This window comes from Hemiscyllium ocellatum, chromosome 35, assembly GCF_020745735.1.
Source record: "Hemiscyllium ocellatum isolate sHemOce1 chromosome 35, sHemOce1.pat.X.cur, whole genome shotgun sequence".
Taxonomy (NCBI): domain Eukaryota; kingdom Metazoa; phylum Chordata; class Chondrichthyes; order Orectolobiformes; family Hemiscylliidae; genus Hemiscyllium; species Hemiscyllium ocellatum.
The window spans coordinates 19,470,543-19,542,631 of NC_083435.1; the positions used below are offsets into that span (position 1 = coordinate 19,470,543).

Consider the following 72,089-nt stretch of genomic DNA (forward strand, 5'->3'; position numbering starts at 1 on the left):
ACTTACACATGAGATATTGTTTTCGAGAGGATGAATTCGTGTTTGGCATGAGTCAAAAAATCGACAAAGGTTTCTACATAGAATAATAAACAACAAAGGAAAAAATAATTATGGCTATTATTGAATTTGGGAGAGCTTTACAATAAGTTCAGAGAACAACTGTATGCCACACTGTATTTGAAGAAACTGAGGCAACAGCAGGAAGACAAGGTCGAGATCTGCCGTTAGGTACCATAGGTATTATCATGCACAGGTCAAATATATGTATGTAAATATTACATAGATAAATACATACAGTATCTATACAGCATATATATAGTTATCAACATTCAATTTAATGATTTGAAGATCACGTTGCGCAAATACATCCTGGTGATTGTAACATGTGATGATGCAGGTATTGTAGTTGAAACAAAAACGTGCAAGTCCTGACCTTTAAGGCTGCATGTATAGTCAGAAAGAGACCTCTGAAAAACTAGGGTCGACTAATACACAGAGGGATATGAAAAAATACCAGATCTTTTGGCCAAAATAAGGGGTCGACTTATATATGAGAGCGACCTATACACAAGTATATACAATATGTATAAATTACTTGGATGAAAGTGAAGATGGGTGGGTTAGTAAGTTTGCAGATGATACAAAGGTTGGTGGGGTTGTGGATAATGTAGAAGGTTGTTAAAGGATGCAGTGGGATATAGATTAGTTACAGACATGGGCGGGGAAATGGCAAATGGAATTTAATCCAGGTCAATGTGTGATCAAATGTTCAGAAACTTAAAGGAGTAAGATGACAGCAGCATGGTAGGCAATGTCCAAGTTCCAATGATGAGCTTGTCCGATGTGCTGGCATTTTTCTTTTCTCTTTCTTCCTTTTCTTTTCTCATTTTTATTTAGTTTTCACTCAAACCTACCCGATAAAGAGAGCTTTTCGAGAGGATGGCGGCTTCAATGGGCTCCGGAGTGGCGCCAGCATCTCCAGAGGCAGCATGGCTGCAGAGTCGGTCAGCCTGTGAAGTCTGGAACAGAGCTCTCGCTTCTGTGTGGAGAGGGACTCTGGCCGCGGTATGACGTGGGCTGGGAATCCCAGTGCGGGACTCTGGCCACGGCATGGCATGGGCTGGGCATCCCGGAGCAGGACTCTGGCCACGGCATGGCATGGGCTGGGCATCCCGGAGCAGGACTCTGGCCACGACATGGCATGGGCTGGGCATCCCGGAGCAGGACTCTGGCCACAGCATGGCATGGGCTGGGAATCCCGGAGCAGGACTCTGGCCACGGCATGGCATGGGCTGGGCATCCCGGAGCAGGACTGTAGCAGCGGAGAAGGAAAAGTTGGACTCTCTTTAAGTTATCTTTGTTTTCAATTTTATTTTGTTAAAGTGAATACACGTGACAATAAATGATTCAATTCAGAAAAGAATGCTGTTACTGGGAGAAACCTGAACAGAACTGGTGTGCAGAGGGATTTTGGGGCTCAAGTTTATAGCTCCCTGAAAGTAGCCACACAAGCAGATAGGGTGGTAAAGAAGGCATGTGATATGCTTCCTTCATTGGTCAGGAAGTTGAGTACAAGATTCAAGATGTCATATTGCAACTTCGTAAGACTTTGGTAAGCCTATATTTAGGGTATTTTGTTCAATTCTGGTTACCATCTTTTGGAAGTATGTGGAGGCTTTAGTGAGGGTGCAGAAGAGGTTTACCAGGTTTCTGCCCTGGATTAGAGAGGCAGAGCTATAAGGAATGGCTAGAAAACAAGGGTTCACCGAAACAGCGGAGGCTGAGGGGAGACTTGATAGAAGTGTGTAAAATTATGGTTTGCATAGACAGCATTGACGGTCAGAATCTTTTTCCAAAAGACAAAATGTCTAATACTAGGGGCATCCAGTTATGGTGGAATGGAGAAATGTGAGGAGATTTGAGGGACAAGTGTTTTACACAGAGAGTGGTAGGAGCCTGGAATGCGCAACCAAGAGTATAGTGGAGACACATACGATAGGTGCGTTTAAGGGACTTTGAAATAAGCACATGAATATGCAAGAAATGGAGAGATACGGACCATGGGCAGGCAGAAGGGATTAGTTTAATTTGGCGTCATGTTCGGCACAACATTTTTGTCTAAAGTGCCCATTCCTATGCTGTGCAGTTCAATGTAAAGGGTAATGGAGGCAGAGTCAACGAATACTTTTGAAACAAAAGTTAGACAGATTCCTGACTGACAAGAGAGTCACAGCTTATAAGGGGGAGAGGGGAAGTAAACTTGAGACCACCATCAGATCAGCTGTGCACTTATTCAATCATGGAGGTGGTTTGAAGTACTAAACAAGCCACTACTGCTCCTAATTCATGTGCCTCTGTGTAGAAATGGCTAGGTTTCAGACTACTGATCAGGTTTCTTGCCTAGTTGTTCAAGTTAGTGATGGGGTTGTGGGTTTTATTCTTTCGATTATTATAGACAAAGTGTGTTAGATATTTGGAATGCCCTTCGGTTAAATGCTGGTTGATGCAGAATCAATTGTTAAGTTTAAATCTGAGCATGTATCGATTAGACGTGATGTCATTGGATGGTGAAACAGGCTCTTGGAGCTGAATAGCCTACTCCTGTTACTATTATTGATAAAGAATTTTGTTAGTTGAAGATTTTCATTTGTTTTTCATCTAGTGAACAATGTTCTGACTGACCCAAGTATTCATTTTCAAGCACTTGTCTTGAGGAAATGCCAATTGTCATTCTTTCCCAGCTCCTCATACATAGACTGGAACTTTCTTGTGCAGAGGAAGCTTATTTTGTGTACTGGTAGTAAAAATAGTTGGGGATAACAGTCTGCTCGATGCAATTTGACCACACAGTGCCCTGGACAAATGGAGTGCAATTCTGATCTGCTCCACCTTCATAACAGCTGGGACAGGGTGAACAGGATAATCCTGACTAATAAAACAATGAACTGCAAATGTTGGAGATCCATAGCAAACAGAAACAGAAATCGCTGGTGAAGCTCAGCAGGTCTGGCAACATCCGTGGAGAGAAAACAGAGTTCATATTTTAAGTCTGGTGACCTTGCTTCAGAATCTAGGTAGAGAAATAGAGTCATAGAGATCTACAGTATGGAAACAGGCCCTTCGGTCCAACCCGTCCATGCTGATCAGATATCCCAATCCAATCTAGTCCCACCTGCCAGCACCTGGCCCGTATCCCTCCAAACCCTTCCTATTCATGTACCCATCCAAATGCCTCTTAAAATGTTACAATTGTACCAGACTCCACCACTTCCTTTGGCAGCTCATTCCATACCTGTACCACCCTCTGTGTGAAAAGGTTGCCCCTTAGGTCTCTTTTATATCTTTCCCCTCTCACCCTAAACCTATGCCCTCTAGTTCTGGATTCCCCGACCCCACGGAAAAGACTTTGCCTATTTACCCTATCCATGCCTCTCATAATTTTGTAAACCTCTATAAGATCCCCCCTGAGCCTCTGAAGCTCCAGGGAAAACAGCCCCAGCCTGTTCAGCCTCTCCCTGTAGCTCAAACCCTGGCAACATTCTTGTAAATCTTTTCTGAACCCTTTCAAGTTTCACAATATCCTTCCAATAGGAAGGAGACCAGAATTGCATGCAATATTCCAACAATGGCCTAACCAATGTCCTGTACGCCGTAACATGACCTCCCAACTCCTGTACTCAATCCCAGGTCCGAGATACACTGGATGGATCTGCACTTTAATTGTACATAGTCAAGTGATTTTCTTCCCAAAGTTAACCAGATCTGTACTCCACTACTGAGGGAGCTGGATCAGTATCAAGTACTCTGCACGTGTAAGTAAAGGGTGATTTGCTGACAGGATGCTGTTTTATCTCATGAGTTATTTCAGTGGTGAAGGCAGAAGACACCCCTGAAGAGATTTCTTTGCAACCATTGTCATTGTGTTGGGATAAGCATTTCTAATGTCATGCTACTATTTGGAAAGCCTGACTCATTCGATCTCATCGAAGACTGGGCCCAGTATGTAGAAAAAATACTTTATTTTTTTCTGGATGAATGACATTGGGGCAGATGAAAAGCAAACAATAATTCTTCTGACAGTGTGGTCCTGCAAAATTTTCTATTATGAGGAGCCTAACTTTCCCAGAGGCACCTGGTACTAAAACCTTTCTACTCTGTGGAAAACAATAGGACCCCAGCTATTTCCTCTCTCACCTCTCTCAGTAACCTGGGATAGATCACATCCAGTCCAGGGGATTTGTCCACCTTAATAATCTCTAGCCTACCCAACACATCTTCCCTACTTATGCCAAGGTGATCCAGACTAATCAAACTTCTATCTCTAATCTCAACATTCATCATGTTCCTCTCCTCAGTGAATACTGATGCAAAGTAATCATTCAGAATCTCACCTATTCTCTCAGGTTTGACAAACAGCCTTCCTTCATTATCCTTTAGTGGACCAATCCTCTCTCTAGCTATCCGTTTGCTTCTTATATAAGAATAAAATGCTTTAGGATTCTCCTTAACTCTGCTTGCTAAAGCTATTTCATGACCTCTTTTAGCCCGCTTGATTCCTCGTTTAAGACTTGTCCTACTCTTCTGATATTCCTCCAGGGTCCGTTCTATTCTTAGCTGCCTGGACTTTATGTACGCTTCCCTTTTCCCCTTGGCTAGTCATACAATTTCTCCTGTCATCCACGGTTCACAAATCTTGCCTTTCCTATCCTTTGTCTTCAACGGGACATGACTATCCTGCATTATCTTTAATCTATCTTTGAAAGCCTCCCACATATCAAATGTGGACTTCCCTTCAAATAGCTGTATCCATTCCACATTTCTGAGCTCCTGCCTAATTTTTATATAATTGGCCTTGGCTCAGTTTAGCACCCTTCCCTTAGGACTACTCTCATCTTTGTCTCCGAGTATTCTAAAACTTACAAAATTGTACTCACTGTTCCCAAAGAAAACCCCCACCACAACTTCTACCACCTGTCTGGCTCATTCCCCAATACCAGGTCCAATATGGCCCCTTCCCTAGTCGGACTATTGACATACTGCTCTAGTAAACTCTCCTGGATGCTTCTCACAAATTCTACTCCATCCAGGCCTCTGACATTAAGTGCATCCCAGTCAATGTTGGGAAAATTAAAATCTCCCATCACCACTAACAATGCCTCTACATCTTTCCATAATCTGTTTACCTATTTGTTCTTCTCCCTCACACTCACTGTTGGGAGGCCTGTAATACAGCCCCAACAGTGTGATTGCACCCTCCTTATTTCTCAGCTCCACCCATAATACCTCACTACCCAAGATCTCCATAGTGTCTTCCATTAGCACAGCCATGATATCATCCCTGATCAGCAATGCAACTCCATCCTGCTATCATCACCCCCCCACCACCACTGCACCCCCCACCCCACCACCACCACTTTTACTTCCCTCCCTATCATGTCTAAATCATCTATATCCTGGAACATTTAATTGCCAATCATGCCCTTCCTTCAACCAAGTCTCTGTGATTGCAATAATGTCATATTCCCAGACACCAATCCAAACCCTAAATTCATCTGCCTTACACACTCTACTCCTTGCATTAAAGTAGCTGCATCACAGCTCCAGTTCTTTTGCATTCATCTGCTCTCTGCCTACTCTTCCCCTTATTAATGCTATCTTCATTATTCTTACAATATCCAGTCTCCACCTCACTACCTACTTGTTTTCTCTTCTGGTTCCCAGCCCCCTGTCACACTAGTTTGAAACCTCCCCAACAGCAGTAGCAAAAACTTCCCCAAGGACATTGGTTCGAGTCTGGTTCAGATGTAGACTATAATTTCGTCTGGGCAGTGACAACATACCTTATAAATGAATTTTTAAAATTTACTCGGTATTTAGCTTATCTGCTACCTACTCTGGAAATGTTTGGGACAGTGTAGAGGGAACTTTACTCTCCATCTAACCCTGTGCTTTACCTTCCTTGGGAGTGTTTGATACAACAGTGTACAGCGAGTTTCATTGTCTATCAAGCCCATGTTGTATCTACCCTGGTTGTGTTTGATGGGGCAGTGTAGGGGCAGTTTTATTTGATGTCTGACTCATGTCGTACCTTCCTTTTGCTGCTGATAATCAGGTAAGACAAATGAAATGGCAGATAAAAGGAAAATACAGACCAGAAAAAAATGGCTGCACAAGTCAGAAATTAATGTAAAACTCAGTGGTTAAATGACTGAGTTGAAAGCTGGACCACAAAGGCAACACGGAATGGTGGTTTCCAAACACAATTAAGAAGCAGTACATACTGAAACTAGAAAGATGTTGTGCCTTCTTCTCAGTGCCTTTCTCTGTCATTTTTCTAGCTATGATTTGTAGATTAGATTAGATTACCTACAGTGTGGAAACAGGCCCTTCGGCCCAACCAGTCCACACCGACCCTCCGAACAGTAACCCACCCAGACCCATTTCCCTCTGACTAATGCACCTAACACTATATGCAATTTACCGTGGCCAATTCACCAGGCCTGCACATCTTTTGGACTGTGGGAGGAAACCAGAGTACCCAGAGGAAACCCATACAGACACAAGGCTGAAATTGAACCTGGGACCCTGGTGCTATGTTTCAGCAGTGCTAACCACTGAGCCACCGTGCCACCCCAATGCCGGTGTTGGACTGGGTTGCACAAAGTTAAAACTCACACAACACCAAGTGATAGTCCAACAGGTTTATTGGAAGCACTTGCTTTCGGAGTGCATTAGGAACCAATTGATGAAGGAGCAGCCCTTCGAAAGCTAGTGCTTCCAAATAAACCTGTTGGACTATAACCCGGTGTTGTGTGAGTTTTAACATTTTTCTAGCCGCCTTGCCTCCAAGCTCATCTCTAGAGAACCCTGAGCTTCTGAACAAAGATCTCTTTTGTAGTTGTGAGCAAAATCTTAAAACTGAAAGCAAATACTGAATAATACAATAACAACAGGTAACGATTGAAAGCAAATATAGATTATGGGTTTAAACACAAAAGTGATACTCCTAACAAGAAGCCATACAGAACTGTCAGTCTCTTAATAGCTGGGAAAAAAACACTTAGATATGATAATTGATTAATGGCCAAAGATCTGAGAATAGGAATGAAAGGATCGTTTAAAGTTTGAAAGATTGTGACTGTATTGACATGATCGGAGATTGGGCTTCATGTACTTGTTATCCATACCAATGTTTTCGAAGAGGCTATTGAGCATGATTGTATCTATGTGTGCTGGGGAATGATCTGTAACAAGGGTATAAATGGGTTATGATGGTGGAGTGAATGAAGAAAATAGGTTAGAATATACAAAGTTGCGAAGCTACCATTGCCCCCTCATGAAACAATCTTTGCCCTTTTCCAGTTCTTACTCACCTGATTTTCCCTCATGAAATAATCCAAGGAGTGCACAGATAGTTTTCACATACACAGCTCTAGTTCACTATCACCTCTTCTTATTCCTCAGCCATTGCTAACTTATCTGATTGCTTACCTGGCTTCCAGTACTGGTTAAGCAGAAATTTCCTCCAGCTAAACATGAAAAAGAACAAGCTGGTTCTCACTATAAAAAAATCTGCTCGTTAGTTATCAACTCCATTCCTCTTTCTGAGAGTTAAGTGAATTATTTGTAACCTTGGTATTATATCTACCTCTTAGAGGAGCATTCTCTATCTATGCCTTTACAATGTTGAAACCATTGCTTTTTCTCTTTTTTTTCATTTTGGTTTGAAGCAGAGTTGAATGTGATGGTTGAATTGCGAGCAGAAGCTTGTTTTTGAAAAAAAAGAGGAAATAACAGACAAACTAATAGTTATTTATGGAATCTAGTTTGGAATTTCATTGCAAGTTGATTATTGCTTAATGAACAACGTGGATGTTTCAGTCCCCGAGATGCATTATGCTCAAGTGCTGGCAGATGTTTGGATGTTAAAAGGAACCATCACAGGGAGGCCAGTACTGATCAATTAAACAAAGGTAATGCTGATAAACAGATAGACAAACTAAAGTTTGAACTGGTTTGAAGTTCAGAGTGTAGAATCCCAGTTGTAAGGAAGAAGAGAATATTCCTTGGAGTCCATGGAACGCCATTTGCATTTAAATGTAACTTCAGAAATCAAGCAACACACAGTCCCTTCGGCCTACAAGTCATGCTGGGTCCTCTAGTTTTTTTTGTCATTTATATAAATGATTTGGATTCGAGCATAAGAGGTATGGTTGACACCAAAATTGGAGATATGGTGGACAGCGAAGAAGGTTCCCTCAGATTACAACAGGATCTTGATCAGATGGGTCAATGGGCTGAGAAGTGACAGATGGAGTTTAATTCAGATAAATGCGAGGTGCTGCATTTTGAGAAAGCAAATGTTAGCAGGACTTATGCACTTAATAGAAAGTCCCTAGGAGATGTTGCTGAACAAAGAGACCTTGGAGTGCAGGTTCATAGCTCCTTGAAAGTGGAATCACAGGTAGAAAGGGTAGTGAAGAAGGCGTTTGGTATGCTTTTCTTTATTGGTCAGAGTATTGAGTACAGCAGTTGGGAAGTCATGTTGCAGCTGTACAGGACATCGGTTAGGCCACTGTTGGAATATTGCATGTAATTCTGGTCTCCTTCCTATCGAAAAGATGTTGTGAAACTTGGAAGAGTTCAGAAAAGATTTATAAGGATGTTGCCAGGGTTGGAGGATTTTAGCTATAAGGAGAGGCTGAACAGGCTAGGGCTGTTTTCCCTGGAGCGTTGGAGGCTGAGAGGTGACCTTATAGAGGTTTACAAAATTATGAGAGTCATGGATAGGATAAATAGACAAAGTTTTTTCCCTAGGGTTGGGGAGTCCAGGACTAGAGGGTATAGGTTTAGAGTGAGAGGGGAAAGATATAAAAGAGACCTAAGGAACAACGTTTTCACACAGGGGGTGGCACGTGTATTGAATGAGCTGCCAGAGGAAGTGGTGGAAGCTGGTACAATTGCAACATTTAAAAGGCATTTGGGTATATGAAAAAGAAGAATTTAGAGGGATATGGGCCGGGTGCTGATAGGTGAAACTAGATTGGGTTGGGATATCTAGTCGGCATGGACGGGTTGGACTGAAGGGTCCATTTCCATGATGTTCGTCTCTATGACTGTACCTTAACTGCTTAAGTGAACTGGCCAGTTACGTTTCCTTTAATAAAGATAGTTTATCCATTAATAGTGGCTGCCTGTCTGTCTCTTCATGAGTGTGGACTAGACTCAAAGAAGAGTGTTTAAATAATATAGCTTAGTTAGATTTTCTTACTTAAATTTGTTTTTCTAGGGATACACTATTAATAATGAGCTGCTAATTTGCTTTGTATAAGCTTTAAATCTGCTGGTTAGAAACCATTGGTGCAATTTTAATCGTCACTGAATGTTTTCATTTTAATTTGTTTTGAATACTGGGATTTTGAGGCTGATTTGATTTAGTTTGCTGTCCCCATGTCGCATCAACTAAGGCTGCTCATTTTCATCCCAATAACTACCCAAACCTCTGGCTCATCTCATCTGTAGCTGAACCCCTTATCTGTTACTTTGCTGATTTGACTGTTGCAAATATTCTAGTCTTGACCCTCACAAGTGTACTTTTGGCCAGCCTCACACATTCCGACCTTCAGTAAAATAAGGCCATCCAAAGTGCAACTTTCCATGCTCTTTTACACATCATGTCTCATTCACCCACCACCCTTGTGCTTGCCAATTTGCACTGGTAACACGCAAGCAATGCTTTAATTTGGAAATTTTTATCCTTGTTTTCACAACAATATGTTCCTCTTGGTTTCTCGTGATGGAGTGTCTTGGAGGAAGAGGTCACTTAGCGCATTGAGTCACTTGGCATTTTCAGAACCACTTCTAGATTTCACTTCTAGATCCGTGTTCATCTTTACTGACTGAGGTCAAGTCAGTTCTAACTATGGTAAACAAACTGTTCAAATAAAGTGCCAAAAGCCAAAGCCACTTGCTGTGACTAATGCTCATGGAATTAAGGGCAAATTGTTGGCCTGGATAATACCCTGGATGAGTGGCTTTTGTTCAGATGCTGTTGAAGCCACAGGGCTGCAAAAGCTTGTGATTTCAGATAAATCTGTTGGACTATGATTGGTGTTATGTGACTTCAGAATTTGCTCACCCCACCACCACACTATTGTTTTCCACAGAGTAGAAATGACAATGGTTCAAAGGAATTTGCTGCCTGTGAAACAGCATGGATCATTTAAATTTTGGATGAGAAGTCATGTGAAAGAAATTCAAGTTCTTGAAAGGATTTGTCGTGCAGGTTGTGGATGAGATTTTGACTTGCTCGCTACACTGGTTAGTTTGTTTGCAGATGTTTTGTCACCATACAAGATAGCACCATCAGTGAAGCTCCATCAGGCTACCATCTGCCTGACAGTACAGTAACAAGTTTCCTGAAAAAGGTAGTCTATTGGTATCTACACAACATACCACAACTGGAAGGCACAACACGTCATGAGACACTGGTAACCCAACCATACATCAAGAACATATCAAAATGGCCACCAAACCACCCCAACCCTTAGGTATCATGGTCGCTTGCAAACCGACAACTACACTATGACAGCTACTGACGAGTATAAAGTATCCCATACCCACAACTAACAGAACCAACATTATGTACAAAATACCATTTAAAGACTGTCACAAACATTACTTAGGGCAAGCAGGAAGAAAACTAGCCATCAGGGTACATGAACACCAAGAGACATGATCAACTATCACTTGTGTTCATACACATGGACAAAGAGGGGCACCAATTTGACTGGCATCATGTCTCCATCCTTGGACAAGGTAAACAAAGGCATATAAGAGAACTCCTGGAGGCCGAGCGCTCAACCAGGATGTCCATTGACAAACCTGTAGGGTTAGATCCCATTATACTGACCACTACGAAACAAAACCAGAAAAGGTACCACCCACCTCAGCAAACCAGGACACATAAATAGCCAGCGGGACAGAATACCAATGCTTCACAGGAGGTGCACTGATGGTGTTATCTAGTAAGGTGATGAAACATCTGCCAACAAATTTACCAGCTCCGCGAGCAAGTCCACAACCTTATGAATGAAAATTATTATTTTATTCTTTGGCAGGCTGTTATAAAACCTTATCACAGCAGGGTGGTCATTTATTTTCAATGTGGCAAATATCTCTGAGTGAATATGGATACGAATGATCAATAATATAATTGATTAATAACAAGGATAATAAAGGAATATTCATATTTTTCAAGATCACCAGCTTGTTAAACCTAGTGCTGACTGTAGAAACTATTCTCAGTCTTGTCCTGGACCGTGTAATATATTCAAGTCTAGACAGAAGGGACAAGGGTGAAGTTTTGAAATTGCCAGTGAACCAGCTAACATTCTTCCAACAATTCAATCATCTCACCTTATTCTCTAGCTGAGCCCAACTCATTTCCAAGGGAGCTAGATTTTGCTGGCTGTTTCAGTAAATTGGTACATCTAAAATAATTAAAATTTCAAATCATCCGTGGGAATTGCAGATAGTTCTTTCTTAATTATTAGTAGAACCATAATTGGTTGCCCTAACAAAAATAATTATTTTCTGAAACCGCTTAGGAATTCTGAAAGGAGCTGACTTAATGAAATTTCTTTCTTAACTCAATAAACCACTAAGACGCTGACATGTGTGGGACCAAAGACTTTCTGACAGACACCAGAGCCAAGGTTTTGTATATGAATAAGTCAGAATGAAAGAGATGTGCTCATATTTGTTAATACTCCCCTTTCAGGTGTTATATTTAACACTCTAAACTTAGAGCATAGAAGATTAGACTGTAGAGGTTTCAATGAGTTTGAAAAACTTCAAGATTTTCCTGTGTGGTGCGTCGCAGATCTGATTCTAAACTCCCCAAACATTTATCTTGGTTTCTGTGAGTGACCAGTATTACCATTGCAATGGGATTAAGTGACGATAGCATAACGAAATTAAAGGAGTTATTGTTGAATGGTAACTCAGGCACACGCCATCATTGGGGCAGTACTGTTCCTAACTCTTTTTGGATTGGAAGAATTCCTAGAAAGAGAGATCCCGTGCCTGTGTACTTCAGCGAAATGGAATGTGTCTACGCTGGTCTATTGTTCGGATTGCTTTTCATCAGTGGACTGCTGCATTTTGAATCGAATCAGTACCATGGCGTAGAGTGTTGCCTGGCTGATCGATCCAATGCTCAGACACAGGATGAACAAGGTCAAAAAGATTTTTCCAAATATGGGTGCCGCTGTTTTTGTTTTTTTCCAAGTCCACATTTCTTTTGTGTAAAACTTCCATTCCCTCAATATTATGGCTCGGCATATTATATTTGAATGGAGATTACTATACCAGTGGTGAGATAATGAAAGATGAAAGAGTGACTAATGGAACATGCAGTCGCATTCCAATGCAATCGTAATTACCGTACTTTTTAACTGGACAACAACACCATTGTGATTATTCGCGGGTAAGTAAAAGTTTCAAGTGCAGGTTCTAATAAATAAATCTTCTAATGAAAATCATGATGAGACAATAGCCCCAGTTCCAATGGGACAATTCTCATTAATCATTCCCAGTTGATCAGCCACATTACATTTCTGACTGGAGTATATCTAGTTGGATTGTGTTTTTTTTAAAAAAGTGATCATTGACGTGACACTGTAGTTTTTATTTCAACGATAAAACAGGTTTATTAGCCAAAATGAAGATAAATGAAATAAGACTGCATAACAAATCCTTTATAACAAAGATCCAAACATTTTAATCACACACTGCACTCTTCATAAATTGAACACATCTGTCAATATGAATCAGTACACTCTTGTACAGCTTTTCAACTATTTCAACTCCTTGAATATCTAGCGCTGTTCCTGTAGAAAGACCGCAGTCTAACTCATATCTAAAGGAAAAAGATTTTAATATGTTGATGAGTTTGAAATAATTAAATTTTCAACTCATCGGCTGGAAGTGTAAATAGCTCTTCCTTAATTATCATTCACACAACATCAGGTTATTGGGTCCACAACCTCTTGATGAACAAGCAGCGGTTGGAAAGCTGTTTCAAATAAATCTGTTGGACTATAAACTGGTATTGTGTGATTTTTAAGGCTATAGTCCAACAAATTGGAAGTACTAGTTTTCAGAGCGCTGCTCCTTCATCAGGTATTTGTGCAACAGGATCATAAGGCACAGAATTTATAGCAATGTCATGTAACTGAAACAATATATTGAACAAACCTAGATTGCTGTTAATTCTTTCATCTTTTAGAATGGGTTGCAGGTTTCGGTTGATTAATATATAAATCCCAGAACTTCTTTCAAGTTATATTCTCAAGATAACTTAAGGTTTTTATATAAAAAAGTGACCTCTCAGCTCAGACAAGTTGTGAGGTTAGAGTCTGTCTGTATCTTACCAATCATTAAGTTATCTCAAGAATGTGACTTGAAAGAAGTTCTGGGATCTACATATTAATGAACAGGAACCTGCAACCCATTCTAAAATGTGCAAGACTTAACAGCAATCTAGGTTTGTTCAATATCTCATTTCAGTTGCGTGACACTGTGATCGTTTGCTATAAATTCTGTGTTATGATCCTGCTCCACATCTTCCCAATGAAGGAGCAGTGCTCCAAAAGCTAGTACATCCAAACAAACATGTTGGACTATAATCTGGTGTTGTGCAATTTATAATTTTGTCCACTCCAGTCCAATACTGGCACATCCACATCTTAATTATCATTGCTATGCTCCAGACAATGTCCGCACCACTGGGAAGCTTGTTCTTCACAAGATAAAGAATGATGGCAATGGAGGTGGAGAAAGGGTAGGGGTGATGATGCATTCCCGTTTGATTCCTATCTTGACCTCAAAGGATTCTGTCACATTACTGTGGGCAAGGACTGTTGCTGAGATCTTGTCATGGCGGAGACAAATGATGTTGATGAATCTGCTTAGCACATGTTACTTCATTGAAAGACTTCCCAATATTTCAGGGCTTGATACATGCTTCTGCCTTGATCAGCTCCCTGGCACAGACTGAATGAACGTGGACAGTTCTCTCCCTAAGCCCTGTGGGTAACTTCCTCTCTCTTGGAATTATAAATAGTGTAGATTTTTTAAAGTAAACTAATTTTAAACTCCACCATACAGACAAATTCATAAGCTTAACTTGGAGAGTATTTGGATTCTTGGAATTCCAAAGTATATTGAAACACTTATATGTAAACTTCACAGTTTCATTACACTGCCTCCCAAATAAGTGAAAATTTACCTGAAAGAGGCATTTTCATCACATCTCAAAAATTTCTTGACCATTTTACAGTCTCTGTTATGTGCACTTTCAGTAAAATGTCTGCAAAAACTGTCTTCGCCAAGTACTTAAAAAAAAAATCGAGTTATAGGGTTGGAGGCTTAAACTTAAGCAGAATGTATTTAAGTTTCTGACCAGAAATTTTTTCTAAGCAAGTCAAAGGATTGTCTTATTATAAGTTATTAAGGTCCAAAAATGTAATTGAGCTCCAAAATGCTTCAACTTGCATTAACATCTAAATCATCAACTATGAGACACTTTCTCAATTTTTGCCCAAATCTAGGATGCTCTACAAGTTTCTTTTCATGTTCTGTGAAAGCTTGTAATTGCTATTGGAGTGCAGCTTAATTCTTTGTTGTGACAATATCTTCATGTTCCATTCTAATTAGCTCACTCTTTCTCATTATTGTCTCTCCATAAAGAGGCATTTTCGGGCGGCACGGTGGCACAGTGGTTAGCACTGCTGCCTCACAGCGCCAGGGACCTGGGTTCAATTCCCGCCTCAGGCGACTGACTGTGTGGAGTTTGCACGTTCTCCCCGTGTCTGCGTGGGTTTCCTCCGGGTGCTCCGGTTTCCTCCCACAGTCCAAAGATGTGCGGATCAGGTGAATTGGCCATGCTAAATTGCCCGTAGTGTTAGGTAAGGGGTAAATGTAGGGGTATGGGTGGGTTGCGCTTCGGCGGGTCGGTGTGGACTTGTTGGGCCGAAGGGCCTGTTTCCACACTGTAAGTAATCTAATCTGATGTCTAATTAATTGAAAAGTGAATTTTCATTCTTCATATCCTAAGCATTGCAGCTCCACTGTTGAGGCTGTAGCTTCATTGTGAGCACTGACTTATTCTATGCAATCTTCAAAGCACTGTTAGTTAAATGTGCAATGTTCACATCTCAAACAGGATATTGACTCGTGCCCATAACTAGCTAACTATCCAATTCTAGATCCATCCTATCTTTGATAATTAGGGTTTTGAGAAGATTTGTAGCTCAGTTAGAGATTCTGGATGAAGGTTTGCTCAACGTGAGCAAATAGGGACTATAGGGATTCTATGATTCCAAACAGCAGGAATTCATCAAACCCCCTCTCCAGCGTCTTCCAAATATGTAATCTTTGCTACCTAGACAGTCGACAGCAGATGCATGGGAACACCATGCCTGCAAGTCCCTGTCCGACCTACTCATCATTTTGACTTGAAAATATATCGCGATTTCTTCAATGTCGTTGGGGCAAAATTCTCTCTAACAGCACTGTGAAGGACTGCAGAGGTTTAAAAAGGCAACTCACTAGTGCCTTCCCTGGGGTAATTAGGAATGGCAGTAAAGGCTGGCCTAGCAGTGAATGATTTTTTTTAAAAAATGTTGAAAATCACACACACGAGGTTATAATGCAACAGGTTTATTTGGAAGTATTAGCTTCTCCTTCATCAGGTAGTTGTGGGGCAGGATCATAAGACAGTGTCAAGCATGCAACTGATATGATGTATTGAACAAACCAAGATTGCTGTTAAGTCTTTCATCTTTTAGAATGGATTGCATCTATCAGTTCATTCATATGTAAATCAGATATCACATTCTCGAAATAACTTAAGGTTTTATATAAAAAAAGTGACATCTCACCACGGACAGTGCATAAGAGGTGTGAGGTTAGAGTCTGTCTGTATCCCAAACTTGAGTCAGATTGGTTCTATTTCCAAAGTAGGAATTTATAAAATGTTACATGGATTGACTATCTGCATTGACTGCCTGCAGATTGTGTGTTTTTTGAACAAAATAGAATGTATCCACAATTACAGTTCTGCAAATGCAAATTCACTCATAAAGTTATATATGTGTATGTGTGCAAGTGAGGTGGGGGAGAGAGAGAGAGAGAGAGAGAGAGAGAGAATGTGTGTGTGTGTGTGTGTGTGATGGGGGGGATAGTGTGAATCTGTGCATGTGAGTGTGTGTTTGTGTGTGTGTGTGCTTCTTGGGATGTATGTGTGTGTGTGTCTCAGAAAGGGAGTTTGTATGAGAAAGGGTCTGCTTGAGTGTGTGAGTATGTAAGAGTGTATGTGTGTGCATGTGCATATATGTGATTGTGTGTGTATGTGTGTCTGTGTGTGTGTGTGTGAGAGAGCGCATAGTGTAGTGGGGCCATCTGTAGTGTGACATAGCGAAATCCCAGTTGAGGGTACCGAACTTGGCTATCAGCCTTTGCTCGGCCATTTTGCATTGTTGTCTATCCCGAAGTCAGCCTTGGAGGACAGTCACCCAAAGACCCAAAGTTGAATGTACCTGACTGCCAAAGTGTTCCCCCACTGGGAGGGAACATTCCTGTCTGGCGATTGTTGCAAAGTGTCTATTCATCCATTGTCGTAGCATCTGCTTGGCCTCACCAATGTACAATGCCTCAGGACATCTTTGCCTGCGGCATATAAGATAGACAAGGTTGGCTGAGTCACATGAGTACCTGTCGTGTGTATGGTGAGTGGTGTCCCCATGTATAATGGTGGCATCCATGTTGACACTCTGACACCTCTTGCAGTGGTTGCCATGGCAGAGTGGTTAGGTGTTGTGGTCGATGTTGTCCTGAAAGCCGAGCAGTTTGCTGTGAACAATGGTCTGTTTAAGGTTTGGTGGTTGTTTAAATGCAAGATTTGGAGGTGAAGGGAAGGTTTCGGCAATGTGCTCACCCTCATCAATAATGTGTTGCAGACTGCAAAGAACATGGCATAGTTTCTCCATTCCCAGGAATTACTGGACAATGAAGAGTACCCTATTGGTCGCATCCCATGCCAGTCTCCTGAGGAGGTCATTATGTGACATAGCACAGTACAATACCGCATTTCTGGTACAATAAATATACTCAGTCTGTCACCTAGTGAAGGTGTTAAACTCAGCCTGAAGAAACATTTTCTGAATGCATTCTTAGAATTCTTTATTATCATCACATCACAATAAGGTAAGTAAAGTCATCCGTTGATGCATCAGTTAGGGTCAGGCAATAAATGCTGGTCTACACAGCAATGCCCACATCCTTTGACCATTTATCTATATTTCTTGCACTTCTCTGTATCTCTCATGTTTCTTCAGCATTTTTCATTAGTTTTTGACCAACAGATTCCACTGAGCAATGTAACTACACCTTTCATGTTTGTTAGTTTCAGCGAAATGGATTCTACCCTTGGCCCTACTGTGGCATTCTCTCTCTCTCTAACACTAATGTTCTCTTCAGGCAATACTGCTACCCCTCCTCAATCCATTCCTTTTATATATTTTATGAACCACCTTGTATCCAGCCCTTCTTTTAGCCAGGTTTCCATGAACTACGTTATCATTAATTAGAATGTGTTGTGCAACTTCTAACATGATGACATTCTCAACTACTTTCCGTAACTTGATAACTTACAGTTGGGCAGGACAGAGGACATCAGGCTGGCTTATAATGTTTCCAGAACATGGAGGGGGGCCATTTCAACTGACCGATTGTCCCACCTCCTATAATTGAGCTATTATTGAGCTGGGTGTCCCTGGAGAGGGAGCAGGCCGTGACCGCTAAATGCTGTCGATATCTTAGGGAAAGGTGGGCACTGCAGGGAGTGGAGCATTTTATTTCCCCCTCTATTTTGATTTAACCCTTACCCTCCTCCTTCACTTTTATCATGTAAACATTGTCCCTATTGGACTTTACATCTTACTGGTGTAGTATATGAAACAAGGTTAATTAGCTTGTAGTGCAGACTGCAGTAGAATGTTGTAGGCATCACAGTGTCATAGCTGCCAGGAGATCAGTGCTAGGAACTAAATATCCAAGGATGCACATCCTATCAAAATGACAGGCCAGATGGCCACAGGGGGACAGATTTGTCTTGTTAGTAAGAAATGAAATTAAAATGATAGCAAGAAGTGATATAAAGTCTGAGTAGGTAGTGTTGAGAAACCACAAAGAATAAAATATTCTGATGGGATTTTGTACTGGAGTCCAGATATGGAGAAGAAAATAAATTGAGGGACTGGAAAAGCATTTAAGAAAGGCACTATTATAATAATCATGGGGGACTTCAATTTGCAGGAGGACTGGGAAAATAAGATTGGTAGTTGATATCAAGAAGAGGAATTTGTGGAATTCCTGTGAGTTTTTATTCAAGCAACTTGTGGAAGAATCCATTTGCAAACAGACAATTCTGGATTTAGTGATGTACAATGGGGTAGACTTGATAAGAGAGCTTAAGGTGAAAGAACTTCCTCCGGTCCCTCTGGGATAATGACCATAATATGATTGAATGCACCCAGCAGTTTGAAAGGGACAAGCTAGAATCAAATACATTAATATTAAAATTGTGTAAAGATAACTACATAGCATGAAGAAGGAGCTTCTGACATTGATTGGAAGGGGAGTCCTAAAGAAGGGCTTATGCCCGAAACGTCGATTCTCCTGTTCCTTTGATGCTGCCTGACCTGCTGTGCTTTTCCAGCAACACATTTTTAAGCTCTGATCTCCAGCATCTGCAGTCCTCACTTTCTCCTAGGGGGGTCTAGCAGGAAAGATGGTGCAGCATCAATGGCAGGACTTCCTGGGAGTAATTCAGAAGGCACAGCAGACATTACTCCCAAGGAGGATGAAGCATACTAGGGGAGGATGAGGGAAGCATTAAAGTAAAAGAAAAAGCATACAATGTATTGAATACTAGTGGGAAATTAAAACCTAGCAGAAGATAGCTAAAAAGCAATAAAGGAGCGACAATGAAATATGAGGGTAATATGAAAGACTGCAAGGGATATTTAGATCTCGGAAAGGCAAGAACAGACATTGGACCACTGGAAAATGAGACTGGAGAATCAGTAATGGGGAACAAAGAATCAGTGGAGGAATTGAACAGGTACTTAGCATCAGTCTTCACTTTGGAAGACACCGGCAGCATACTAGAACTTCAAGGACATCAGGAGCAAAGACGAGTGGAGTGGCCAATATTAAAGAGGTGCTGAGCAAGTTGAAACATACAAAGATGTATAAATCACAAAGACCAGATGGACAACACCCCAGGTTCTGAAATAGGCAACTGCTGAGATTGTAGAGCAAAAGTGGTGATATTTCAAGAATCACTGGAGTCAGGGAGAGTCGTGAAGTTTAAAAAATGGCAAATTTAATCCTTCTGCTTAAGAATGGAAGGGGTGCAGAAAATGGGAAGCAAGCTATAAATTGTTAGCTTGACCTTGGTTGATGGTAAGATTTTGGACTCCATTATTAATAATGAGATTGCTTGGCAGTGCATTGTAAAAGAGGACTGAGTCAACTTGGCTTCCTCAAGGGGAAGTCATGTTTGACATATATGTTCAAATGCTTTGAGGAGATATGAGCAAGTTAGATGGACATAATCTATTTAGATTTCCAGAAGGCCTTGACAAGGTGCCACACAGGAGGCTGTGAAATAAGGTAAGCCTATGATGTTATGGGTGAGGTACTGGCATAATTGGAGGATTGGCTGACTGGTAGAAGGCAGAGAATTAGGTTAAGGGGGTATTTTTCTGGATGGCAGGTGGTACTAGTGGAGTTCCATATTGGTCTGTGTTGCACCTGCAACTATTTACATTGCTCTTAACAATCCGGATAAGGGACTAAGGGCACTGTTCCTAAGTTTGCAGATGACAGAAAGGTAGATGGAGGGGTAGGTAATTTTGAGGGAGCAGGGAGACTGTGGAGCAACTTGGACAGGCTAAGAGAGTGGCAAAGAGATAGTTGATGGAATACAATGTGGGAAAGTGTGAGGTTGTGCACTCTGTCGAAAGAATAGAGGCATAAACTGTTTTCTAAGTAGGGAAAGGCTTTGGTAATCTGAAACACAAATGGACTTGGAGAACCTAGCTTAGGATTCAGGTTAACATACAGATTCAGTTGGCAGTTGGGAAAGCAAATGCAATGTTCGCATTCATTTCAAAAGGGGTAGAACACAGGAGCAGAGATGTACTGCTAAAGCTGTATAAGGCTCTGGTCAGGCCATATTTGGAATATTGTGAGCAGTTTTATATCCTTTTTCAAAGGAAGGATGTGCTGACCTTGGAGGGGACCCGAGAACATTTATAAGAATGATCCTGGGATAAAGAGTTTGTCATATGAGAAGTGATTGATGACCCTGGTCTGTACTTTATGGCATTTAGAAGAGTGAGAGGTGGGGCTCTGATTGAAACCTATAGAATACTGAGAACCCTGAACAGAGTGGACATAGAGAAAATGCTTGCACCAGTGGGAGAAACTAGGAGCTGAAAGTACAGGCTCGGAGTGAAGGGACAACCATTTGAACTGAGATGAGGAGGAATTTCTTCTGCTAGAAGGTAATCCATGGAACTCATTGCCACAGAAATCTATGGAGGCCAAGTCATTGAGTATATTTAAGACAGAGATAAGTAGGTTTTTGATTGGTTAGGGAATCAAAAATGACATGGAGAAAGCAGGAGAACAGGATTGAGAAACATATCAATGACAATCAAATGTTGGGTTGAATGGCCTAATTCTGGACCTATACCTTATGGTGTTAGGGACTTGTGTCTTGACATTAATGGACACGTGCTGGCAGGAAGAAACATCTGTTGCTTATTGCAGAATTCCCAGCCTTTGAACTGTAATTTATTTCTCAGTTTTTATAAGGTCCACCCAGTCTGTAGCACATAACTTTCGTACTATTGCCAGAATGCTGCCTGGGCCTTTAGCCTTTCCAGCATGAGAGCACTCAGCTGTCTTTTTTCAACCACATGAAATTAATCGAATTGACTGAAGACTGTGCTACTGAGGATGTGAAGAGAGGGATGTTCAGGTGGGGCTGAAGCTGAGGAGGAAGAGTCAAAAGTTTCTCCCCATCCCCAGTGTACTCTATGCTACTTTCTCCCCACCCCCACCCTCCTCTAACTTATCTCTCCACGCTTCAGCCTCACTGCTTTTATTCCTGATGAAGGGCTTTTGCCCGAAACGTCGATTTCACTGCTCGTTGGATGCTGCCTGAACTGCTGTGCTCTTCCAGCACCACTAATCCAGAATCTGGTTTCCAGCATCTGCAGTCATTGTTTTTAGCTTGAGGAAGAGTCAAGGTTGGCGGCTGGTAGTTAGGGTTGAGGCTGCAGTTAGGAATATAAGCAGATTCGTATGGCATTGAAGTGTATTATACTTGACTTCCACTCTAACAATCTCAGAATAATCACCTGTTACCTTCCCTACAACAGGAGATGCTCGATTTAAACATGTCATCATTTTAAAGATTTGTACTGGGTCACCCCTCAGACTTCATATTTGAAGGGGAAAGACTCAGTCTATCAATCTTTTGTTCTGTAAAAAAAACCCTCAACGAATGACAGAGGAAGTGAGGATCAGAGACTCTTGCATAGGCTGAATGCTTTGAACTCAAGACTCTTGAGTTCTATAAAAAGTCCACTGCACTCAAAATGTTAACTCGGTTTTCTTTCCACAGATCTGCTGAGTTTCTCCAGAAATGTCTGTTTTATTTGATTTCCATATACAGCATTCCGTGTTCTTTGTTTCATTTTAGTAAACAGATGGGCTGTGCCAATTTGCAAGACCACTAAGATTCGCGCTTCTGCTTCGTGTTTTTGATGAGTTGACAAATATAGTCAAAGACAACCTGATGGAACAACCTCAGTATCTACCTGGGCGGGGCTTAACACAACTTAAACGTACCCATGACTTATTGCAGCTACTTCAAACTTTGTAACTGTGAGTGCTCCAGTGAATTGCCAATTTACTGGTGCGATGGATCCTGAAATATTACAAACATTATTGAAAAATAGCAAAGCCACAATCATCGGGAACACTATGCTGGTTCTAATCCTTTACGGATTGCAAATTCTCCTGGACAAACATATCCCGTGTCCATGTACTGGGCATGAACAAAACTTCAACTTTGCCTGGCTATTTTTCTGTGTACCTTCAGCGATATTGTTGTTGATTAGATTATTGCTGCAACTTGGTTCACATCAATGGCATTGTAATGAAGATTGCAGGACATGTTGGAAATTTATTCTAATTTACAGCAAATTGGTCTTTCAACTTTTTCTCCCGTCAATGATATGGATCTTCGTGTTGCTTTTGGACGGTGATTACTACGCCTGTTCCGTGATCATGGAAAATGGAACAGTGTCGGGTCAGACATGCGCCCATTTCAGCTGCCAGCAGCCGCTGCACCAGGAATGTGACCATTCGCGGGTGAGAAATGCCTTTAGATGTTGTAAAGAGTAATTTAGTGGAAAATATACAACGGTAACTTCCATTTCGAGCAAAACATCTTGACTCATTTTGCAGTTGGCGATTTGGGTGGACGAGGAACTGAAAGCAGTTCCAACACTGCTGACCCGCCAGGGAAGATTGTGATCACTCTATTGTAATCCTGGTGTAGGGAGACACAGAGGTATCCTGAAAGACATCAGATGTCTAAAAAACTTCCCCGTTAATTGTGGGGAGGATTTGAGGAAGAACGCTTCATTACAAAGCTGGAATTGCAATCCAAGGAAGGTACATAAGAACATAGAGTAGGGGTAGGCCATTCAACCCCTCTCGTCCTCCCCACCATTCAAAAAGGTCAAGGCTGATCTACCCAGACCTCAACTCCTGCTTTGTGCCAGTTCTGTACTCTTCAAATTGCCCATCTTTCAAAACTCTGCCCAGCTCCTCTTTTAATATCGACAGCATGGTGCTGGAAAAGCACAGCAGGCCAGGAAGCATCCCAGGAGCAGGAAAATCGATGTTTCGGACAAAAGTCCTTTATTAGAAATGAGGCTGCAACCTGGGCGTGGAAGGGATAACTGGGAGGGAGATGGGGCTGGGGGAAGGTAGCTGAGAGTCCAATAGGTGGATGGAGATGGGGGGTAATGGTGATAGGTTGCAGGAGAGGGTGGAGCAGATAGGTGGGAAGGAAGATGGACAAGTAGGACAGGTCATGAGGGCATTGCTGAGCTGGAAGTTTGGTACTGGGGTAAAGTGGGGAGAGGGGAAATGACGGAACTGGTGAAGTCCACGTTGATGTGCTGGGGTTGGAGCGTCCAGAGGCGGAGGATGAGGCATTCTTCCACCAGGTGTTGGGTGGTAAGGGAGTGGTGATGGAGGAGACCCAGGACCTGTATGTTTTGGTAGAGTGGGAGGGGAAGTTGAAGTGCTCAGCCACGTGGCAGTGGGGTTGGTTGATGCGGGTGTCTCAGAGATGTCTTAGAGATATATTTCCCTCCCCATCACTCTCTACTTTCTGTAAAGACCATTCCCTCTGTGACTGCCTTGTGAGATCCACGCCTCCCCCCCCCAACAACCCAGCCTCCCCTCCCAGTACCTTCTGCTGCCACCACAGGAATTGCAAAACCTGTGCTCAACTTCCCCCTCACCTCCGTCCAAGGCTCTGACCTATCATCATTACCTCTACCTCCATCCACCTATTGCACTCACAAGCTGCCTTTATCCCAGCTCCACCCCCCTCCCATTTATCTCTCCACACTGAAAGCTCTCAGCCTCATTCCTGATGAAATGCCCTAAGTGCCGATTTTCCTGCTCCTTGGCTGTTGTCTGACCTGCTGTGCTTTTCCAGTACCACAATCTCAATTCCCATCTCCAGCATCTGCCATCGTGACTTTCGCCTAGTTCTTCTTTTAACATTGTGCAGTGATCTCACCTCCACACCTTTCTGGGTAAACAATTCTAGATGATCATTGCACTCTAGCAGGATTTTCCTTCTGTCGCAGATTTGAATGAATGTCTGCTTAATCTGCAACTATATCCTCAAATTCGTGACTCCCCAATTAGTGAAAACATTTCAACATTTACCTTGTCGGGCCCCCTCAGAATCTTCGAGGAAAAAGTGAGGTCTGCAGATGCGGGAGTTCAGAGCTGAAAATGTGTTGCTGGAAAAGCGCAGCAGGTCAGGCAGCATCCAAGGAACAGGAAATTCAACGTTTCGAGCATAAGTCCTTCATCAGGAAGGGCTTTCCTGATGAAGGGCTTATGCCTGAAACGTCGAATTTCCTGTTCCTTGGATGCTGCCTGACCTGCTGCGCTTTTCCAGCAACACATTTTCAGCCCCTAAGAATCTTGTGTATTTCAGTAAGATTGCCCAACATTTCTTCCAAATTCCAATGGACCTGTTTAACCATTTATAATAAGTCAACACCACTAGGAATCAACTTTGCAAATCTCTTTTGAACTACTTCCAGGGCCAATGTACTTTATAAAATAGGTGGTTAAAACAATGGGTGTGACCTCACCAACACCCTGTATAGTTTTTGCTTACTCACCTGTGGGATGTGGGCACTGCTGGCTGAGGCCACCATTTATTGCCCATCCCTAGTTGCCCCCTTGAGAAGGTGGTGGTGAGTTTCCCTCTTGTACCACTGCAGTCCACCTGTTGTGGATTGACCTGTAATGCCCTGAAGGAGGGAATTCCAGCATTTTGACCCAGTGATATATATTTCCAAGTCAGGGTGGTGAGTGGCTTGGATGGGAACTTGAAGGTAGTGGTGTTCCCATGTAACTGCTGCTTTTGTTCTTCTAGATGGACGTGGCCGTGGGTTTGGAAGGTGCTGACTGAGGAACTTTAGTGAATTTATGCAGTGTATCTTGTAGGTAGTACACACTGCTGCTACAGAGCATCATTGTTGAAGGAGTGGACTGTGTAACAAGAGTTTCCTAATTTTAAATGCCATTCCCCTTTCTCCCTAACATTTCCGTTTGGGCCTCTTTGCTAATCTTTTGTGTTTTGTGCACAAGTAAACCCGATCCTTTTGCATTGCATTTTTTAAAGGAACTCTCTCTGTAATCACTGGTCTTTTGATTCTTCCTACCAAAGTAATTTCATAAACCAAGTTTTTGTGCACTGTCCTATACTCATCCTATATTCACCTGTAGTCTCTGTATGACCTCGTCATGTCTTACCTTCCCACCTATTTTTCGGTTGTCAAAAGAAAATTGCACACTACATTCTACCCTGGATTGTAGGAGGAAACCCACACAGACATGGGGAGAATGTACAAACTCCACACAGACAGTCACCTGAGACAGGTATTGAACCTGGGTGTCTAGCACTGTGAAGCAGTAGGGCTAACCACTGTACCACCGTGCCACCTGGGCTGTCTAGCAAGACTCATACATCATTAGGAGATACAGCTCTCATTGCTGACATCATACTAGCACTGGAAGGCATCTCCCACAGCCCTCATTCATATGGGAGGCAGAGTTTCATTTTGGTTTTGCAGAATCACAATGTGGCTCACTTACCCAAGTGAGTAGTTACATATATTTACATGCAGGACCTTGTCCTTTTCCAACAGAAAGAGCATGTTGTCCCATTGCACCATTTTCAAGTGAACAAAAATTTGAAGGGAGTAGCCATTCCTTGATGCGTTCTCCATGACAATACCTTAACCAATCAGTTTTCACTTGGCTGTTTTCAATTTTAATAACATTCTGGAAGTTAATTGGCCCCTGGTGCATTCTCCCTTGCAATAATCCCACTCAACATTGTCAGCCATCAGTACTCTGATCCAGCGCTGTATAAATTGTTACTTCTTTTGAAACTTGGCCTCTTGCAAGGGGTGAAAATTGAAATTTATCAAGAAGGTTTGATCTCTGGGAACAACATAGAAGATAAATTGATAAAATGAGAGACAAAACAAAAAGAGTTGAGAAGAATTTGGTGAATACCCAGTACTATCAGATAGGGGACAGTCAGACAGGTTGGTATGTGCAGAGACAGCACTACATGATAGGACAAATACAGTGAAAGCAAAACTATTTGCTTGGAATTTAAAGAGAGACTTGGTGATCCAGATGTTTCGATAGAATCCTTCATTGCAGGAAAAGTAGTCTTGAAAGTGTATTTGAAACCTTTTAGCCATATACTCTTAGGCAAATAAGTTGACAGAAAAGGGCATAATGAATGTGAAAGCAATGGAATAGTTCTGGTGAATGGATGTTGTTGAAACATCTTTTCTTTTCCACCCATGCCTGAACAGTATGTTGGCAGTATTTGCATTTTCGTATTCCTCGTCGTCCTGCTTATCACCCACTGTCTTAGTTACTGCCTTTGCTGTAACACTGAGAATTATTATTACAAGTACCAATGTGATACCATGTGTAAAGAACAACAAGAAGAATTGATAATGGAGGCAGTGGAAAGAACAGCAGATGAAAAGGCGAAGAGGCTGTTTAATAAAATGCAAAATAAATTACGTTCTTTGCTTGTTTCTGCATCAGAGGAGCATCTACTTCGAGATGATACAAATGATGAAGAGGTAAATGCAATGCAATGTTAATTTACTAACTTGTGAAATGATCATGACGTACAGTAAACATAGAATAAATATGTTGAATGCAGTTTAAATCAACGAGCAGGAGTGTTTTGAAATATTTTCTAGCTTGTACCCCCAGCACTTCCTGGCAGTGAGTAAGCAAAAATTATTGCTATTCTTTAATTTTTCCAAATGTTAATTATAATCGTCAGAAGATCATGAGCTGCAAAAGTGGAATATTTCACCTGTGCTTCTGGCATGAGTGAAAAGACTCAAGCAGAAACATCAGCTATTGAATAACAGTCCATCAAAGGGGCTGTTTCCATGCTGTACAACTCTATGACTCTAAATAGGCCAGTCCAGACATACACACCAATAATAGGTGCAGAGCAAAACTGACAAGTGGTGATCTGCTGCTTTCTCAAAACCATGAAATGCGATCACGTGAGTTTATGCCATTCTTGTAAATTGGTGAGATATTGGGGAAATACAGACAAAATGAAAATATTTGATTTTTGATGTCAAGATAAGAAGTCAGATCACACCTGTTTTAACAGTAAGTTCTGATTCTCACTGGTAAGCAGTGATGACCCTGTATCCATTACTCTCTAATCTACCTCCAGTCTGTGTAGTTTGCAATTCTCTCAGGTACCAAAGAGAGACTAGCTAGTGGCAATCCCAATTTGAAAGTTAGAGCAGTTACCTGGTCGTTGAAGCTGATTGGTGTTTCTTGCTAGACCTTCCTGTTGTCCATCATTTCTCAGTCCCTGATGTCACATTCCATTGGCGGTGATTGCCTTTACACTTTGTTTATAGAAATTGGAGTGACATTGGCAGGTAATTTGTCTTGCAGCAGCATCACAGGCAATATCTGGCTAACTTAGAATACACTTCAGCAACTCATGACTGAACTCTGGGACTCACTGATACCTTGCATTGCAATGCTTCTGCTAAACCATTTTGCATCTGCCATCTGAGCAGAATGGCCCTCAAGTACATTATCTTGCTTTCTTAGTACTTATTGACTTAATGTTTCCTGGATATTGGCAGCCTTTCTTCTTGCCTTAACTTTAAATACAGACAAGAAGACAGCCAGCTTGTTAATGTTTGCCAGCACTGGACTAATAAAATTTGCTCTATAGTACTTGTTACATCAATGCAACACTGACATAATGCACTAGTAATGTGCAGGGCAAACACTTGCATATGCTTTAACCAAATGATTATGGTTCAAGGTCTAAGAGGAGTAGTCCTATGTAATATGTAACAATGCCACAATCAGTCAGGAGCACCGTCCAATCTCATTCTGGTGGTTAGCCCCAGTAAATTGTGTTCTTGATTCGATCAGGGTTCAGGGATCAGTGTATTTGTAGTCTGGGGATTAGATTATGGCCAGTCTTGCAGGTACAAACGGTCCAGGGATTACAGGGAAGTCAGTTGTGAAGATGCAGAGACATCAGTCAGGGAAATAAGCTGTAATCAGTTATATCTGTCCTGATACATCAGTTGGAGGCATACGGTCAGTCCTGGGGAATTCGCCACTCAAGGTTAGGGAAGGTGAATAATGACATTGAGGTGATTACAGCCATGCTGAAAGGGAATAGTGATTGTGACTCGGGTAACTCTAAATGCAAAGTTGGGATCTGATACATTGGAGTAGCAAACGGTACTGTGGAGTTGTATGTGGTTTTGCACATCCCCTCTGCTCTGGCCTCAGTGGTAGGGCAGTGGGCTATAATAGTGGGTATGTCCAGGTGATGGGACAGGGATGAAAGTGACAAAGTAGGAATATTGTTAGTTAAATAAAAGGTTTTGATGGAACATTTGCAGCCTAAACATTGATGGTGTTGATGGAGATAGCTATACAAAACAGAAATTGAAGATGGTGGTGGATTCTTAAAATGACACTTGGACTCTTAATTCTATAAGACATCAAAGCAGAACTAGAACATTCAGTCCATTGAGCCTGCTCTGCCACTCAATGAAATCATGGCAGTTTTGATAATCCTCAACTCCAACTTCTTGTATTTTCTGCATAACACCCGAGTCTCTCACTGGGTGACTCCTGATTTTGAGATTATCCCTTCTGGTCCGAGATTCTCCAACGAGGACAACAACCTTTCTGCACCTTCAAGTCGCTTCGGAACTTTTATATTTCAGTAAGGGTGCCTCTCAATCTTCTAAATTCTAACAAGTAGAGAGCCAATCCACTCAATCTTCCCTCACAATCAGTCCCTTCATATCCAGCATCAGCCAAGTGAACCTTCTCTGGACTGCCTCCAATGCAAGTATATTTTTGCTTAGATAAGGAGCCTAAAACTGTTTGGACTAGCCCATTTACAGTCTGACTAACACCTTATGTGGATTCAGCAAAACGGCCCATGTTTTTTCTCCATTTCCTTTGAAATAAATTTGAACATTCCATTTACTTTCCCTGTTAGCTGCTAAGTTTTGATGCTAGTTTTTTATAATCCTTGGATGAGAACTTCCAAATCCTTGTGTTCAATAATGCTTTACAGTCTTTTTCAATTTAATCATGTCCAGCTCTGTGGTACTTCTGCCATAATTCATGACCTCACGTGTTTCCACATTAAATTCCACCTGCCAACTTTTTGCCCATTCAATTGACCTGTCTTTTTCCCTAGGCAAACTCTTTGTGTTTCCCTCACTGTGTGCCTCCCCTGCTATTTTTGAGTCATCTACAAACTTGTCTGTAGTACATTCACTTGCCTCACCACAGTCATCAATATATATTGTAAATCATTATGGCCTAGCTCTTATCCCAGTAACACACCACTTGTGTAGGCTATCATCCTAAAAACGCAAACCCACCCCTCTTATCCCAGTCTTCTGTTCTCACTCAATTAACCAATGCTAATACATTTGAACTCTTTCCTTATCAAGTAGCATAATGTGTGGCATCTGGCGAAACAACTTCTGAAATTCTAAAGTTATCACACCCACTGTTTCCCCTTTGTCAATCCTGCCTGCTAGCTCCCCAAAGAATTATACTACATTTGTCAAGTATGGTTTCCTTTCACAAAGCCAAGCTAACCCTAATTGAAAGTTTTCTGCATTTCTAAATACTTTGTTATTGTATCCTTTATAAAATACCCTATGACTCTGCAAAGACTCTGTAATTTTTCCCCGTAACTGACATTAAGCTAACTGAGCTACTGACCACCCCCCGCCCTTTATAAATACAGGAGTTACATTGACTTTTTTCTAATCTCTGACCTGTTGCAGAATGTCAGGATCCTTGGAAGAATCCATCCACCATGTCTAAGGCTACTTCATTATTAGAAGCAAGTGAGGACTACAGCTGTTGGAGATCAGAGTTGAGAGTGTGATGCTGGAAAAGCACAGCAGGCCAGGCAGCATCTGAGGAGCAGGAGAAATAATGTTTTGAGCATAAGCTCTTCCTGATGAAGTTGGTTCTCCTGCTCCTCGGATGCTGCCTGGCCTGCTGTGCTTTTCCAGCACCACATTCTTGACTACTTTCTTCATTATCTTGGATGTATCTCATCAGGGGACTTTCCGGTTTTAGCCCCATTAAGTTCCCTAGCACGTTTTTATGATTGATAGTTATTGTATTTATTTCCTCTCCTCCTTTTGCCGTTTGAATAGGGACAGCTCTCAGGAGAGCGGTCCGGAATGTGTTTCATTTATCATCGATTCTCAGTTGCACCATAATGATGAGAAATGGCTGCCGGCACTCTCTCAGTGGGTGGAGTCAATTTGTTTTGGGTTGTCTGAGAAGGCAGGTGACATTTCTGGCTGCTGTGAGGCCCTTCAAGGGGAGTTACATTTAATAGGCATCCATGTAATCGATGTCACACATCTGCTATTAAACTATGCTGTTCATAATGTTCAAGGATTTGCCAATGATCTATTTAAGAAACACTAGCCACAAGCAATCTGGCCACGTCATTGATCACGATAAATGTATCTTCCTCATAACTGTGAAACATAATTTATCAAAGCCAACCATAAAATTGTCACATGTATTCCCTCAATCTAAAGCATATTCTACCAATCCGGTAGTAGTAAAACTAGATGGGAAGTGCCCACTAACTCCTTAACACCGCTAAGGGCTGCATCCCTTTCACTTGCAAATATAGTCATTTGCTTGAAGCACTTGCCATTTGAGTGCTATCTAAGCTGCTAATACTTGCTGTATATATGACATTGAGTTGGCATGATGCTGTGCAGTGACATGTCCGTCTCCTTAACTGTTCCGTGCTCTCCAATGTGACAAACTGCCCTGCTTTTCCAACTGCACTAAAAAGCAATGCAAACCACAGAAGCTGGCAGCCTCCAAACAGGAGTGAAGTGAGTGAGCACTAAGAAATGAAGGTGAAAGTCATGAGATGCATGCTTATGTTCATGTAATATGTGTGATGTTGTGTGTGAAGTGACAGAAGCGGGCAAGTTGTAGGTGTTCCTGACCTCCAAAGTGAAATCCTGAAGGACTGAAGTGATGTCAGAGTTGGACCAAGAGCAGGCATGTTGCTGTAGTGAGGCTGCTGGTTTGCAGCTTGCATGAATGAAAGGTTAAGGGAGATAGTGTCCATTGAGTCTGCAGAGATGATGTTCTGAAGTTGCAATTCAATGATGCCTGATATTTAAGGAGAAAATTGGAACTTTGTCCCTTAACTTGAGATTCTTATTTGACTCATTCTCACCTATTTTTGCAATATTTCCCTTCAGCCCAATTGCTATCTTATCCCATTAAACTGGACTATCCCCAAGTTAAACATCCCTGGCTCTAACATTGTGGGAGAAAGAAGTTAATTGATGTAACATCTGAGCATAGTCTGGCCTAGGGCACTCACCTGAGACGTACGTACAGTGAGCAGGCTGTTGTGTGCAATGATAATTGAGCCGGGGATCCAGGTTCAAAACCCACCTGGTCTGGAGGTGTTGAATAACATTTTTAAGCAAGTTGACATGAGGTCCCATCTGCACAAAAAGCTATCAGTTTTGATAACAGTTTCAGAACAGTTATGAACAGGTTGATAAAAATTTCTAATTTAAACAACAACTACAGTGAGGTCAGCTGAGAGGAGTGGCCTCCAACAATCATAACCATCTCCTTTTGCTATATGGATGACTTCAATCAACAGAGACTATTTCTTCATTCATTTCCATTTGCTTGAAATTAGCTTGAGGCTAAACTCAGTCACATATGATGTGAGAGAGGCAAAAAAGCTGCAGATGCTGCCATCCAAAGTAGACCAGCAGGAGGTTGGAAGAACATAGCAACCCAGCCAGCATCAGGAGGTGGAGAAATCAATGTTTTGGGTGTAACCCTTCCTGAAGCTGGAAATCACAAACACTTCCTGAAAAAGGGTTACACCCAAAACGTTGACTCCTCCACCTCCTGCTGCTGCCTGGCTTGCTGTATTTTTCCAGCCACCTACTTATCCACATACAATGTGAAAGGCAGACATTGTCATCTTCCACCCCGAAATTGGCTCTGTGTTGCAGGTTGGAGCAAGGTTGCAATACTTTCAAAAACTAAGCTGCCAACTTCACAAAATATTTAATTTGTGAAGAATCTTAGATTATGTAGACGAGAACATTAAAGCTTTTGATTTGTTCTTCCAACAGAGTTTATGCCTTGAAATTGATGATAATTTACAAGAGACAACAGGATGTTGAGGTTGACAATGGGGAATGGCAATCTTAGTCAAAACTAAGGTGAGTGCCCTGGTTTGTTGAAAATTTTATTTGAATTTATAATTTCATTAACTCGCATAGAGCTGAATTGTATCACAACCTAAAATCCAACGATAAATGTTCCCCTTCTGTATTTTCAAAATAGGAAGGCACAATTTCATAGTTGACACCTAAGCCATTAGTTCTGCCACTAAAAAATGCAACATTATGGAAAATTTAACACCACTAATGTGGTGCAATCTTGGTTCAGAATAAAAATTATCAACGAGTAAACATTAAACAAAAACAGAAATTGCTGGAAAATATCAACAGGTCTGGCAAGATCTAAAGAGAGAAAGCTGAGTTAACATTTCAGGTCTGATTACAACTCTAAAAAGCATCTCAATTTCCATGTGGGGACCCTACAGAGTTCAATGTTGAGTTAAATAACTTAAGTGTCTGAGCACCTTCTTCCCCATGCCTTTTAACCCAACCTGCTGTTATCAATCGGGCTGCTGCCATAACTAGCCCCATTGTCAGCAACTAATAGTGCCCATTAGCAGCTATTCATTCTCCCAGGCTTCTCAACCGTTGTTCTCTCTCCAAGCTTCATCGCCATCTATTGTTCACTCATCCTCCACCCCCTCAGCCCACGCCTGCCCTCCCATCTTCAGCATATATACTAACCATTTAATATCTACAATCAGTTCTTGAGATGGGTCACTTCTTCAGAAACACTAACTCTGCTTTCTCTCAACAGATGCTGCCAGAAATGCTGAGTTTTTCCAACAATTTTTGTTTATGTTTGTGATTTACGGCATCTGTGGTTCTTTTGGGTGTTTTTTTATTAGTGAACAAAGAATGTTTTGAGAAGAGAGTTGATCAGTTAAAGTTGTGATACTTGTGGATACCAGTAATGGTTGATATATTAACTCCAACTGCAAGAAGTTTGGAACACCAAAATAAATTCCATTGCAATTGTAGGTGTTATTAGTTAGATCACCTGCAATACTGTGTGTAATTTTTGTCAAATTCAGAACATTGACTAAATCTGTCTTCTTTCAGCAATCAACTTGTGAGCCATGGAATTCCTGCAGTGTGGAGACAGTCCAAGGAGCATCCAGTTCAGATCCACCACTCCCACCCTATAACCCTGCATTTCCCTATGGCTAGCACACCTAACCTAAATTAGCCTGAACACTATAGGCAATTTAGCATGGCCGGTCCATCTAACTTGCACATCTTTAAACTGTGGAATGAAACCAGAGCTCCCAGCAGAACACACGCACAGAACATACAAACTCACACAGAGAGTCAGCCAAGGCTGGAATCAAACCAGCATTTCAGTATTGTGAGGCAGCAGTGCTGACCACTGAGCCACCAAGCTGCCCATCGATATATTGCTAATATAATATAATACAAACCTACTGAGGCTATGAAAACTTCTTATAAACACTGGGAAAACCTCGATTGGAGTTGTATGTTCAATTATAGTGATCCTTGTTTATTAACGTTGTCAAGAACCTTGAAGTAGGTGCAGGAGATATTTCCTGGAATGAAACCAGGTATAAATGCATTCAGTTGCATAGAAGGAGTTGAGAAGGTGGGATTGTTCTTGCAGTAGGGAAAGTAAAGGGAAGAATTAATGCAATATTCAAAATCATAAGTATTATTGACAGGAGTGACAGTAGTGTTTCTGTCAGTAATCAGAGAAAATACATTTGCATTTATTGACAAAAGAAAGAGAAACAACTTGAGGAAAGTCTTCTTTTATATAACTTATACTTGTGAGCTGGAATGCAAAACTTGAAAGGCTGGTGGAAGAAGATTTAATTGGAACTTCCTAAATGGAAATTGGACAGTTACTTAAAGGAAGTTAACCAAGAGGCATGACAAAAGTTTGGGGTTATTCGGACAACTCCAGAAAAAGTACAGGTGTGGACATTCAGGCAAATGATTGAACTCTGCTATATCATTTTATCATATATTTGCTTCTACAAAGTGCATCTTTAAATCTGCACTATTCCAGTAAAGTTGCTTTCAGTGCAGGTATTGAGGCCAAAAAGGAAAGTAGGACTTGAGTTACAAGGAAAGATTGGATAAGTTGGGTTTATTTTTCACAGAGCAGTGAAGGTTGAGAGGGGACCTGATAGCGGCATATTGAAATAATGAGTGGCATTGATAGGGTGAAACAATCCTTCACTACCACCCTCTGTCTTCTACCTTTGAGCCAGTTCTGTAACCAAATGGCTAGTTCTCCCTGTATTCCATGAGATCTAACCTTGCTAACCAGTCACTCTTAGGGAACCTTGTCAAACGCCTTACTGAAGTCCAAATAGATCACATCCACTGCTTTGCCCTCATCAATCCTCTTTGCTACTTCTTCAAAAAACTCAATCAAGTTCAGGAGACATGATTTCCCATGCACAAAGCCATGTTGACTATCCCCTAATCAGTCCTTGCCTTTCCAAATACATGCACATCCTGTCCCTCAGGGTTTCCTCTAACACCTTGCTCATCACTGATGTCAGGCTTACCTGTCCTTACCACCTTTCTTAAATAGTTAGCCAACCTCCAGTCTTCTGTCACCTCACCTGTGACTATTGTTAAAACAAATATCTCAGCAAGGGGCTAGTGGAGTGCCACAAGGATCGGTGCTAGATCCACTACTCTTCATCATTTATATAAATGATTTGGATGTAAATGTAAGAGGTAGAGTTAGTAAGTTTGCAGATGACACCAAAATTGGAGGTGTAGTGGACAATGAAGATGGGTCAATGGGCTAAGAAGTGGCAGATGGAGTTTAATTTAGATAAATGTGAGGTGCTGAATTTTGGGAGAGCAAACCTTAGCAGGACTCATACATTTAATGATAATGTCCAAAGCAGTGTTGCTGAACAAAGAGATCTTGGAGTACAGATTCATAGTTCCTTGAAAGTAGAGTCTCAGGTAGCTAGGATAGTGAAGAAGGCGTTTCATATGCTTTCTTTTATTAATCAGAGTATTGAGTACAGGAGTTAAGCTGGACAGGACATTGGTTAGGCCACTTTTGGAATATTGCGTGCAATTCTGGTCCCCTTCTTATTGGAACAATATTGTGAAACTTGAAAGGGTTCAGAAAAGATTTACAAGGATGGAGGATATGAGCTATAGGGAGAGGTTGAATAGGCTGGGGCTGTTTTCCCTGGAGCGTCAAATGCTGAGGGGTGACCTTATAGAGCTTTATAAAATCATGAGGGGTATGGATATGGTAAATAGACAAAATATTTTCCCAGGTATGGGGGAGTCCAGAACAAGAGCGCAAAGGTTTAGGGTGAGTGGGGAAAGATATAAAAGAGACCTAAGGGTCAACTTTTTCACACAGAATGTGGTACATGTATGGAATGAGCTGCCAGAGGAAGTGATGGAGTCTGGTGCAATTGCAACATTTAAAAAGCATCTGGATGTGTATATGAATAGGAATGGCTTTGAGAGATTTGGTCTGGGTGGTGGCAGATTGGACTAGATTAGGTTGGGATATCTGGTCGGCATGAACGAGTTGGACTGAAGGGTCTGGTTCGGTGCTGTACATCTCTATGACTCTATGAATACAAAGTCATCTTATTCCGTTAGTAGGTGCATCAAGGGCATTGACTTATGGCAAGATGCAGAAGGCCAAGCGAAGAATTAAGGAAGTTGTTTTCACTCAGAGAGTGGAGCACACTGCTTGGAAGGATGGTTGAGTCAGAAATTCTGATAATGTTTATGCATTTTAATATTGTGTTGACATTGTCTTCACTGCTTATCCTCCAAGAGCTGAAAAATTAGTTTACCGTCAGTATTTTGTTTTGAAATGTCATCACTTGAATTATAAATGCCACTTTTCTTTTCACAGGTCTAGCTGACTCAGCTGAGTATGTCGAATACTTTCCACGTTTGCATCAGAGTTTCAACATCCACTGGATTATTTTCTTTGTAGTAAATGCGTACTGGCGTCATTTATCGAGAGCATTTCCTTCAATCAAACATCTATTCTATTATAGAAAATATAGCTTTTGAATAACTAATCTGCACAAATATTGATAATTTAACCCAAATCATGATTATATACTATTGCAGAATTTGTTGGGGTGTGTGTCAGGAGACTGGGGCCAGTGTCATGATCGATTGTGGGGAGGTTTGATCAATAATGGTTAAGGGCTTAATGGCAGCAGTGTTTGGAGCTTGAGGGAAGACAGTTAACTCAATTATGGAGTAGATGTCATTGTATTTGGATCATTGAGCAATGGTCTCTGTAAAATAAGGGGCAATTACAGATAGAAGACTGGGACCTGGTAGTGAATGGAGGGGACTGGAAGCTCTGGGAGGAGCTTCACAGGAAGTCTGTCTATTACATTGGGAGGGATACATGGATGTGGATGAAATAGGGGATTGAGAGCAATCATCTGAGGAGGAAGATGAGCTTTAAAATCAGGCCATTCACCAGGCGGGTTGTCCAAAACAGCATGACAGAACAATGTGTCACAGAGCCCAAGAGGCCAGAGACATTGATACTTGCTTTCAGGCTGAATGAATAGGCTTTAGATTTCACATAATCGTTTCAAAATCTGCCGCTTATCTGGAAAGCAGCCATTGCTTAGTGCAAATTGTATTCTTCCTTGTTATTTTTGTAATTCTTGAATATGTGTGTTGCTGAATAAATGCTTTATTCTTGATGTGATTGTATGCATGATAGCTTCAGGTGACCCTCCTTGATGTATCTGCACATAAACTGGCGTTCATGATCTTTTCTGAAATAGCAACATTGAGACAGTGCACTAACATCATTAAGTAACTCCAAAGACATTCATGAGGATATGACATCTGACTGATCTGTCGTGAGATCACTCACAATAGATTCCAGATTGACAGGAATCCCGAGGGACTTTCTTTTGGCCATGCCATTATCGTTCATATTTAACAGTACATGTAGACTATGAGGTAGTCTGGAAATGCATGAACATTCTCTCCGACAGGACAAACATTATGTGAGGTACCACCTTGCATATCTTCTGTTACCAATTACTTGTCTATGAGGGATAGTGGATAGATAAGTTGCCCATTGTACATATCGCAGCGTGAATATCAGAGTGCTCCCTTGAAATGTTATGCAGAGTTTTCCCTATAGAGATGTGTGGAATCATCAATGAATTGGCACTCCCACCAGTAAGTTATCTGTAGGCGTGGAATGTTAGACTGTCTGCAGTCCAAGAATCAGTAGCTTGTGAGAGATGAGCACTACTTGGCTATTATTACCAGTTTTGTCCTGGGCATGTTGGAGGAAGCTGCTGATCTCTCACATGAGTGTGTGTTGACAAGACCTTAGGTGAAAATTATACCACTGCAGACATTGAAACAGTGCAACTTAAAATATATTTACAAAAATGTTATGTCATTTATATAGATGAAATTACCCATGTGCTCTCAGTACACTTCCTTCTTCTTCATATCACTCAGTATAAATGAAGGTCCAATATCTGCAGCTAGGGTGGAGAGACCCTGCTCGGTGGATGGTCTTGTTGACTTGGAAGTGTTTGCGTAGTTTTCTGCAAACACCTTTGGGTTGCTGACAGTCTACTGCCTAGATGCAGGCTCACCTTCCTCAGCTTGTATTGCTGCAGGCTTTGGGGATCCCAGGCAGTCGGAGGTCACGAGGCACTTACCTCCAGAGTGTCAAGAGAAGAACCTTCTTGAGTGCCTGTGTTAGCATCATCCTCACTGAGAGAATGGGAAGCATCCAGTCCCCTGAATGGAGGGGCAGCTAGAATGACAGAAAGATCCTCATTCCTCTCTTGTCTTGTCACTGACGATGAGCACCAATGGTTAAAGGGTCCGAAGGCAGGTACGTGTGTACATCCAGCAGACAGTGAGTGCTGTGGGCTTGGACCTTCAAGGCAATAGCACTTTACCCATGGAGGCAGCCAGGCACCATTTTATTTGGAACTTTGATTTTTGATCTGGTTTATTGTAGTCACATGCATCTAAGTACAGTGAAAAGCTTAATTTTGCAAGCAGTACAGGCAGATCATAGCAAACGAGGACTTACAGACAATAGAGTGTTTAGAAAGATCAAGGCACACAAGGTTACAACTGCACGGGAGGGTGCACAGAGCAAGATCAACATTATTTGCAGTTAGAGAGAGACTAATAATAGCCAGGAAGATGTTGTTCTTGAATCTATGGTGTGTGAGTTCAAGCGTTGGTATCTTCTGCCTAATGGAAGAGGTAGTGGGAGTGCATTACCAGGATGGGAGGAGTCTTTGATGATATTGGCAGCCTTTTTGTGGCAATATGAAGTATCAATGGAGTCCATGGATGGAAAGCTGGCTTCTCTGATGGCCTGGACTGTGCACACAACCAACTGTAGTTTCTTATGGTCCTGAGTAGAGCACTTGCCATGCCATGTTACACACCTGATCAAATGTTTTCTATGGTGATTTGTAAAAGTTGATAAGGGTTCTTATGGACATGCTGAATTTCCTAAGTCTCCTGAGAAAGAAGAAGGTCTTCTTCATTCAATCCAATTTGCTGAGAGTTTCTGGCAAAGCTACTTGATGCTACTGTACCTATCATTGCAACAGGGAATGTCGTCTGCCTGGGTCTGAGCATGTACCTTGTCTCTGGCAGCACTCAGGGTCAGACCGCTGGGACATTCCTCCTCAGTTGAGACATAATGACTTTCCCATCAGGCTCAAAATGTGTTGCTGGAAAGGTGCAGCAGGTCAGGCAGCATCCAAGGAGCAGGAGAATTGATGTTTCGGGCATGAGCCCTTCTTCAGGAATGAGGAGAGTGTGCCAAGCAGGCTAAGATAAAAGGGAGGGAGGAGGGACTTGGGGTAAGGGCGTTGGAAATGTGATAGGTAGAAGGAGGTTAAGGTGAGGGTGATAGGCCAGAGTGGGGGTGGAAGTGGAGAGGTCAGGAAGAAGATTGCAGGTTAGGAAGGTGGTGCTGAGTTCGAGGGTTGGGACTGAGACAAGATGGGGGGAGGGGAGATGAGGAAACTGAGAAATCTGAGTTCATCCCTTGTGGTTGGAGGGTTCCTAGGCGGAAGATGAGGTGCTCTTCCTCCAGCCGTCATGATGCTATGGTCTGGCGATGGAGGAGTCCAAGGACCTGCATGTCCTTGGTGGAGTGGGAGGGGGAGTTGAAGTGTTGAGCCACGGGGTGGTTGGGTTGGTTGGTCCAGATGTCCCAGAGGTGTTCTCTGAAATGTTCCACAAGTCGGTGGCCTGTCTCCTCAATATAGAAGCCACACCGGCTGCAGCGGATGCAGTAAATGATGTGTGTGGAGGTGCAGGTGAATTTGTGGCGGATATGGAAGGATCCCTTGGGGCCTTGGGGGGAAGTAAGGGGGGAGGTTTGGGCGCAAGTTTTGCATTTCTTGCGGTTGCAGGGGAAGGTGCCGGGAGTGAAGGTTGGGTTGGTGAGGGGTGTGGACCTGACAAGGGAGTTACAGAGGGAGTGGTCTTTTCGGAACGCTAATAGGGGAGGGGAGGGAAATATATCCCTGGTGGTGGGGTCTGTTTGGAGGTGGCGGAAATAACAATGGATGATGTGATGTATATGGAGGTTGGTGGGGTGGTAGGTGAGGGACGACGGATGATGTGATGTATATGGAGGTTGATCCCAATGGATCCTTCCATATCCACCCCCAAAGGGATCCTTCCATATCCGCCACAAATTCACCTGCACCTCCACACACATCATTTACTGCATCCACTGCACCCGATGTGGCCTCCTCTATATTGGGGGGACAGGCCACCTACTTGCGGAATGTTTCAGCGAACATCTCTGGGACACCCGGACCAACCAACCCAACCACCCCGTGGCTCAACACTTCAACTCCCCCTCCCACTCCACCAAGGACATGCAGGTCCTTGGACTCCTCCATTCTCTAGTCAACTAGAGAAAGAAATTAATAGCCAACCACATTGCTGCAACCTAGAATCAAAAACAGGTCAGGAAGGGGAATGACAGGTTTTCTTCTTTGTTGCAAATTATTGCATCAGATGCTTCATTTTTAAAAACAAAAGCTGGGCAGTTTTAATCAGTTTAATTATTGATTTTAAATTCTGCGGCTGCTCTAGTTGGATTTGAACTCATGCCTCCAGATCATTGTTCTGCTGCATGAGTTGCCTGGCATCCAAAACAGCTAAGCCGTCATAGTTGCATGTCGGTGAAACTGTGCCCAAACAGGTTTAGCTCAGAAGAATGTGGGGAATGTTGAATACTCCATCATATCATTAAACAAAGAAAAATGAAACACTTAAGCCTAAGATATTAATCTGAATCTTTATCCTACAAATCATTGTATTCATAATTATGGGGTGTCAGGTATGCTGTGATTGTGGTTAAAATCACCAAGGAAGACAGGTCTGATTGCCATAACTGTGGAGGAATCTACTTGATATTTTCCACAGAAGATGCCATTGCAAGGATTGTCCCCCCTCAGTGTCTAAAATTCTCAATCCAGGATCACAGTTTGGACTGTTCCCACCCACCAACGCCATTGACATGATCTTCACTGTCTGCCATTTTGAAAATGAATGTATGGAACAATATCAATGACGTACATAGACTTTTTATTTCACTCTCACTATGTTTCAACTTATTAACTGCAAAGACTCATGAAGAAGATTCCTCAAATTTGACTTCCTTCAGAAATATATATCCATCTTCCATCTACTCCATGATGATGTGGAGGTGTTGGTGTTGCACTGTGTGGACAAAGTTAAAAGTCAAAGAACACCAGGTTATAGTCCAACTGGTTTATAAGGAGCTTGTACTTCCAAATAAACCTGTTGGACTATAACCTGGTGTCGTGTGATTTTAAACTTACCACATGCTGAACGCACTTACTGTCTTTTTGTTTAATCATTATTACCAGTTATAAGACCTTAGAAAATAGAGATATTACAAGTCCAGCATTGTAGAAATAAAAAAAAAGTTCAGAACAACTTCCAACACAGACCAGCCTCGAGTCCACATTAGACTTTGGCCCCTGATTGCACCTTTGAGTTTCATGAAGTTGGAACACAGCTTTGGAATTACCTCAAGGCCAGGAGACCACACTGAGGTCATGCCAGGCCAAGAGAAAGCCAGATACTGCCAGACAGCTGCCAAGCCTAGCCAGGAGTCCATTACGCCATGCCAGGAAACTGCAATGATTAGAGACAAAAAAAGATGCTGGAATCCAAAAGTAGACAGGCAGGAGGCTGGAAGAACACATCCAGCTGGGCAGCAACTGGAAGTGGGGAAGATGGGTGACACCTGATACATTGACTTCTACACCTCCTGATGTTGCCTGGCTTGCTGTGTTCTTCCAGCCTCTTGCTTGTCTACCAGCAGGCAGCTACAACAGGCCGAGAAGACCCCTCATCTGTCTGTACTGAAGCCGGGAGTTGCTGGAGGCCGGGAGTTGGTGGAGGCCAGGAGGGAAGAAGTAATAAAGAACACAAAGAGAAGAAAAAAAGAATGGGAGGAGTGGGCAAATGCTGGCTGAAATGTTCTTCTCCACCGCTGGAAGTTCTCTTCTCCGTAGTGCATGCTTATTATTGCATTCAACCTTCAGTAACCTATTCACAGGTATAGGGAATCTACACATCAATGGGAATCTTTTCAAAACACAAACTGCCTTCAGTCTAAAATCAAAACCACTCCAGCTCCAGCCATTGGACTTCAGTATGAAAGCAGAGAAAATATTTTCCAAAAGTACCTTTACAAATCTTCAATTTCATCACTATTGTCTGGTCCATCATAACTTTTGTCTGGCTGACTTAGTTTCATGGTCCAAGGATCCCTCAAAAATCATTAACGAATTACATTTACCTGCTGTTATAGGATTCCATTCACAAATATGGGTTAGTGTTATTTTATATGTTCTGTTTCTGACGTCCATTAATAATGATAGAAGTAGCATGGTGGTTACAATGACCCTGTCAAAATCACAACACTGGCTTTGGTGAGGTCCTGCTTTCTCAATGCATAATATTTGTTTGAATCAAACCATCCTGACTTGGAGCTAGGTGGCTATTCCTCCACTGTCACTGGGTCAAATTTTTGGAAGTCCCTTCCTTCTGGCATTGAGGTCTCCTTTGCACAATAAAGACTGAATTGGTTCAAGATTGCAGAAAACCACCACTTTCTCCAGGGCAATTAGGGTTGGGGCAACTGGTATTCCTGATGAAGTACTTTTGCCCGCAACATTGATTTTACTGTTCCTCGGATGCTGCCTGAACCGCTGTGCTCTTCCAGCACCACTAATCCAGAATCTGGTTTCCAGCATCTGCAGTCATTGTTTTTACCTAACTGATATCACTGTGCCATTCCAGGAAGTATGGTTGCTATTTAGAGAATACAAGATTTCCAGGAACATCAACCAGATATTAAGCAGCTAATCTGTTTAATTTAACATGGCCTGTTGTGGAAACAATGGTGATTTTGCATGTGGGAGAGAGATAATCCATTTGAATATAGGAAATGGTGCAGTGAGATCTATTGCATCCACTTCAGGGATTTTGGAATATATGTTGATCAGGGCTTGAAGAAGGAAGTAGGCACTGGAAGAGTGAAGCTTTTACCAGCTGTTTTTGGCTCTACTCTGAAACAGACAGCTTGCTAAGGCTAGGGAGAGTGCACTGTCACGCATGTACTTGATATTGTTTAGGTTAATTGCAACTGTGGGTTTCCTGAAAACTAGAAATACACTGGGAACTTTGTAATCTATTGAAATATGATGCACACTGCTTTGAAATAGAATGCGTTTCTAAACTCGAACTTACTATGAAGTTTCTGGCCTTTAGTTCTATTACCATCGTTGTTTTCTCCTGTGCTCAAACTGCAGCCAAGGCCTGTTAAATATTTTTCAGTTCGAAATGTATTCTTTAATGACACAAGAGACAGGAACACAGTGGATCCTGTGGTCTGTCAAGATTGTTCAGTTTGTGAGTAATATCTTGGACAACAACTCCACTTTGCTGCATACAAAAACAGAAGTTGCTGGAAAAGCTCATCAGAGTTGGTAGCATCTGTGAAGAAAAAGCAAAGTTAACATTTCGGGTCCGGTTAATTTTGATTTCACTGCCAGACCTGCTGAGCTTTTTCACCAACTTCTGGTTTTGTTTCTGACGTACAGCATCCAAAGTTCTTTTGGTTTCCATGTCCCTGCATGCTCCCCATACCCTTGATTTTTTGAGTGTCCTAAAATGAGTCCATCCTAGTCTAAAGCCTTTTCAAGCATTAAGCATCCACGGGATTTAGAATTCCAAAGATGTGCAATTATTTATATAAATGAATGTAATTTTGTCCAGTAGACCAGACCATTATCCCAAGGCTCATTCCCAGATTTTACATTTACTAACCAAGAGGCAATTGTTTTTGCCAAATGCCCTTGTATGTCGAAATGAGATGATCTCTCATTCTTCTAAACAGCAGAAATATAGGCCTAAAGGGTGTGGCATCAAGTACAGAAAGCAAAAAATAAATACGGTCACAGTTATGGCTTGTGCCAAACACAAGACCAAGCTTTTCACATCTACTACTAGACATAAGCTGTGGTCTCTTTGACTGGAATGGTAGCATGGCCCAATTTTAAGAGTATTCCATTAGACATGTGCATTTCAAGGTTTGGATGAGTTGAGAGATGAGTTACTCAGCATAGAATCCCCAGCCTCTGACCTGCAGCTGTAGCCACATTAGTTGTGTGGGCGGAGTTTAGGTCAATTCTTGGTCAATGCATTATATTATAGCTAACATTTCACGTTCCTCTTCAACTAGAATGTCTGTGTTGCTATTCGCTTTCTTGCAAATAGTTACTCATTTAGAACCTGCCAACATCTTCTGCATTCTCGCATATATTACTTATCTTTCAAATGCTAGCCGTGGAAAGCCTTAATTTGACAACAACTACAGCGCTGCGTTCAGTTTTTTGCTTTGTTCGTATGATAGCTGTTCGATTTCAAAGGGTCTCACTGTAGATTCAACAGAAAGATAGTTGAGCTTCAATGTTTAAGTGGTACAAGCATGCTATACAAACTTCAATAACATTCTTTCGATGCTTAAAAATTGTGTAGTTTTTTTTGTGATACAAAGGATGCATGCACGAAATAGGACAGAGAAAAAGGCATTAGAAATGTACTAGACATAGGCACTTGATGCGCCAGACCAAAAGACATTATTTCCTGAATTGAGCAAACCCGAAATAGTTAGGCGCAATGTTTGCCCTGCAACTGGTACGTCCCACGAATGAAATCCGGAAGTTTTTTTTTCTCTCAGCAGTTTGGTTGAAACCCACGATGAACCAATGGCTATACTTACACTGTAACGGTAGCTTAAGTGTGAAGCCAAACCACTTGTAAGTCCATGCTGCTTACGTTGTAAGCACACTCGGCTAAATCACTCAGACCTCAAGAGGATTTCATATAGCAAGGTTCTACAACTCACAATAGATTAATAAACCACACAAAAAAGGGAAGGAAATATTTCGGACCTTTTACATGCTCGGGACTTGTAGAAGTGCCATGTTGCGCATTCTGCAAAGTGGAGCAGACAACGTTGCTCACTGAAGCACTCAGCAAATCTTGATGCTGAATGCCATTCTCTGGCTCTCATTGTCTCTGATTATGTGATAGCACCATTTCATTACAGTTTGCAAGTACATTTGCAAGGGACATACTGCAACCAGCTCATGTAAGGTTTATAAACTTATCAAATTAAATCATCCTGACTTGGGTAAAATCATCATGACTCCATCTTAAAACAACAATATATTGAAACTCTCACCCTCGTAGGACTTTGGGTTACCTTTACCCGTAGTTGCAGCAAAAATTGCGGGATAAATGTTCACCATTAATTTGTCTGGGGCAACTCAGGATAGACAAAAACCAATAGCTTTCTTGCCCTCTCTATCTCGGCCTCTCCCTCCCTCAGTGTAGAGGCCTTTAGCCTACTCCAAGGTTGCTTACACATGGCTCGTTCAATTAACCTTGAAAGGAACAGGTGGAAGTCAACCACAAGACCAGATGGGTGGAGGATTAAAATCACCTATTGAGTTTTGCCTGCTCAACATTGTAGTCAGTTGAGCCAATCAAACGCCCATAATCCCCAGAACAAATATCAAACAGAATGAGTAAAGGTGAGGGGTCAAATTGATGCCACCAAAGCGCAATACCTCCCAAGCATCAAATGAACATGGATGACCTGATGGGACCTGGATGGGAGGGTGGGGGATGGAATTTCCGCTGTTCCTGTTATTTTCCTGAAATTGCCAACAGAGCGATAGACTGTCATTCCTGGAGGGACGATTGTGAGTGGTAAGTGTGACCAAAGAGGGAATAGAACAATGCAAGCTTTTGTAAATTGACCGTTAACTCTTGCAGCTCTGAGATGCAAAATGCGGTTGGGTCCTTTCTCAAGGGGCGATGAAGGGACGGGCAATAAACGCTGGTCCAACCAGCGACGTCCACGTCTGTCTCGTGAAAACCAAAGTTAGTTCCCCAATGCTGACCCAATGAGTGAGTCTCTGGTCTGACGGTTACTTGTGCAAGGACATCACAAGCATTTTGCTCAGAAGAATATCGTCAAAGGGGCGAACTCTCCCTCCTGGCGATGTGAGCTGACATCAACTCGGGATCCAAACAGCCCACCCTGTGGCCGCCGAATGATGCTGAGTAAGTCCCGTGGCGGCTGGTGTCCTGAAACACATTGTGAATTCTACTGCTCGCTTTTCCTGCGTGCGACCAAACTCCCGCTCTTTGCAAATCCTTTACCATATTATTCGACAGCATATTGATGGCCGCTATAAGCGGCCACATTTTCTTGAGCTTGTTCGCTATGAAATAGTTTAATATGACGAGTAATCGACTAATGCATATTATCCTTCCAAATGGTTGGAATCCTGTCATCAATAACATTAGCGTTGTTAGTTCTTGTTGAACCTCTGTCTCCATGTGCAGCGTTGTGAGAGGATGCTAAACAGGCCGCGTTTATTACAACAGGTCCTCCATAGAACTCCTGCAGGTTGGAATATTTAAAATCGTTTACTGTATTGAAACAACCCAACACGTCCAGAGAATGTATCTAAAATATGCATTTTCTCTTAGATGTAAATGAAATGCACCCATCGTTTGCTGAAAATAAGTCAGTTTCTCTGTCGTTGTTTAGTAACTGATTGAAAGCTGCAAAGGAAGGGGAATTGGAAAATTGGAAACAACTTTCCATACTGATAAGTTCGTATTGATGTAAAATGCGGCATTTGAAATTGACTGGATGCAAGATGAATAAACTGGCAGAATCTATTATTTCACATTTCGTACAATATTAGATTCTGATGTGAATTAAATTAACTGTATATTAGTGGAGGCAATTATCCTGTGTTGAAATACTCACCATTTTAGAAAGTTTTCCAGAGGTATTGCAAACACAGAGTGGAGATTCCGGACAGCATAACCAGACCTCCCAGCACAATACAACAATGCAAAGCACAACTGCTGGCAATGGAAATGAAGTAATCCACGCACTTTCAGGTAATGAGTCAGAGCGATCTAAGCAACGAAAGGCCGTTAGTCTCATCTCGGCCATGCTATCAAAAAACTACCGCCTAACCAGCTAATCACATTTTCCATCACTTATCCATAGTCTTGTGTGCCTTGGCATCTCAAGTGCCTATCTAATTACTACTTCAACGTTATGTGGGTTCCTGTCCATCACACTGACAGGCAGTGAGTTCCAGATTCCCAATACCCTCTGGGCGAAAAAGCTTCTCCTCACATCTACCTGTAAACCTCCTGCATCTTGTCTTAAATTTGTGCCACCTGCCCTCCATCATCCCCCCACGACCGTCTTGAACACTCAATCAAGAGTTTTTTTTAATCCCCTACACATGACCCACACAACTCTCTACATCTCAACCATCTCCCTTCTCAGGCCTAAGGAAGGCAACCTCCAGTCTGTCCAATCTCTCTTCATAGCTGAGACTCTCCAGCCCAGGCATCACTCCGGTAAATCCCCTCTGCACCCTCTGTCTTGCTGTCACATCCCTCCTGTAAGCAATGTATTGAGATGAGGGTGACATCTTCATCCCTCCTTTTATTGTGTAGTATCTTAAACCCATTGTTCCCAATTTGGGGACTAATATTTTAGGAAGGATGTCAAGAATTCAGCCATGGTGTTATGAAACGAAGTTTTAAATTACTTAGCAAAAGCGCCCTTTGCATAGTTTTCAACGAACTTCTGTGTTAGATCTTCAAAACCGTTTTCTCAAGTTTAATTTGGCTCTCCTGAATCCATGTTAGCTATTCGCAATTCACCCAAACTTCCCTCACTTCCTGTTCACCGATTGTCTTGTTACTTTTCTAAGACCTCACGTCCCGCTAATGCTGAACTGCCAGAGAAGTCTTTGTTCACTCAACGAATTGCTGTCATTTTGCAGATGGTCTTTGAAAAGGTGGTGGGAGAGAATTTGAAATATACTTTAAAGACAAAAGAAATGCAGAGTGATAGGAAACGGTGAAGAGGGATGATGAAATAAGTGGACATTTCAAATAACTAACAAAAACTGATAGGTCCCGTTCTAGAACGAGCGCTCCTATGAACAGCCATGTTTTATATTTAGGAGTCAAGAATAAAAGGTAATTTTCATCTCTTAGGACCTTTCATTTCCCGAGCAACAAAATAAAACTCGACATTGCATTTCGTTCCCAAAAATGTTTTGCCGTAAACATCTTTCTGATGTACAGGGTGTAGGTTTGCTCGCTGAGCTGTAGGTTTGATATCTAAACGTTTCATTATCTGGCTAGATAACATCATCAGTGGCGACCTCCAAGTGAGACATGTATTGGAGACGCAATACATGTGTAAACGCAATGTTTAATTGCAATTGTGGAAGGAGGCCGCTGTGGTGAAAAAATGATTTGGAGATGCTGGTGTTGGACTGAGGTGTACAAAGTTAAAAATCACACAACACCAGGTTATAGTCCAACAGGTTTAATTGGAAGCACACTAGCTTTCAGAGCGCCGCTACATCAGGTGATAGTCACTGTCACCTGATGAAGAAGCGTCGCTCCGAAAGCTAGTGTGCTTCCAATTAAACCTGTTGGACTATAACCTGGTGTTGTGTGATTTTTAACGTGGTGAAAAAAAAAGCCTTAATGAATTATCCACGGTAATGTCTGTCATCCATACGTGTCCCAAAGATACTGACAAAGTAGATAAGATTCAAAAAGAGGTTAGAACCTGAATAATGTTACTTATTTGATGCCCAGTATTTTCTTACTTTCTTGTTCAATACAGCGCTCTTCCAGGACTCTGGAGATTTCTCTGCGCACTGTGAAGAAAATTAAGTACTTTCTGCCCTAAAACATATGTCTCTGTTGCAAGGTTTGTGAAGGTTTGTAGCTCAGGTTGAGGTTTAGGGTGTAGGGTTGCTCACTGAGCTGTAGGTTTGATATTCAGACGTTTCATTCCCTGGCTAGGTAACACCATCAGTGGCGACCTCCAAGTGAAGCGAAGCTGTTGTCTCCTACTTTCTATTTATATGTTTGTCCTGGATGGGCTTCCTGGGGTTTGTGGTGATGTCATTCCCTGTTCGTTTTCTGACGGGTTTATAGATGGTATCTAGATCTATGTGTTTGGTTATGGCGTTGTGGTTGGAGTGCCAGGTCCCTAGGAATTCTCTGGCATGTCTATGTCTGTGTCTCTGTTGGACTCCGGCGGTACGCCAACTACAAATCTAACGTTTTGTTTGATCCCTTCAATATCTTCAAGTACTTTGGGTGCGTTCAATTGGACGGTCATGCTCTCATTTCTGTTTGAAGGAGAGACCGTGTCAGTGTGCAGTGCTCTATGTTGCTACTCTCACTGTCAGGTGTGGAGATTGATGTACAACTGAAATGGATGTGCTTCGCCAGATACAGACAGACGACGCGGGGTTCCGCGGTACAATCAGAAAGCGCTGGAAAATACTCACAGCTCTGGCAGCATCTGTCCAGAGAGAAGCACAGTTATGGTTCAGACCCGAATTCATGGTCTGTCAATGTTGATTTCCAGCATTCACCGATTTTATTTCAAATTTGCAGCAAATGCAATATTTTGCTTTTGTTTTCGCATGCCTATGAATTAATATGGGTGGCACGGTGGCACAGTGGTTAGCGCTGCTACCTCACAGCGCCAGAGACCTGGGTTCAATTCCCGCCTCAGGCGACTGACTGTGTGGAGTTTGCACATTCTCCCCGTGTCCGCGTGGGTGTGCTCCGGTTTCCTCCCACAATGGGCAGGTTAGGTGAATTGATCATGCTAAATTGCCCGTAGTATAAGGGACAGGGGTAAAATGTAGGAGAATGGGTCTGGGTGGGTTACACCGTCGGTGTTGACTTGTTGCCCCGAAGGGCCTGTTCCCACACTGTAAGTAATCTAATCTAATCTGGTGTGCAAGACTTGATGTAGACGCTATGGACGTAGAGGACCTCATGTTAATTGCTATTGACGCCTGTAAGTAATTCTTGGTGTCCTACCGATGTTAGTGTGCGGCTTTCTACAGGTTGGTATAGAAATGAATATGAATAAAACGGTCCAAATAGTTGAAAATTACCTTCTATTCTTGGCTCCTAAATATAAAACATGGCTGTTCATAGGACCGCTCATTCTAGAACGGGACCTATCGGTTTTTGTTAGTTATTTGAAATGTCCATTTATTTCACCATCCCTCTTTACTATTTCCTATCACTCTGCTTCTCTTTTGTCTTTAATGTATATGTGGCATTCTCTCCCACCACCTTTGCAAAGAGCTTCTTCAAAATGACAGCAATTCGTTGAGTGAACAAAAACATCCCGAGCAGCTCAGTTTTTTTCCAACTCACACCCACTTTTCTCCACATTCCAGTGTCTGGGCATGGGTCGAAAGGCCTCCTTTTGAATTGTCAGTTCTCTGGTTCTATGATTCTATGATACTTGTTGTGCGTCATATTCCCATTTGACAGAGGCTTTGTGAACCCAACCCGGGCTGCTGATGCTTAGCTGAGAGCCCGGCTGCCATATCCTCCATTGTAGTTGGTCTGCTAACCCTTACAAACGGTATAAATTCCTTTCTTTTGCCGGGAATTATATTTTCCTGATTTCATCGCTCGTTGTTTTAACAGTCACCTTAAATTATAGACTCTTGAAGTCAAGCTTTAAGCTCATTCACTTTAGGTATTGCTATGTAAATCTAGAATTGCTACAGTGTAGATGCAGGCCATCCGGGAAGTCTCCGCCTGTCCCTTTATTCCCACGGTTTCAACTTTGGCAAAAACCTATCAGACGTTGTTCTTTTTCAAAGATAAATTTTGCGGTATCCTTTTATGCCGTTGAAATAATTCCTAGTTTGGAGGTTTTGAAGCGCCCTCGGTTTTAATCGCAATTCTCTGGCAGGAAGTGACTTCGAAGAAAGCGGGGACTGGCTGACTCGCAATACAGTTCCCATAAGCATCATTCTGGGTTTTGCAATCGGCATCGTGTCGGCGTGTTGCTGCCTCTACCTCTTCAAACGGCGGATCGGTGAGTAATTTGCTTTGCGAACCATATTCCAGGCCGCGGCTCCTGGGTGGAATCAGCCTAAAACTGCAACAGTGGGACATAACGGGATTTACTCTTTTCTTTTCCCCTATGAAAGTCAACATGTCTTGGGTGAGCTGTGTTTTACCAATGGAACTGTGCAAATCAAGAAACACAGAAACGTAGGAAATAGGAGCAGCAGTGGACCATTTGATTACTTGCGACTGCGCTGCGATTCAATATAATCATCATATTTGATCATTGGGTGCAATACTCTAATTCCAAATCCCCGCCCGCCCAATATCTCTTAATCCCTTTAGTCACAAGAACGATATCTACCTCCTTCCTGAAAACACAATCTTTTGGCCTCACCGCTTTCTGTGGTACTGAATTACGCATCTATCTCTGTGTAAGGATTATTGTTCCTCATCTTAGACCTAAATGGTCTACTCCTTCATTAAACATCTTATCCTTAGAGCCCTAATTCTGGACTCCACCACCGTGGGAAACCTCCCAGCTGCATCTAGCTTGTTATAATTTTATAGGTCTCTATGAGATTCCCCCCTCATTCATCTGAAGTTCAATGAACTGAGTCCTAACGAACTCAATCTCTTGTCATACACCAGTGCTATCATAATTTAGTAAACTTTTATTGCAATCTACAGCAAGAGCATAGTTCCTCAGTAAAGGAAAGTTCCTCAGTTAAAGCACACAATATTCCAGATATAGTTTGATGTGAAGGAGCATCCGATGAAGGAGCAGCGCTCCGAAACCCAATGCTTTCAAATTAACCTGCAAGACGATAACCTGCTGTTCTGTGATTTTTGTTTTACCTAATATAGTTTCTTGCTGCATTTGGAATTCAGGTTCAGAATATTGGTGTGAATTATTGTCGAACGGAGCTCTGTGGACAGGGCCAATTGGAGCATCCTACTCCTATTTTCTTCTTCATTAATGATAATTTTTTCATCATATATAAAAGTTGCTCCGGTACAATCCAATCTAACTGAAATCGAATGTGCTTCTATCGAAACAGAGTGCAGCAGCAGCATCTCATTGAGTCGTGCAGCGTGATTGAAGATAAACCATTCCCAGTCCAGTAGGATTCTTCTAGCGTTGCGAAGAAGCAGTTAATTCAACTCCAAAATACTAACTCAATTTCTCTTTCCACAGCAACTGCGTTTCTCTGGCATATTATTTTTGTTTTTTTAAAAAAAATCAAATTGCTAGTATCTGCAGTATTTTTTGTTTTATTATTATTTTGCTTTAGTGGAGACTAACGTATTATTTGCTCTGATATCTCCAGAACAGTCAAACTTCTCCTTTGTGAAAGTTTTGCCTGCTTTATTACTGTCAAGTCTGTGCATTATCGTACTCCAGCATACTTCTTAGAGTTTTGGTGTTTTTGGGCGATGTAATTCACTTTGTTCAAATCTAGTCTGCATTCTACATTTAATGACAGTGTGCACTTAATAAATATTAACTTGTTTTTGGATTTGGATTTCACAATGGAAGCTGATGGGTGACCTGTGAAGTTTTTCTTTGAAGGTCAGCAAGTCCTTCTTGAACAGTGAACGAAATCCAATTTATTTTAGAAAGCAGGCAACACCTGACCTCACTAGTGTCATTGCAACAAGATGTTTGTACTTTAGGGTTATGACGAGCAAAGTAAACAGATTAGACCATTAGAATTATTTTTGATTCAGAAGAGAACAGCTCAAACAAGTTGATTTTTTAAAAAAGGTATAGAAAATACCAGAGCTGAGTTCAGAAGCAAGTTAGCTTTTGTGTCCCTGGAGAAGAACTTGTTCACTGAAGGACTTAGTTTGCAAAATTCCAACAGGAGAAAAGTTTGATTAGAAATCAGCAGGTTATTAGAACTGAGAAAGTATCAGCTCTTGAATTTATGGAAGACTTGTTTTTATTAGAATTCATCAAATTGTTTCTATGGTCTACCGTCCATGGCAAGGCCATTATAAAGAATCATTGAAGTTGAAAGAGGCGTGTCTTTCTCTGCACATGAGCTTGTTATCAACGAACAGTTTGAAACTTTATTTGCTGAGTGTTTTAAGATCATTCAATTGCCTTCAATTTTCACATGACTGTGTTTTAAGATCTTATTTTGTGCAGCAAACATTTGCTCCAACTGTTAAAGAAAATGGTGTGAATGCATTTCAATGACGAGCAATCAACTTTGACTGCACACTCAGGCACACTTCACATATAAAACAAACTGAAGAGATCGAGACATTTTTAGCTGGAGCACAGGAGGTTGAGGGGCTAACCTTATATGCGTTACTAAAATTAGGAAGGGCATAGACAAGGTGAATAACAAAAGTATTTTCCCTCGGGTGCCGTAGTTCAAAAGTAGGCGCATATTTTTAAGGTGAGATGAGAGATTTAAAGGTGAAATGAGGGGTAACTTTTTTTTAACACAGAGTGGTTTATGTGTGGAATCAACTGCCAGAGGAAGTGATGGCTGCAGGTGCAGTTAAAATGTTTAAAAGATTTTTGTATAAATTAATAAATAGAAAAGGTTTAAAGGGATTTGGGCCAAGTGCAGGCAAATAGAACTAGTGTAATTTGGGAACATGTTTGGCGATGATTGATTGAACCGAAGAGTCCGTATCCATGTTGTATGACACGCCACACATGCGCAGACATAAAGCACACACAAACACACAACACTCGTATACCGCACATGCACAATACGCACCGCATCTCACACATCTGACGCGTACACCACACACGGCACCCACCCACACAAACATACAAACACCCAGACCAACTCACATCATACACACTGATGCTCTATCAAGCTATATTTAATTATTGGACCTGTCTTGTACAATAGCATCTCAGAGACGGCGAGGACTGCACATTCTGCAGATCAGAGTCGAAAAATGTGGCGCTGGGAGAAACGCAGCTCGTCAGGCAGCATCGGAGGAGCAAGGGAGGCGGTGTTTGGGGCTGACCTGCTGTGTTTTTCAAACGCCATACTTTTCCACAATAACACCCCAGTTTAAATCATAACATGTCTTAAAGTGATAGCAACTGAATGAACTATGTATACCGGGGGGAAAAAAAATCAGGAATTGCTGGAATAATTTAGCAGGTCTGGCAGCACGTATGGAGAGCAAGCGGAGTTGTTAGAGCCCAGTGAGCCTTCCGAAGGCGTTAAAATGATACACTGGCTACGATTTAAACCCTATCCCGACAAATGCAGAGGTATTATCATAACTATTTAATTTATATAAACAGCTGCAAATGTGTTGCTGGTCAAAGCACAGCAGGCCAGGCAGCATCTCAGGAATAGAGAATTCGACGTTTCGAGCATAAGCCCTTCATTTAATTTATATGCAGAGAATAGTTCTGCGAACGCTTGCGCCGAATGTTTTTAATCAGGGGCCCTCTTCATTTTCCTTCCAGATGCTTGCGCCGATTCGATCTGCCTCAGACATTATCCCCGGCGACACCAAGAGCCGTCGCGCAAGGTACTATGATAATTCTTGTTTTTTTTTCTCTCTCTCTTTAAAGCTTGTTTGATTTTACTGCTGCCTTTGTTGGCTCTTGGGTCTAAGATGGGACTGCTCGCAACAAAGAACCGCTACGCTGCTAATCTCAGATTATTCTTATTATGAACAGCATGTTGGAATTGGTTCTTCTATATGATAAGGGGGCAGTCACACCATTTTCTTTAACAGTCGGACCAAATGTTTGCTGCACAAAATAAGATCTTTAAAAATTGAGCATGTTAAAAGGAATTTAACAAGGAAAATTTTTGATGAGGCTAGCTGTTAAGTGTTTGAATTGTCAGCTTTCAGTCAAAAAAACCCCACAAATTATTGGAGGAGTATGTTCATTTAAATTGACGTGGGAAAGGGTGGATGACGTAAATCAAATCAGCATGAGATCGGTTGAAGATTATTGAAACATGATCAGCTCAATTGGAAAGACCTGACTCCTTGTTCTGTTGGAAAGAGCGAGAGAGGAGGGTAATGTCCATCAAATCCTTGAGGTGATGAGCGAATTGAAACGTCAAATCCAAACAATCTTTTCCATTTCTGATCCCCGTTTTTCAGCGCTGAAATCCCGGATACTGGGGAAGGGGTTATTGGGATTTTGGAAGTTTACTCCAGTTTATACAGGAACTTTGCAATGTCGGTAGTTGGAATTGAAATGTTTCTTTCAATTATTACTGCTCAGCCCAATAATACTGCCAGCTTACTTAGGGCTAAAGGGACAGTGTCAGCCATTTGATTCACAGAGTTTGGCATGGCAGAGTAAAAGTAAAATGCAAGGCTAATTAGGACTGAGTGAGAGTAAGATCACAGGGTTGGAAAGGCGGAGTTCCACATACTCTAAATGCTAAGGGTTAGGCTGGCAATGAGACAGATTAATATCCAGGGGCATAATGATGCCGTATGATCCTCGCGTTAACATACTATTCTGTGGCATTCGTGCTGAGAGTTGGGGTAGGATTCTGTCACTCAATTGCTCCTCATATCGTCATATCCCACCTTGCGTTCCCCATTTATAATGAACATGACAACCCAGTTGCTGCAAAACCAAACCAGAGCAATTCGATGTCACTGGACGGACGGGTCGTGTCCACATGGCCTACCCTGTTGCGGACTCATGACAGTAAACAGATGTTTGAGCAGAAATGGAATCGGGAATGATGATGTGGAGGATTATCAGCTCAGCCGTGGTCTCAGTGAATAGTAGAGCGCTCTCGATGGGCCGAATGGCCTAAATCTGCTCCCACATGTTATAGAATCATAGATACCCTGCAACGTGGAAACAAGCCATTCGATCGACCCTCTGAAGAGCATCCCAATATGCTGCCCTTTCCCTGTCATCCTGTATTTCACACAGCACCAGGTTATAGTCCAACAGGTTTATTCAGAGGCAATAGCTTTCGAAGCGCTGCTTGTTCACCAACCAGCTGATGAAGGAGCAGCGCTCCGAAAGCTAGTGCCTCCAAATAAACCTGTTGGACTATAACCTGGCGTTGTATGATTTTTAACTTTGTCCACCCCAGTCCAACACCAGCTCCTCCAAACCCTGTATTTCCCATGACTAACCCACCTAACCTGCACATCCTTGGACACCACGGACACCTGACCTGCCCATCTCTGGACTTGTGGCCTGATGTTCTAATAATATGAGTATTGCTGTTCTAGTTTAATTAACATTTGATTGTTTTCGCTTTGGATAATCGATTCACAAATTATCTGGATTCCAGATGCAGCGAGCTCTGTGTTGGTGTGGGGTGAGGGTAAACATTGCCAGGGCAGTGGTGGTGGGGACTGGACCAAACGCGGCGGGGTTCCGTAAGCGTCCTTCACAGCCTCACATTATTTTCCGATAGGCTGGCGACTCTCCTTCACAGGGGTCTGGTATTGTCTACGCGCAGCTGAATATCACGATATCAGGCGAAGAACCACCTGAACATTCACGGGCAACTCCGACGAAGACGCACTCAGAAGACGTGGGACAGGCTGGGTGCTGTTCGTCAGCATTCCCGACGGACACGCACGGAATTTGCTCTGGGGCCGAACAAAGACACACGGAGTCTACTCGGCAAGTCTCCTTCAGACATCGCCCAACAGATTTCTCGGCAGAGGGCGCATGTGAATATGCTTCAATCTGCAAAACCAGCGGTTAATCGAAAACTTCAATAACTGGGCTCAATCGTAAACAATATGACAATCGGATGAGGCTGGCTTTATAATTCTGGTTCCCAATTACAGATTGGAATAGATGTCGGATGCACTTTTGAATTTTCCTAATTAAATTAGCTTCCCAACAGTGTGGAAACAGGCCCTTCGGCCCCACAAGTCCACACTGACTCTCCAATGAGTAACCCACCCAGACCCATCTTTCTCTGACTAATGTACCTAATACTAGGGGTAATTTAGCACGGCCAATTCACCCTAACCTGCACATCTTCGTGACTGTGGGAGGAAACCGGGGCATCCGGAGGAAGCCCACGCAGACACGGGGAGAATGTGCAAACTCCACACAGTTAGTTGCCCGAGGCAGGAATTGAACCGGGGTCCTGGCGCTGTGAGGCAGCAGTGCTAACCACTGAAAAACAAACCTAAAGGGTCCCATGTCGACTATACAATGGGACATAGCCCTTTGGGGCGCAAGGCCTGGCAGTCCATCTGAAATGTTTTTGCATTAGGCCTGTTTTTCCTATAGAGTCATGGATATGTACAATATGGAAACAGACCCTGTACTTCAACTCATTCAAATTGACAAGGTATTCTAAATTAAGCTAGCCCATTTGCCAGCATTTGGTCTACGTCCCTCCAAACCCTTCCAGTTCATGTGCCCACAAGATGTCTTTTTTAAAATATATTTTTATTGGAGAAATAGATTTTTTAATATTTCCACAATTACAAAACAAAACAATTCAAAACAATACAAAAAACAACCCAAGTAATAAAAACCAACTCAACCTCATGTACAAATGTGTAAACACATACAGAATTTTAATAAAACTCCAGCTAGTTATTTAACTAACTAACTAAATAATAACCAACACAAACCTATAAACAGTAATAACCCAGCCCAGCCAAGCAAAACACTCATACATTCACAGTTCCTCCTCTCTGGATATTGGACTCGTGAAACACAATAATTATGGCTGTATATCGCCCAGTATATAGTGTGGCAGATAAATCTGTGTCCAGGTATTCCATAAAGGGCTGCCATGTCTTACAAAAATTCTCAGTTTTGTGGTGTACCATACCTGTGAGAAAGTCCATGGGAATATGCTCCATAACAACTTTCCGCCAACCCAAACAGGCCCAGGGAGTTTAAGGATATCCAACCCAGCAAGATATTCTTCCTTGTGCAACAAGTGAGGATATTGAAAATGTTTTTCTTATGCGCATCTGTAGGGAATACAGTGGGCAGGACCAGAAGGAGAGAGATAGGGTCTGTCTCCACCCTTACACCCAAAATCCTCTCCATTGCACCTGCCACAACACTCCAATATATTGGAAGCCGACCACAAGACCAGAGACAATGGGTAAGAGTGCCTGTACAGACTTTGCACTTAGGACATGCTGAAGATACCCTGGTTTAAATTTTAACAATTGGTTTGGACCAAGTGGACCCTATGGAGGATCTTCAACTGTAAAGCATGGGTTGTATTGCAAATTCATATCTTTCTTGCATTTTCTCCTCCCATGCCTCTGAGGAAATTTCAACACCTGGCTGTCTCTCTCACACTCTGCAGAGTCAATCAAACTCATCTAAAGGGGCACTCCTCAATTGATGATATGAAGTACTGAGAGAAAGTGTATTCTTAGCACTGAGCACCACCATCTCTATATCAGATTTGTAGGGACCAGTCAAAAGTGTAGTCTGTTTTTGAATGAAATCAATAACTTGAAAAAAAATGAAAGAGGTCCCTATTAGATAACTTGTACTTCTGTACTAACTGATCAAACAACATCATTATGTCTCCCTTAAATAAATTGCCCATGCAAAACACATCCCTAGCTCCCTACGGTTAAATCCTGAATCTATTATCGCCAGTTGAAAACTCAGCATACCCACTAAAGGTGTAAATGAAGATGTCCTGCCAGTATTGTCTTCCCTCTGCTGAATTGCCCTCCATGCTTTAACAGTATTGATGACTATTGGGTTGTGGCAATATTCCCTCACTGTCCTCATTTTGTCTAAAAACAGCAAACTGGTGGGGGGGGGGGGGGGGTGGAGGGGGAGGTGGGGGGGCACCTTGCCTGGGAGGCTTTGATATCGAGCCATATTGAAAGAGGATCCCCACAAGCCCAATCACTCACATAGGACAAAAGCGAGCTTAGTTGATAATTTTAATGTCTGAAAGGTCGATTCCCCTCAATCTGTGAGGCAGTTGCAGTTTAGCTAATTTAATGAGGGACCACTTATGATGCCAAATAAAGGAGCTGAACCAGCCATTTAGTCTCCTGAGTGTTTGCTTATTGAAAATTGGGGGAGCATCCATATAGCAAATGGAGAAGAATATTTATCTTAATAAGTGCTATCTGACCCAATCATGAGACTGGAAGTGCTTCCCATCTTTGAAGGTCTTGCTTAATTTTGTCAATTAATTGGAGAAAATTGGCATTGAACAATCCAGAACTGGAGTAATGAAAATGCCCAAATACATAAAACCCCACTGTGGCCACCTAAATGGGAATCTATATCCACCCCCGAGATCTAGTTCCTTCATGAGACCACCCACAGGCATAGCCTCCGATTTCAAAAAATTAATCTTGAGCCCTGAGAAAGCACCAAACGTGCAATTGCTTTGTATCAGGCAAGGCACTGAAACTGCTGGGTTTGTAAAAAAAATTAGTGCATCATCTACATACAACAAAATCTTATGTAATTTTGACCCCACTTTTGGAGCTGGTATATTGGGATCCTCACAAATGGCCTCTGCCAATGATTCAATCACCAATGTGAAAAGCAGTGGTGAAAGGGATAGTCCTGTTGTCTGTCCCTAAAAATGTTAGCATTGCTTGATTGTACCCCATTGATGAGAGGGCCACTGTAGAGAACCCTTACCCATCTCATAAAGACTTCGCTCAAACCAAACTGCTCCAGAGTATAGAAAAGGTACGGCCATTCAACTCAGTCAAATGCCTTCTCTGCATCTAGGGAAACCATCAATCCCTGTATTGACTGTTGGTGACATGCTTGAACTACATTAAGCAGCCTCCTACCATTACTGGAGGACCTGCAGCCCTTCATGAAGCGGGTGTGATCTTCTTGAACAATAGAAGGTAACACAGTCTCCAGCCTTAACACGGGAGTCTTACAGAGAATTTGAAAGTCCATGTTTAAGAGTGAGATGGGATTGTACAAAGCACAGTCTTCCAGGTCCTTCCCTTTATTAAGAATAAGTGAAACATTGGCCTTTCTCAGAAGGCGTTTGCTATGCTTTCCTTTATTGGTCAGAGTATTGACTATAGGAGTTGGGAGGTCATGTTGTGGCTGTACAGGACATTGGTTAGGCCATTGTTGGAATATTGCATGCAATTCTGGTCTCCTTCCTGTCAGAAAGATGTTGTGAAACTTGAAAGGGTTCAGAAAAGATTTACAAGGATGTTGCCAGGGTTGGAGGATCTGGGCTACAGGGAGAGGCTGAACAGGCTGGGTCTGTTTTTCCTGGAGTATCGGAGGCTGAGGGGTGACCTTATAGAGGTTTACAAAATTATGAGGGTCATGGATAGGGTAAATAGACAAAGTCTTTTCCCTGGGGTCGGGGAGTCCAGAATTAGAGGTTTAGGGTGAGATGGGAAAGATATAAAAGAAAGCTAAGGGGCAACTTTTTCATGTAGAGGGTGGTACGTGAATGGAATGAGCTGCCAGAGGATGTGGTGGAGGCTGGTATAATTGCAGCATTTAAGAGGCATTTGGATGGGTATATGAATAGGAAGGGTTTGGAGGGATATGGGCCAGGTGCTGTAAGGCGGGACTAGATTGGGTTGGGATATCTGGTCGGCATGGACAGGTTGGACTGAAGGGTCTGTTTCCATGCTGTACATCTCTATGACTCTATGACAATCATGACTGTATGTATCATTAAACATATTGAGCCTCGGGCCTTATAAATTCCTTATAGAACTCACTGGGAAGTCCATCAGGATGGGGCGCCTTTCCACTCTGAAGCTGCCCCAAAGCTTCCTGTACTTTTTGCTGTGTTGATGGGGCATTGAGAAAGGACTCTTGTTCAGGAGTCATGCCAGGGAGCTTCAGATCCTTAAAATAAATTCCATTTTGGCCTGCCCCTCCTCACAGCCCTTGGATTGGTATAACTTAGAGTAAAATCCCTCGAACGCGACATTCATCTTTTGAGAATCATATGTCAGATTCCCAGGCCCTTCCCTAATCGCCATAATGGCTTGTGGGGAACCCCTTTTCCTAGCAAGAACTGCTAAGTACTTGTCTAGCCTGTCACCATGCTCTTTTAACCTTTGCTTTGTAAAAGCAAGCTTCTTCTTTGCCATCTGAGTGAGCACAGAATTTAATGCAGACTGCAGCACCATAATCCCCTGTAGTTTGACCAATGAAGGTCTGTCAAAGTAAGCCTTCTCGGCTGCCTTCAACCATGCTTCAAGGAAACGTTGCTGCCCACCTTCTGCTGCTTCCAACTGGTGGAGTTGGAAAGAACTGACCCTCTGCCATAGGCTTTGGCAGTTTCCCAAAGGATGGATAGATAACCAACCTAGCCAAAGTTGATGTCTAGGAATGCCCAAAATTCCCTAGAGAAATACTCCCCAAACTTACTATCCAAGAGGATAAAGGGATCCATTCACCAGTGCTTCAAAACCACTGTAACATCCTTAATCTTAACCATAAGGTACACTGGAGCATGATCAGAGATATGACAAGTCATACAAGATGCCACCAAATCCAGGGTTGCTGCAGGGGTCAGAAAGGAAATCAATCCTAGTGTGACATCTGTGCAGATTGAATAAAAACATAAAATCCCTGCCTGTAGGATGGAGATGCCTCCAGACGTCCACCGACCCTAACTCCCCACACTGATCCACTAACAGGTTAGTTTGTAGAGAGAGTGTTGTGGGATCTTTCGGTAACCTGTCTACTGTGGGATCTATGAGATAGTTAAAAATCTTCCCCCATGATGATGTGCCGGGACTCAAAACTTATCAGTTTAGAAAACGCGCCTCCCAGAAATTTAAGGGATGAGCTGGAAGGCAATAAACATTTAAAACATAATATTCTTCCCCATTTATCAAGTCTTTAAGAATTACAAACCTCCCATATGTGTCTTTAAGACACTCTAGCAACTTAAATGGGATATTCTTCGTAACCAATATAGCCACTCCCCACTTCTGGAATTAAATGATGAAAAATAAACTCGGTCAAAGCCATTCTGCTGTAGTTTCAAATGCTCCCTTTCATCCAAGTGTGTCTCCTGTAACAAAGCAATATCCACCTTCTCCTTTCTAACACTCAAAAGTACCTTCTTCCACTTAATTGGTCAGCGACTTCCCTTGATATTACAGGTATACTCTTTAATTAAGTCATTAGCCATAAACCTCTGCAGTAACATTTAAAGTCCAGAGAGGAGGAACTCAAACCACAAATCGCTGAGCCTTAGTGTCACATAATCCATTAAACATAAGAACTACATAAACTAAAACCACTACATTTAACAATCTGACAAAACTATTAAAAATTAAAAACAACAAAAACCAAAAAGCAAACCAACGTATAAAGCACCAACGACGTTGAATAGGGGAACTCAGCCCCTGCCCGGAGGGGGCAACTACCCATCCCAAACTGCCCATAAGTGGGCATCTAGCCAGCCCACACATTTTATCTTCTCCTCGGTGGAGCCACACTGCAAACACAAGCAGAAAAGAGAGTAAACGCACCATCGAAAACTAATATGAATTAAATTTTTTTTAAGAAAAGAAATAAATACCTCACCCATCCTTCGGTATATCTCAACTTAGAAATTGAAAATATCCATCTCAACTGCCATCAAACATAGTTTAATCCAAATTATTATCAATAGAAAAAAATTAGATAAAGAAAGCTCCAACCGGATTTTCTCTGTTTCTTTTACAAAACGACAAAGACACACCCAAACAACACTGTTTATAGATACTAAAATTGTTCAAATTAGGTTAATTTGTCTACAAAGTCTCTCGCCTTCTCCGATGTGTCAAAGAGATGTATGGATCTATCTAAAGTGAACTGAAGCACCGCCGGATACCTCAGGGAGTACTGAATCCCAAGCTCCCTAAGCCTTCTCTTGACACTGTCATAAGATTTTCTTATGACAGCAGCTGAGAAGTCCTGAAAGAACATGATCTTACAGCCCTCATATATTACGGTCTTTGGACCCTTCCCCTAGACTCTCGAACCCTCCATGACTCTTTCCTTATCTCGGTAACAATGGAACCGCACCAGGAGAAAATGAGGATGTAGAACCAGACCCGCTTTCCGTGCTGTGACCCAGTGAGTCCCCTTTATCTTCAATCCTCTCATGCCAGCCTCCACGTGAAGGAGGGTGAGAAGTGAAAGATATAAAAGTGACCTAAGGGTCAACTTTTTCACGTACCATGTGGTACATGTATGGAACGAGCTGCCAGAGGAAGTGGTGGAAGCTATTACAATTGCAACATTTAAAAGGCATTTGGATGGGGATATGAATAGGAAGGGTTTGGAGGGACATGGGCCGGGTGCTGGCAGGTGGGACTAGATTGGGTTGGGAAATCTGGGCGGCATGGACGGGTTGGACTGAAGGGTTTGTTTCCATGCTGTACATCTCTATGACTCTACATCAGCGCAGGGCGGGGAAGGGAATCTTTCTAAAACACTTGGCATTAGTTCACTGTTGGAGTGCAAGATGTCAACAGCCAATGGACATTTCCAAGATGAAGGAGAAATGTAAGCATGGGAAAACAGTGACATCTTCTGGCGGGTGAGTGAATGAATTGAGAACATTGATTCTAAAACTATGAGCAAAAAATCCGAGGAGAAGGTGAAAAATATCATTCACTGAGGGATTTGCTGAGATATACACAGTGGCACTTGAAAAAGTATAAGTGTGTTTATCCCTCCCTTACTTGAGGGGTTTGGCGGGTGGAGTTCAGGTTGTGTTTATGTAGAATAAGCAAGAATCTAGAATTCTGTTGTTTCATTTGGAACGGCTGTGTGTTTTGATGTATTAATTAGAACTGGGAATGACCCTCATGCCTTTCCACCATTCAAATATCTAATCAGTACCACTCATCCTCTGTATCCCTTAACTCTCCTGTCTCCAGTAAATGTTTGTCCAGCTCAGCTTTGAAAGTTAACGTTGACTCCCGAGTCAACAGCCTTTCAGGGAAAAAAGGCTCCGCATTCTGAAGACCTATTGCCTCTAAAAAATACTCCTGGATTTAAAGAAGGGTCACTGAAATGTTTATACTCTGCTTTCTCTCTGCAGATGCTGCCAGAACCAACTAAAGATTTGCAGCAATTTCTATTTTTGTCGTAAATGCCCATTTGTCAATTTGGTGATTTACTGTAGATTCACAAACCAATGGAATCATTCCGTTGTTGTGCCCCATTTATAATTTTAAAGACACAAAAACAGAAATTGCTAGAGAAACTCAGCAGGTCCAGCAGCATCCGTGGGGAGAGAAACAGTTACTGTTTTCAGTTCTGGTGATTCGTCTTCATAACGGTTCTGTCCTGTTCTGAACTGCTCGGAAAGCAGATTCACTGAACTTGAAATGTTAACTCTGCTTTCTCTCCACAGATGTTGTGGGACCTGTTGAGTTTCTCCAGCGATTTCTGTTTTCATTTCAGATTTCCAGCATATGCAGTTCTTTGAATTGTTTTTCATTTAGTGCAATTTTGAAGATCTCGATTTAATCGCCTTTTGTGCATCTGAAGTCAATGATAATCACATTTATGTTGATCTTCAGGAGTCAGCACTACTGGCAATGATGGATGTTTGCAGTGTTTTATATTTGGAAAAGACATCTCAAGTGGCACAAAAATAAAATATGCTTTAAGAATGAGGTTGAACACTCCGCACATCATTGGAGTTACCATAGTTCTGTCTTGCTCAATGCCTTATTTAACACAAGCTTTGCAAACTATTACCCCATGTCCATGTTCACTCGCTGACTAATAACTTTAAGCATGCCTTAATATGGAAAAGTGGGCGCTGTAATAGCCGGGTGATAGCCTGCTGCTCATTCAACTTGCAGCAGCAATCTGCAGTACTGGGGGTGTAAGTGAATTGGTCATATTACAGTGTCACTATGAGATACCATCCAGTTGATTCTCGCTTTAAGTCCACCAAGCAATGGAGCATACCACATAATTGCCTGAATTAGTTGGAAAGGTTTATTGAAACTCGAGTCTGGCTTCATTATAATTAAACTGGTCTGGATGTAGATTTGCTCATTGAGCTAGAAGGTTCACCTTCAGATATTCCATCACCATATTAGATAACATCTTCAGTGAGCCTCTGGATGAAGCACTGCTGATGATTCCTGCTTTCTATTTATATGTTTGGGTTTCTTTGGGTTGGTGATGTTATTGCCTGTGGTGATGCCATTTCCTATGGTGATGTCATTTCCTGTTCTTTTTCTCAGAGTGTGGTCAATGAGGTCTCGGTCAATGTGTTGATGAACCTTCCAGTTCAGCAAGCAGACCTATATCCATAACCTCAACTTGAGCTACAAATCTTCTCAAAACTCACTAATCATTTAACTGTGTGCTATCAATTAGGCCGCAACTTACCAGATTCAGGCATCAATCATTGGGTTATCCAAAACTCCCAGCAAGATGAATTGCTGAGAGTGGGTGATCGGTCACAGAGATTGCAATGTTTATGTGTCTTGAATCATACTGATTTCATCAGCTGCATTGCACATGGAGATTGTTGCTGAACCCAATGTGGACTCAAAACGGCAGTCAATACTCTACCAATGGCATCGACTTTCAACTTCCATCTCAGTATGTGGGCGACTCCTCTCCAATGTTCATATGACAATGAGCCTATCAATCCCAATGCGAGGCCTTTACTGCTTTGTTTTGGATGCAGTATAAATTAATCCCGTTCTTTTCAGGTAACACAACAAAAAAACATACAAAATCGTCACTCGCCTCTAATATATTGTATTTAGTTTCATATCCGTTTAAGCAGCGTTACAAAATGAGTTCTGTTAAAGGCATGTTGTATTCTCTAAACAGAGTATTGTGTTCGTTATGGAAGTATAATATAAAACTGATAGAATTGTACCCAATAAGTAAATAAAAGCTTATTTTGACAATATGTATGAAGACTGAAAAATCAAAACTTTCAGGAATGTCTGAACAAGCTAAGATGTAGACGGTTGCAGATTGACTTGACTAAGGTCTTCAGGGCTATCAATCTATTTGATGGAGTAGACCTTTTAAAAATGCATTATTAAAAACAAGACAGCACAAACATTACATGGTCTATCGCAAATTTGTCAGTCCGGTCTCTTGGTCTCTGTGCTGCACGGTGCTCCACCTAGCAATCTAACTGAGTACTGGGTCGACATTTCTGAGCAAGTGCATGGGAAGTTCTCTGCCTGGCTTCTTAACCTTCTCTCAACATGATGAAGAGTCAATTCGTTATAATATGGCCACAGGTTTTACTTCAAAAGTACAGCATCAACAAGGCAAAAAGGAAAACCTGCATAATGCATTGAAATTTGTGGAGGCCTAGTAGATTTCAAGAACAAACACCAATTTTCAGACATAACCTTTTACAGTTTAAATGCACCGATCAACTGCAGATTGTCTTTGCCAGTTTCTTCTTAATTTGAGAATTGCCAAAGCTCACAGAAGTTTCACGCTGTCCGACGCGTACAGTCGGTATACATACGGATTAGGGGAAAGCTTTCATGTAGTGGTGCTATGGCTCAATTCATAATCAGGGATTCACATTATGTTCTGGGGGACAAAAACAGAAATCGCTGGACAAGCACAGCCAATCTGGCAGCTTCTGTGCAGAGAAATCAGAGTTAACATTTCAGATCTGGTGACCTTTCCTCAGAACTGATGGTAGTTAGGAGTATGTCGGTTTATGTGCAGAAGATAGGGTGATGGGAGGGGATAAGGAGTAAACGATAGGTGCAGATACAGCCCAAAGAGAGAGAGAGAGAGAACGGTTGGACAGACAAAGGAGTGGATAACAGTCTAGCTGGGAGGCTGAATACCTTGAGCACAGAACACAGAACATTACTGCGCAGTACAGGCCCTTTGACCCTCGATGTTCGGCGACCTGTGAAATTAATCTGAAGCCCATCTATCCTACACTATTCCATTTTCATTCATATGTTTATGCAATGACCATTTAAATGCCCTTAAAGTTGGCGAGTCTACTACTGTTGCACGTAGTGTATTCCATGCCTCTACTAGTCTCTGAGTAAAGGAACTACCTCTGACATCTATGCTATATCTATCACCCCTCAATTTAAAGCTATGTCCTCTCCTGCTAGGCATCGCCACTTGGTGAAAAAGGTTCTGACTATCTGCCCTATCTAATCCTCTGATTATCTTGTAACGCTCTTATCTCAATTAAGTCTCTTCTCAGAATGTAAGTGGTGTGTAATAGCAGAGATATGATGACAAGAAACAGAAACGAAAATTGCTTGAAAAACTCAGCAGGTCTGGCAGCATCTGTGGAGAGAAATAAATTAACATTTCAGGTAGTGTTTAGAAAGATATGGGGCTACATGCTGGCAAATGGAACTAGATCAGTTTAGGATGCCTGGTCAGCATAGTCGAGTTTGGCTGAAACCTAAAATCTTCCTTATCATATATCCATCCAGATGCCTTTCAATTGTTGTAATTGTACCAGTCTCCACCAGGTCATGAGGATGGTGCTGAGCTGGAAGGTTGGAACTGGGGTATGGTGGGGGGAAAGGGGAAATGAAGAAACTGGTGATGTCCACATTGATGTCATGGGGTTGAAGGATCCCGAGGCGGAAGAAGAGGCATTTTTTCTCTAGGTATCAGGCGGTGAATGGGTGGCAGTGGAGGAGGTTCAGGACTGTATGTCCTCGGCAGAGTGGCGGGGGAGTCAGAATGTTTGGTCACGGGATGGTTGGGTTGATTGGAGTGAGTGTCCCAGAAGCACTCTGTGAGAAGATGTCTGGTCTCTCCAATGTAGAGGAGACTGCATCAGGAGCAATGGATATAATAAATGACATATGTGGATGTGCAGGTGAAACTTTAATGGGTATGGAAGGCTCTTCTGAGGCCTTGGATGAGGTGAGGGGGGAGGGATGGGTGCAGGTTTTGCAATTACTGCAGTGACAGGGGAAGGTGCTAGGAGGAGAGGGTGGGTTGTTGTGGGGCGTGGACTTGACCAGGTAGTCACGGAGGGAATGGTCTTTGCGGAAAGCAGATGGGAGGGAAATATATCACTAGTGGTGGGGTCCATTTGAAGGTGGCGAAAATGTCGGTGGATGATGCGACTTATGCAGAGGTTGGTGGTAGGTAGGGACCAGGGGCTTTCTGTTCTTGTTGCGGTTGGAGGGGTAGGGTTCAAGGGCAGAGGTGCGAGACATGGGTGAGGTGCATTGGAGGGCATCTTCAATCACATGGGAGGGGAAGTTAAAGTAGGAGGCCATCTGGTGTGTTCTGTGGTGGAACAGGTCCAGGGAGCAGATGCAGCAAAGGTGGAGGAATTGGGAATACGGGCTAGCGTTTTTGCGAACCCCACCCCTCCAGGCTACCAGATGTAAAGTTTTCTTTTTCTGCAAATTTATTAGATTAACAGTAAACATTTTCTGCAGGCAAGTTTGAACAAATGAGCTACACTTAACAATGTATACCTTAGATATCTGTTCTACCCCCAATTAAGAGAATAGAAGGCCTAAAAGTTGGCTGATCTAACAAGGCGTAATGTATCAACCGAGATTTAGTGGCCAGTTTGTCGCAAGAGTTTGGAGCTCATGATATTGTGATTCTTCTGATACTGTCAAAGCCAAGGTTAGAGACAAAACAAGCTGCAGATGCTGGAATCCAAAATAGATAGGCTGAAGGCTGGAAGAACACAACAAGCCAGGCAACATCAGGAGGTGATGAAGTCAACGTTTTGGGTGTAACCCTTCAGTCCTGAAGAAGGGTTACACTAGAAACATTGACTTCTTGTGATGCTGCCTGCCTTGCTGTGTTCTTCCAACCTCTTGCCTTTCTGTCAAAGCCAGGATGACACATAAACAGGAAACTAGGAACTCACAGTATTTACACACAAGGAAGGAAGCTGTGGTGATGTCATGAAAACGTACAATCTTGCATCTAACACACATTTCAAGAGCATAAGTCCTTGCACTGATAAGTTATGCTTTAAACTATTTTTCAGAAATATTGTTCATCTGTGATTATTAGTTAGATATGTATCATACCTCTTGTGCAAGATGGGCTCAGCTGCTGGCATTTTGTTGCATTCTATGCTTGGCATGTTTAACAGCTTGGAGTAGAGTCACAAATGTGGTCATTTTACATGACTAGAAAGAGGGCAGAGAAGGAGGAAAAGAAAACACTGCAGATAAAAATGAAGCATTGACTGTGGATTCAGCATCTTCTCCATTATCATGCTGTTACATCACTTGGTTAATGTTGTCACTGCACCAACTTCACTCTCTGCAAAAGGATTAATCTGAATTTCACCCAGAAATGAACTGATGGCAGATTCATTGCATATATGGGAAATATAACACAGAACGCTTACTTTAAGAAACCTAGGGTATCTCAACACATATTATAGCTAAAGAATTTCCTTTTTTTGCAAATATATTTGGTGTCATTGTAAGAAATGTAGTAGCTTGCTGAAACTTTTGAAAACGATACAAACAGCAATGAGATAAGAGGCTGATATTGGCTGAGGGGTAAATTTAATTCAGTCTGTGGGAGAATTAGGCCTTGCTGTTCAAACATAGATGAGATGATCATTTTCTCTCGGACATCCATATCACTTTGAAACTCATTCTGAAAACAAGGTTGACCCGAATGCCTGATTAGTTTGATTTAATTTGAACTCATTTGGTTTGATTTAATTTGGTTTGATTTAATTTATCATTGTCACATGTACTGAAGTACAGTGAAATGTTTTGTTTTGTGTGTAGTTCAGACAGATCACAGCATACAATTTAAAAGCAAAGAGTGAAGAATATAAGTTTACAGTTGCAGAAAAAGTGCACAGAGCGCGAATTCAGCATTAATTTAAAATTTGAGAGGTCCCTTCAGATGTTTAATACAAGTGAGGAAGAAGCTGTTTTTGAATCTATTCATACATATATCCAAACTTTTACATCTTTTTGAGGCAAAGGTAATTAGAGTCCTGTTTAATAAGGGAGTGAAAAGCTATCAGGATGACACTGCAGATTTGAGGTTACAATCTGATCAGCCATGATTTTCTAATATTGCAGAGCAGGCTCTCAGGGCTAAAGAGACCACTCCTGCTTGTTTGTAGCTTTACAGAGCTTTCTCAAATGTAATGCCAAGGGATATGTTATGTCCACTGAAGAGAACAGATGGGCCAAAGGATAACACATCTGTTGTGACTCAGTGTATGGGCATAGGCCCCACTGGCATCATTGCTCAGTCCCTTGAGTATAGGAGTTATGAAGTCATGTTGAAGTTGTATGGGACAGCAGTGAGGCCTGTTCTGGAATACTGTGATTGCCCAGTTCTGGAAATGATATCATTAAGCTTATTAAGGTCTGGAAGATTTGGGTTTTCAAGAAGGCTGGCGGATTTTTCACTGGAAGTTAGAAATTGAGAAGCGATCTGATAGAAGTTTATAAAATAATGAGACTCTCTCTCTCTCTCTCTATATATATATATATATATATACACACACATATATATATAATATATACATATATATATATATATATAGAGAGAGAGAGAGAGAGAGAGAGAGAGAGTTAATGGTAGTTGTCCTTTCTTTAGAATGGGGCATGTTTATAAGGTGAGAGGAGCACAACTTAAAAATCATCAGAGACAAATTGTTTACATAGAGGGTGGTTCACGTGTGGAATGAACTACCAAAGGAAGTGGTGGATGTGGGTACAATTGCAACAGTTAAAATACTGTTGGGTGTATACATGAATAGGAGAGGTTTGAGGGGATTTGGGCCAGGAGCAAGTGGGGCTAGTTTATCTTGGTATTATGTTTGGCAATGGATGGGTTGGACCGTGGGGGTCTGTTTCCGTGCTGTGTAACTCGATGACTCTAGATCTTATGCTCAGTCTTTAGCAAGGGCTTGGAGCTCATGAAACTTTTATTGAATGAGAATGCTGCCTTCAAAACCAGGCTTGTCACACATAAACAGGAAACTGAGAATCAACGGTGTCTGCCCACAGAGAGTGGAAATATAGCGAGGGTTTGCTCAAATGCTCACTGAAGCAGGTATTAATCAAATTGTATTTTAAGCTAGTCAGCATGAATATTGCCATGTATCTGTGATCATTGGGCTGTAGCAGATAACAGCACAAGTCTCATGAGGAAAACAGTGACAGTGAGTTTTTAATCTGCAACTTTCTGCGAGTTGACTGGACTAGTCAAGTGTTAATGGTAGTGGTCAACTTCCAAATCAGAGGGATTATGGGAGAAAATTGTTGCAAATTCAATCAGTTTCATGAATTAATATATTCACTCAGTTTATATGTGCCTTTTTAAAAGTAGAGTTAAATAGATAAGGGGTACACAGAAATAAGTACACCAAAAAAGTAGATTAGTCATCTTCTCTATCTTAAGCAAAGGCAGATTGACGAAATTTGCTGCCACCACTGTGTGGCAAAATCAAGACCATAAGACATAGGAGCTGAAATTAGGCCATTCAGTGCATTGAGTCTGCTTTGCCATTCAATCATGGCTGATAAATTTCTCAATTCCATTTTCCCACTTTCTCCCCATAACCCTTAATTCACTCGACAATCAACACCCAATCTATTTCCGTTTTAAATATGTTCTATGACCTGGTCTCTATAGCCTTCTGTGGCAGTGACTTCCATAGATTCACAATTTTCTGCCTGAAGAAGTTTTTCCTTAACTCCGTTCTAAAAGGTCATCCTTTTACTCTATTGCTCCATCTATAGCTCTATTCCCTCGGATCTTTGTCTCTCCTACATTGAAGCATCTTCCCAACATCCACTCTTTCCAGGCCATTCAGTGTTCTGGGATTAGATCCCTCCACATCCTTCCAAAATGTATCAAGTACAGATCCAGAATCTTCAAACATTCCTCATATGTTAAGCTTTTCAATCCTGGGGCCATTCTTGTGAACTTACTCTGAACATATTATAGAACATCCATCCTGTGATATGGGATCCACAACTGCACACAATACTCCAACTGAGGTCTGTGCAGAGCCTTATAGAGCCCAGAAGTACATCCTCGCTTTTATTTTCAAGTCCTCTCAAAAGGAATGCCATTATTGCATTTGCCTCCCTAACTACTGACTCAACCTGTAAGTTTACCTTAGGAGAACTCTGGACTAGAACTCCTAAGTCTGTTTACACCTCAGACTTTGAATCTTTTCCTCATTTAGAATATAGCCCATCCTCCTATTCTTCTTAACGAAGTGCATGACCTAACATCTTCTCACGTTGCACTCTATCTGTCACTTCCTAGCCCATTATCCTAACATGTCCAAATACTTCTGCAGCCTTCCTGCCTCCTCAATGCTGCCTGTAAGTCTACCTATCTTTGTATAGTCTGCAAACCTAGTTGGAATACACTCAGTTCCTTTATCTGGATCGTTAATATATAAAGTGCAA

The 72,089-nt window shown here is 42.0% G+C and overlaps 2 protein-coding genes across 2 annotated transcripts; both read left to right on the top strand.

Annotated features, from left to right (window-relative positions):
* Positions 1-21,977: 21,977 nt before the first annotated feature.
* On the top strand, positions 21,978-45,748 carry LOC132832556 (calcium homeostasis modulator protein 5-like). Its single transcript, XM_060850647.1, has 4 exons — positions 21,978-22,518; positions 26,304-26,582; positions 44,889-44,946; positions 45,636-45,748. Exons 1-4 carry the CDS (start codon positions 22,066-22,068, stop codon positions 45,746-45,748), a joined length of 903 nt encoding a protein of 300 aa, XP_060706630.1. The 5' UTR covers positions 21,978-22,065.
* A 45-nt stretch (positions 45,749-45,793) lies between these two features.
* LOC132832448 (uncharacterized) lies at positions 45,794-57,168 on the top strand. The gene is made up of 5 exons (XM_060850446.1): positions 45,794-45,926; positions 46,653-46,781; positions 50,662-50,787; positions 54,214-54,278; positions 56,159-57,168. Exons 1-5 carry the CDS (start codon positions 45,917-45,919, stop codon positions 56,453-56,455), a joined length of 627 nt encoding a protein of 208 aa, XP_060706429.1. The 5' UTR covers positions 45,794-45,916; the 3' UTR covers positions 56,456-57,168.
* The last annotated feature ends 14,921 nt before the right edge of the window (positions 57,169-72,089 follow it).

What these genes read in the sequence shown, in the direction of transcription:
- LOC132832556 (XM_060850647.1), top strand. Translation starts at nt 22,066, where the DNA reads ATGGATCCTGAAATATTACAAACATTATTGAAAAATAGCAAAGCCACA. An exon ending in AGGAATGTGACCATTCGCGG is followed by an intron (nt 22,519 to 26,303) that starts GTGAGAAATGCC and finishes ATGCCTGAACAG; the next exon opens with TATGTTGGCAGTATTTGCAT. An exon ending in ACATACTGCAACCAGCTCAT is followed by an intron (nt 44,947 to 45,635) that starts GTAAGGTTTATA and finishes TAACTCTTGCAG; the next exon opens with CTCTGAGATGCAAAATGCGG.
- LOC132832448 (XM_060850446.1), top strand. An exon ending in CCTCTTCAAACGGCGGATCG is followed by an intron (nt 50,788 to 54,213) that starts GTGAGTAATTTG and finishes TTTTCCTTCCAG; the next exon opens with ATGCTTGCGCCGATTCGATC. An exon ending in ACCAAGAGCCGTCGCGCAAG is followed by an intron (nt 54,279 to 56,158) that starts GTACTATGATAA and finishes ATTTTCCGATAG; the next exon opens with GCTGGCGACTCTCCTTCACA.